The 72089-nt window shown below is 41.1% G+C and overlaps 1 protein-coding gene across 1 annotated transcript; it reads right to left on the bottom strand.

Moving 5' to 3' along the window:
• Positions 1-13126: 13126 nt before the first annotated feature.
• On the bottom strand, positions 13127-39657 carry LOC128517012 (putative C-type lectin domain family 20 member A). Its single transcript, XM_053490742.1, has 4 exons — positions 39603-39657; positions 13813-14145; positions 13608-13699; positions 13127-13411 (listed from the first exon to the last, which is right to left on the bottom strand). Exons 2-4 carry the CDS (start codon positions 14108-14110, stop codon positions 13271-13273), a joined length of 531 nt encoding a protein of 176 aa, XP_053346717.1. The 5' UTR covers positions 14111-14145; positions 39603-39657; the 3' UTR covers positions 13127-13270.
• Positions 39658-72089: the final 32432 nt, after the last annotated feature.

Here is a 72089-nt window from a genome sequence, read left to right as displayed (position 1 = left end):
ATGCACAATCTTGAACAATCCTTCTCACCCGCTTTACAGAGTTCTCACTGACCAGAGGAGCAACTTCAGCTAGAGACTGATCATGACCAGGTGTTTTACAGAGCGCCACAGGAGATCTTTTCTCCCAATGGCCATGAAATTATATAACTCTTCTCTGTAACATTTTCACCACGAGACAGGAACTATGAGTAGTTTCTGTTCAATAATATTTTTTATGACATTTTATTTTATAATATATAAAAATGGGAAATCAATCTTGAATTGATTAATGTTGTTAAAACTGAGGACCTACTACATAAAGTGTTATCCTACATAAACCAACAATATAAATAAAAGCATACCACCTGGTGTGTAATGTTTGGTATTAACTGTAAGGCTTGGGATTTCATGTAAATAGAAAACCTATTTACAGTAAATTAAATAGGAATCTTTATTACAAGGCAATTTATTCAATGTTACAAAATTTGTCATGTGATAATTCCTTGCAAGTGCAACTATTCATTATAATTAGATATGCTGAACTCTGCTATTATTTAAATTTTTTAGTATTATTTTTATCTACCATGGCAAGTTTATAGTGCTGGGTAGGTAAATTGTTAGTCACTATTAAGTGATTTTTGTAATGAAATACATACATACATACATACATACAAACATACAATCAAATAAACAATCATTCTTCTTTTTTGGTCATGGCTCTGTAGCCAGGTCATGAAAGGAGAAAACTGCAATAAAATTATTTTGGCCATATGAAGCTTTTTAAAAAACAAAAAGTCTACTGTACATTACTATATTAAATACATTTTGTTAATGGTCACAATTAACCCCTAGAGGGTGTCTTGTGTTTTTTTGTGTGTGTTTTTGTTAAGCTGGACTTCATCTCCCAGAATGCACCTCGGTCAGGTGATGAGAGCACTCTCACTGTGGCTCATTAGTTATGTGTTATAAAAAGCCTGTTTAAGTTCTGCCTGGTTGTTTTGCATTTGTTGAATTAAAATAATCTGTTGTGCTCTCTATATTGGTTAGTCTGGAAGCCTAGGGTCCATTTCTTGTACGTTGATAACTCAGTTAGCTGGATTTGATAGTTGTGGATTTGTCGTGATCTTGGATTGTTTCTTTCTTTGATGCACATCTCGCACTTGCTGTCATTGCAACATGCCCATGAGCTTAAACCTGCTTGGAAGCAGGTTTATTTCATGTAAACAGGATTTAGGCTGCGCTCCTGGTGGGTTATGATTGGTTGAAATGGCGAGGTCACATCTGATTGGTTAAAGGGCACAACTGACGCGGTATATAGGGAGAGGGTGTTATGCGCTAAAATGCCCCCATGCCATTGATTTTCCCCCTACATAATTGCTATCAAATATTATTATTATTATTATATTATTATTAGTTATTATTGTTTATTATTATCAAATATGATATTACTATTATAATAAACCCTAGACACATGACAGCCGTCAAGACCATTAATACAAATTCTTGTATAATGTTTATTTTGTGGCACATTCATTTTTCAGGGCTTTGTTATGAATATGCAAATAAACATTTATATATAATAAAATTAAACATTCTTTATGATGAAAAATTAGACGAAATTTTTTTAACGCATAACACTCTGCTTGAGAAAAAGATTTAGCTCAGTCTTTTGCCATTTCGTCAAATAATTGATATGGTCGTGATCAGTGTTTCTACTGTCAATGCATATTGCCTGTTGAACCAACGCACGAACGCGCAATAATCCTAGACAACTCAATTCAGCTATACTAATAATCAACAACAGGTGTGCTTAAAGAACCAAATTAGCCAGATCGTAATTAGCACGATGATCTAATCATAGATGTGTCAATTCGTCTCGGATGTGTCAAGCGGTGTATGAAGAACGGACCCCTGGTCTCTTAATTTGTCAGTTAAATTTCAAGTAGAGTCTAGTTCAGCTTATAGTTTAGTTGTTTATAACATTTCCTGTTTTGGTTTGTTCTTGTATTTAGTTTGTTTGTTTATGGTTTTCTTAAATTATCATTAAAACACCATCCATTCTTCACCTCTGCATTTAAGCCTCGCCTACACACCCTTTACAATCGTGACTTGCCATTAAACTAACATTTTTAAAATTCTAATTGAATTCAATTCAATTTTATTTGTATAGCGCTTTTAACAATTGTCATTGTCACAAAGCAGCTTTACACAATCAGAAGCATTATTTAAGTCTGTATGGAATGTGAGTGTGCATGAATCAAGATAAGCAGATCGTCCCTGATGAACAAGCTGCGGGCAACAGTGGCAAGAAAGACTCCCTGAGATGGTAATAGGAAGAAACCTTACTAGGAACCAGACTCAACAGGGAACCCATCCTCATCTGGGTGAAACAGAGAGCAGGAATTGATCTGCATTTATACAGTGTGTTAGGTGGCAGGCAGTTCAGCTGTAACAGTTGATGTTAGTTGATGTTAATATGGAGTCCAGGTAGTTATTGGAGACAATTGCAATCTTGAACTATCGAGCAACCGCAACCAAGTCAAGTCCTCAGAGAAACTGCTGTCAACACTAGTACAGGCCAGAAACGTCTTTATGGTAAAGTGAAACCATCCCCAGACACCAGACGCATTCCAAAGAGACACACGGGGCATCCATGTGACGAGATCTCCAACCAGAAGTGGGGCACCAGGATGGGTCAGACAGGTCCGGAGGGCAGAGGGAGTCTGGTAAAATTGTTTTACCATGGTGTGGATACTAAAATAAATAGAGTAGGAGTTATCCTGAAAGAGGAGTTTGTAAGGAATGTTCTAGAGGTTAAAAGAGTATCAGACAGGTTGATGAGTATAAAGCTGGATATTGAAGGGGTGATGTTAAATGCTGTTAGTGGTTATGCCCCAGAGGTAGGATGTGAGTTAGAAGAGAAGGAGACATTCTGGAGTGAGTTAGATTAAGTAATGCAGAGCATCCCCAGAGGTGAAAGAGTGGTGATTGGTGCAGACTTCAATGGACATGTTGGGGAAGGGAACAGAGGTGATGAAAATGTGATGGGCAGGTTTGGTCTTCAGGACAGAAATGTAGAAGAACAGATGGTGGTGGACTTTGCAAAGAGACTGTCATGCACACTCAATCCGCGAGCGGCACTAGGACCCGGAAGTAATGCGGTCTCAAACCAGGAAGTATAAGAGGAGTAAACAAACCACAACACACCGCTCAGTCATTGAGTTCACCCATGCCGCCTCGGATGCGTTCACCAATTCGTGAGTACTTACTTTCTTGGTTTTGCTTCCGTATTGAGTGTGTGTTTATAGGACTTGGGTTAGATTGTGTCTTTCCCTTACTTCCCAGTCGTGAGAGACACTAAATAGCGTGATTATCCTGCCCATTCGTGTCTCTCCGCGTTTGGGTTTACCATTCACGCTACAAGGGGTTAACCACTAAAGCTACGTTTTCTGGTCTCATCGGGTTAGTTCCTGACAAAGGATGAAAATAGCAGTAGTAAGTACTTTCTTTCAGAAGAGGCAGGAACATAGGGTGACATATAAAAGTGAAATCTTGGTGGTGGAACAAGGAAGTCCAGGAGTGTATACAGGGAAAGAGGCTAGCTAAGAAGAATTTCCAATTTCTAATTTCCTACCTTGCCATTATTTACCAAACCAATGGTTTAGTAATAGTTTGTGGGCCCAAAGGAGCACTGACAAAATGTTACCAACATTTTGCAGACGTTGGGCCAACCCTACTCATAACTACCACTAACAGACACTGTAAATAAAATTGCACTGTGAATAATGGCTGCTCGCATTGATTGGCTCTGCTGAGTGACTCACATAACCACACCCACCATGTGGAAAAAAAACGCTAGATTACTGGTATATTAATTATTCCTGTTTATCAGAAAAGCATCAGGGTCTGGACAGAACTGTCACTCGGTCTGGATCCGGACCAAGGTCCGCCATTTAGTGATGCCTGCTGTAGAGCAATCAGTCAGATTCCCCTGCCGTCAATGACTGGTTCAGGAGTGTTGGAGGAATGAAAATATAGGACAAGCAACCCAGAAAAACAGAGTTTGCAGACACAGTAAAGGGGACAGTCAGTGTAGGCTATATGATTTCTAAACTACTGTGTGGGTAATATTTTGATTTTGACTGTATGCATCCAGAGCCTATGCTGAAAGTTCAAGACATTTAGGCAGAATGGAATGGAATTCCAGTTCATCACAGGGCATACCCTGTGGGCATGTTACATAGCAATCAGAAAGATACCAAAACAAAGCCAACATTCCCTGAATTCTGTGGAATCAACTATGGCATTTACAAGTGCCTGGAAACTATGCATATATAAATGAAATTTCATAGGAAAAATCATACCCAGCAGGTGTGGAAATAAAAACATTTTAAGAATATATGGTGTAATTACGTGAAAATGTCATGTTCTCATATTAGGGGGACAGAGTCTCAAGTGGTAAGGACCAAGCACCATATACCACATTTCTAACTTGAAAATCATGGTATGAATATATAAAAATAGGACCTTAAATAAGTTAGTAAGTTAATTTACTTGTAATGTCTTTGTTATGGCTGCCATATAGTATGGTTAAAAAATGTTAATGAACAGTGAAGACAGAGTTAATGTTTATGCCATTGCCAATGTGCAACATATTCTAAATATTTCCTACAAAATATCATATTTTATTTATCATTGGAAAGCATGTTATCACACAAACAATATGTGTATCCTATGCTTAATTTAACATAAAAATTGTCATAATGTTGCCAAATTGACCATTTTTGCCATGCCGCTATTTCAAAATAATGAAATCCATTACAGATAGCAACAACTTTTTATTTATTAATTTAATTCAAAAGTTGACATACTAAAGAAATTATATTTTTTAACTAGATTTTCTCATTTAGAGAGGTCCTATTATGCTTTTTCAAATATTTTCTTTCATGCAGTGTGTCATGTATTTGTATGTGAACATAAACTATCTGTGGCGCTGACAAAACACGATAAATGGAGTTTTTGTCTATTAAAAAAAGAATCGGCTTACATTTGCCTAAACGTGTTGTTAGCAAATTTATTTTTACTTTGTTACGGATCCATGTCACTCCGTAACATATTTGCATAATGTCCGCCCATGTTCTACGTCGCGAACAACTTGCCTGCCCACATTCTACGTCAAGAACAACTTGCCCGCCCACGTTCTACCGACTCAAAGTTAAAAGACCTCTCGATTTTTGTAGCCACAGTTGATATAAAATTAGCTGGTCGTTAGACGGTAAAACCGACGCCATCTTTTCTATGTATTGACGCGTCTCCAGAGCCGTCGTTCAGTTATGGTCATGGGCATTTTGTTTTCCCACACACGCTGTAGCGGTAGACCAATCATAAATCACCGCGCCATCTGATCAATCACATCAGTGAGGGCTCATGGAAAGGAGGGGTTTAGACAGACTGAATCTTCAAACTGCTTCACACAAGTCGTTTACGGATCATTTAAAATTGGGGTAAAATAAAATCTATTTTTTAAAGACACCTAAAGTGTTTTTTGACCTTGCATACATGTAAACCTGTTTTAAAAGATTCATTAAGCAATATTAGTAACCTTAAAATGGCATAATTGGACCTCTTTAAATATTTTTAATACATCAATGTTTGATAAGTTTGATATCGAGGCGCAACTTTGTTAGGGTAAATAGTCCTTAACTGAGTTGTAGAACAGAGTTTACTGTTTTGGCAGTATTATTTATTTTCTATTATTTCTTTAAACTCTTCCTTTCGCTTTCTCAACTAAACTTTAGCTTGTGTTCAGCTTGGCTGCAGTACTTAATCAGCAGCACCTGGCCACTGTGGGGTTTTAGGTTCCTCCCAGTGATAAGCGCCATCTACTGACCTGTTTGACAGTGTTCACAGTTGGGCCCAAAGCACAATGGATTTTTTTTGTGGGTCCAACGGAGCACTGACAAAAGGTTAACAAATTTTTCCAGATGTTGAGCCAACACTACTCATAAATACCACTATACAGACACTGTAAATAAAATTGCACTACCCATAATGGCTGCTCATAACTTACTACTGTACATAAACTGTAAACACTCAGGATTGCACTATATACACAGTATATAACCTTCTTAAATCATGACATCATAACCATGGTATACAATATTTTCTTTCATTGCATTCATCTACAGTTTTATCATTTGCACTCATTGTATATAACTTCTTTACTGTGTACTGGTTACATATAAAAAATATTTTGCAGTGCAAAATGCTTTTCTAGTTAGATGCTAACTATATTTAATTGCCTTGTGCCCTATGTGTGCAGTGGCAAAATCTAATCTAATCTAATCTAATCTAATCTAATCTAATAAACACATAATCTGTCCATTCATCTTTAAAGGTTCAGTTTTTTATATATTTTTTTCTTTTCTTAGGATAAGCCATGCTGTGTCACTCTTTTGTTTCTGTTTCTTCCGCATATGCTGTCTATCTACCCGCAGTAAACTATCGCATTGATTGGCTTTGCTGAGTGACGCATATAACCATACCAAACATGTGGAAAAAAGCATGAGTGTGGAAAAGAATATACTAAATGAATGGTATATGTATTATTCCTGTTTATCAGAAAAGCATCAAGATCCAGACAAAACTGTCACTTGGTCTGGATTCAGACCATGATCTGCCACTTAGCGATGCCTGCTGGAGAGAAATCAGTCAGATTCCCCTGCTGTCAATAACTGGTTCAGGAGTGTGGAAGGACTGCAAAGCTAGGACAAGTAACCAAGAAAAACAAAACAGAGTAAAGGGGACAGTAAGTGTAGGCTATATGATTTTAAACGACAATATTTTACCCACACATTAGAGTCCCTCGAAGTCACAGAGAGCTTCTAAATGAGCCATGCATAACTTGTCACGCATGGTAAGACTCAGTTCAGACAGTGTTAAAGATTCTACATGAAGCAAAATTAATTTATAGGCATTTTGAAATCTTTTATTTTATCTCCTTTAAACTAGTCAAGGCTGGTACTGTATGCATGAGCCAATGCTGAAAATACAAGACATTTAAGCAGAAATACAATTTGAATGGAATCCCAGTTCATCTCATGGCATACCCTATGGGCATGTTACATAGCAATTAGAAATATATATATAAAAAACAAAGCCAACATGCCCAGAATTCTGTGGAATCAACTATCTACGGCTTTGCTTCATGTTTTGGCTCGACTATCTTGCTGACAGATTTTACAGCCCTGACCTAATACTTTCGCTTTGATGATTACTGCTCAGTCTTTCGTATCGGTTCTGTTGCAATGCTACAGATCTCAAGGGCTCTGTTTTCACCACTACGGCTCCGCCTGATCTAAAGAGCTCATGGCCTGCGCCTACATCTGCACCTGGATGCATTCTCCAACCTTTCTCTCTTAACCCTCTCTCTCTTGAATTCTCCCTGTCTCTGCCAAGCTATACATGTCGCACCTGAGCTGCCAGTGACCCAGACCCCCTCTGCCCTCTGTACCTGTCTGACTCCTCCTAGTGTCCTGCTTCTGGTTGGTGATCTCGTCACATGGATGCCCCATGTAGTTCAATTCAATTTAATTAAATTTTATTTGTGTAGCACTTTTAACAATTGGCATTGTCGCAAAGCAGCTTTACACAATCAAAATAATTATTTAAGTCTGTATGGAATGTGTGTGCATGAATCAAAATGGTCAGTTTGTCCCTGGTGAGCAAGCCGTGGGCGACAGTGGCAAGGAAAAACTCCCTGAGATGGTAATAGGAAGAAACCTTGAGAGGAATTAGATTCAACAGGCAACCATCCTTATTTGGGTGAAATAGAAAGCAGGAATTGATCTGCATTTAGATTGCGTTAAGTGGCAGCCAGTTCAGCTATAACAGTTGATGTTAATTGATGTTAATATGGAGTCCAGTTAGTCATGGAGACTCAGGTAGACTTGTAGGAAATTTCAGTCTTGAACTATCGAGCAACTGCAGCCAAGTCAAGTCCTCAGAGAAACAGCTGCCAACACCAGTCAAGGCCAGTCGAGACACACGGGGCATCCATGTGACGAGATCTTCAACCAGAAGCGGGGCACCAGGATGGGTCAGACAGGTTTGGAGGGCAGCGGGAGTCTGGATCACCGGCTGCTCAGGAACGACATGTAGCTTGACAAAGAGAGGGGGAGAGAGAACAGAAAAGGGGAGAGCAGAAAAGGAGAGATGGCAGTTAGGTATGGTCGCAGTCACATAATGTATAAGTTGAATGTATATTTAGTGTAGAGTGCAAGCAGAGACTCCGGCAGGACTAACTATAACAGCATAACTAAAAGGGAGAGCCAGAAGGAAACACAGACATGAGGGCTTTCTGAGATGTAAAGCAAACAATCACCTCACCGTCAACAAACCTGAGTGATCAATGAGAGTGAGGAGGACAGCATCTAAACATACCAGTTCACCATAATACTCTACGTCCATGAGTCCCCCAGATTTGCTCCTTTACCTAAGGCTAATCTATTTATAAAAATGCTTGATTAAATAAATAGGTTTATAGCTTTGAGGTTTTGTAAGAAAAAGCTCTGCCCCCAGCTGTAGTTTTAATAATATGCGGTACTGACAAGCAGCCTGCATCCTTTGATTGAAGTAGGCGTGGTCGTAAGACACTAGCAGTTCGCTCAGATACTGCAGCGCGAGACCATTTAATGCCTTATATGTCAAAAGTAGTAGTAAAGATGTAAAAGGGAACATCTTTCTGTGTTGCCGGTTGTAAAGCATGTGTGTATCAAACACGCCAAATTTTGGCATATATAACCTCAGTCAGGTGACGTCATCTGATGAAGTGCATATGCAGGTTATAAATAGGAGTAAACTCGGAACATTCCTCAGATCTTTTTGTCCTCAGGACGTATTGTGTTCGCGTGTGTGTGTGCAAGCAAAACAAAAAACAAAGAGTGCTTGACTCACCGAAAAGATGGAATGAGTTTCAAACGAGATGTGTGCCTCCGTGTGATAGTATTCTATCGGAGGGTGATCTCCATACGTTTTGTTTCCAGTGCTTGGGTGAAGATCACGCTCTCCTTGGGCTTCAAGGAGAGTGTGAGCTAAGTGACCTCGATAAAGGTGCTTCGTGCGCGGCTTGCTTTCTTTAAATCTTTTAATAGACGGAGTCCTTTTTTATGTGCGTCACAAGGACACGAATGGAGAGATTCGCACTAAAGTCATACGTACTGCTAAGAAGGCAGGCGATATTTTTAAAGAATTTCATGCCAGTGCAACAGGTGGGCATAGCGGCAGGAAAAAACCCAGGATGCAATTTTGAGACGTTATTACTGGCCTGGGATGACCATTGACAGAAAACTGAGTACGTTTTTAATTATTTACTATTATTGAAAAAAAGATGTTAAGCATTTGGTTTTCTTAATGTCTATATTTCTACTGAAACAGCTGCTAAACAATGCATAACGTTTTTTTCACCACTATGACATAAATACACCTTAACCCAACATTGTTTATTTAACTCTGGTTTATCTGTATTTTTATATTTAACAATGTTTAGTTAAGTCTGTATTAACATTCTCAGAAAAAAAAACTACATCTGTTATGTTTAAGTGATATCATGTAATCACATGAAATTATTCACATAAGTGGTAAGATCGCCAATGGTGTTTTAAAACGTTCACTAGTTAATTTGAGTCCAACTGTTTGTAATTGGACATTGTAAGGTGTTAATTCAAATTCAGGAGGCCACTGTAGCACCCCCAGTGGACTATTGAGATAAGGTTTAATAGGGTTGTTGTACCCTAGAAACTGATCAGAATTGGTCTGTGGTCTTAAATCAACAGGGACAAAAATCAGTGTATGTGGGTGAGCTGGTCAAATTTACAAAAGTTCATAACTAACACTACTACACTATTATTATTGTTATTATTATTATTATTATTAGTAGTAGTAGTAGTAGTAGTATTGTATTATAAACAAACTGAGAATAAGAGTAAAGTTTCAGCATAAAAGGCTAGTTATTTCTATTAAAAGGCTATACCACATATTTATGCAATTAAACAAAAAATATTAAATGGCATTAGTTTTACTCTTGTAAAACTACAAAGGAGTGAAAGAATCTATCTATCTATCTATCTATCTATCTATCTATCTATCTATCTATCTATCTACCAATCTATCTATCTATCTATTTATCTATCCACTTGCAACTTTAGCGTAAACATTTTGATATTTTTTGCTTTGTCTAAATGCAGATTAAACAGTTCCCAGCATGCCCATATTCCCCTATTTGTAAGTAGTTAAATTCTTTGTTACTTATGCAATTACATAAGGTAAATTTATAAATATTTATTTACTTAGGTTTTTTTTAAGGCAGTGGTTCTCAAACTTTCAAGTGGTTCTCAAATACTTTCATGAGCAACACTTCTGAACAGAATACACATTGAGGGAAATCTACGTTGTCAATAGTAGAGCAAGTAAATCCATACTGATATTTTCGACGCTTCCTACTTTGGTCTGACAGGGTCTTGCTCTCATGCTTGGTCGATGTACATGGTTTTGATGACTCGGGCAAACTGTCCATAATTTCCTCAACATTTTTATATTTGCGAATAACAAATGTATCCATCTCGGCAGTTGCAGTTTCCATGTGCAGTTGTGCGCTCTAGCAATAACTAGTGAGACAGTTGCTGCACAGTGACGTCATACCTTTGAGTCACAAATTTATTTTTTTTAAACACTTAAAATGATACAAAAATATAAAAACTACAATTATACAGCATCAAGTCTCTTACGGTAAAGTCCATAAAAAAAAAAAAAAAAATTCTTCGGACAAAAAGTCCAAGGGATGCAAAAAACTGAGTCCATAATTTCAAACATCTTAACATATTCTGTTTAACATTCCTTGGATCTCTTATGCATTACTTTCTGGCAGTAACTCATACCATTTTCCATTATTCAGTAACCAATATACACTATTGAATCAATAATCCTAGGTTTTCAAAAAAACTCAATCAGCTTTAAGTAACAAACATAACTTAGTTATGGGTCTTTCTAATTCATTGCTTGGTGTTCTAACACGTACTTTACGTACAAAGCCTTTAGTATCTTTTATGGTATCTGTGATACGCCCTAGAGACCATGAATTTCTTGGGGCACACTCATCAACTAAAAGAACCAGATCTCCAATAGAGAAGTTTCTGCAGGGTCTGTTCCATTTCTGACATTGTTGCATTATTTTCATGACCATTTACATTGGTAGATTTTCTCTGAAGGCATCATAACTATGAATGAACACGTGGAGTTATGTACTTAACAAAAAAAGGTCTCCACAGTCACCGGACCTGAACCCAATCGAGATGATTTGGGGTGAGCTGGACCGCAGAGTGAAGGCAAAGGGGCTATTTTGAAGAAACTAGAATATAAAACATGTTTTCAGTTATTTCACCTTTTTTTGTTAAGTACATAACTCCACATGTGTTCATTCATAGTTTTGATGCCTTCGGTGAGAATCTACAAATGTAAATGGTCAGGAAAATCAAGTAAACACATTGCATGTGTGAAGGTGTGTCCAAACTTTTGGCCTGTACTGTGTATATATATATATATATATATATATATATATATATATATATATATATATATATATATATACACACCTGTCCATATCGGAGTACATGAGTACGTAACAGGAATGCCTGAAATTGACTCAGACATGTGTGGCCAGGTGATATCGTGAGATGATTAAAAAACAAACAAAAAAAAACAAACAAACACTAATTTAAACAAGAGACTCCTGAAAAAACAAATTCACCTAGTTAACATTTGTAATAAATTTCAAGTTTTCATACTTTGTAAAATAAAAAAAAGAACTAATTTAGATACATAATTTAATTTAAAAATGCTATTTTATGTGCTGTGCCAATTATGTATGTCTGTTTTATCATGAATATCCACACAGTACAGTACATCATGGACTTCAGGATATCTTGTTTCCCAATCATATGCGGGTGCTAGGATAGACAGATAGATGTGAATAACTGAGCGTGTTGTCCTATGATTGCTGTACCTGTTTGTTTGATGGTACACCAGATAATTTAATAGAACTGGATGTCTGAGTGGGTTTAAAAATAATAATAAAAAAAAGTGCGTGCCGAATGCAACGGGCAGGTTAACAGCAGCATGCAGAGGGATCGGAGATCAAAGGGCGCTGAGCATATGTCGTATCCGGTTACAAAGAGTGATAGCGGATCATGGATTGAAGCACTGGTGATTAAACTTGGAACTAACAGGAGAGGAACTACCAGACAGGACAGAAGAGCTCTACAGAAGCTGGTGTGATCAGCTGAAAGCATAATCCGTACCGAGTTTCCTGATCTGCACTCAATCTACAGCAGGCAGTGCTGGACCAAGGCCAGGAAGATCATGAAGGACCTCCGCCACCCCAGCACTGTTCTCTCTGTTGCAGTCAGGAAACTGCACTCTGAAGGCCAACATAAAGAGACTCAGGAGGAGCTTCTGCCCACAGGCTAAACACTCTGCTTTTACTTCTACACCGCTCAGGACATTGCACATCGCACATCAATGCACATTTGCCCATTTAACTAATTTGCACACTGTTATGCTCATAACATTTCCATTTCGATTCTATTTTACTTGTACATAGTGAAAATTTTGCAGCTATTTTTTTTTTTATATTTTCTATATTGAACAATTTTTATTATTATATTCTTATTTCATACTCCTGATTTGAATACTATATTCTTTTGTAATTTTTAGATCATGGGTGAAACGTTTTACTGCATATCAGACTGTGAATGTGAATGTGGCAAATACAATTTTATTAAAAATAAAATGTGACAAATGAATTTTGATTTATCCTCCAAACATACCAAGTAGTGTCACATACATTTGCAGAAAGATCACTGTAAATACAGAGCATTGGAATAACCTAAAAATATGTATTTCCTATTATTGGAAGCAAAGACCACATATATCAAAACATATCATATGTCATATCATATTGAATTTATTCCAATTCAATTTTATTTTTATTGTGTTTTTAACAATGGTCGTTGCCATCCAAGTATAAGCTTTTTCAGTATGTTTAATTCCACCTACTTTTAGCTCACTTATAACTAAACAAGCATTCCAGCTGTATTCTGCCCCCAAAATCTTACACGAGCCCATCCAGAAACTCTGATTATGTTAAAGTACTAATTAGGAAAGATAAATGTTACACAATCATGTGTCCTCAAACTAAAAGTAATTATTGCACTACAAAAAATTTTCTACTTAAGATTTAGAGAATACAAGACCCCGGAGTATTATTCACAACTACAGGATTATGTTTGTTTTCTTTGTGAAACACCACTCCATCTGGTTGCTCTCTCCATTTCACAGTAATGTTCCCAGTTCCATAATCCTCCAGTTTATGCTGAATCTGAAAAACAGCACATGATTTTAGTCGCTGCATTATGTAGGATAAAGAATCTCTAGAGAGATCTGTGAAAATGCTACAGTATATAAGATGTATTATGATTACTGTACAGTCTGTTTGTGTGACAGTTTAATTAAGACTTGGGGTGTGGCTGCAGTAATGAGGAGGTGACTGTACACTGAGTGAAGATGAGACCTACCTTCTCCAAGAAGGCTGCCATTATTGCAGGATCATTCACATCCTGACTGGAATTAACCTTCACTCTAATGATCTGCTCCTGTTTTGAGAATTCTGGAGGCAGAAATGCATATGCACATGAAAAAACAGATACACAAACGTGACACTAGGTTTAAAAAATCAACTTAATTACTCTGAATATAAGAATAAATTTGATGTCAACTCACCATAACAGTAGAAGGGCATTTTGTCTGAGCACTGTGCTACAGTAGCCTGATTGTTAGAAAAATAGCCACAACTTTTATTCTGCAAATAATCATTCTTGTCTCCTGGTAACCATGTAATCATGGACACATCTGTGGTTTGGTCTGACCATTTCCAAGGGTCTCTGCCAAGGCCAAACCAATTGCAACCCCCAGACAGTCCCCCTATAAATGAGTTTTCTGCTGTGTTTTTGATGCTGGCCAGGTCTGTGTAATGCAGCCTACAGTAGCTCTGAGCATCATACCATGACTTAGCCACCATGATAAAAATTAAGCTGTTAGTGCCAGTCTTTGTACCTGTGAGAATTGAAAAACACATGATTTTAGACTACACAATCGGAATACTCGCACTAAATTCTTAGTAAAAGTTATACTGTATGTGTCATATAATATATTGTAATCATTTCTTTTCTTTTTTATGTTTTGTTGCAACCAATAGAAATAACTAAAAAATAATTATTTATCTATCTATTATCTACTCCACTTATCCAGCAGCTACACGCACTCATACGAGATGTAACCCTGGAGGTGTAAAGTGACAGAGCTAACCTTTAAGACACCATAACACAATGTACAGGTGAATAAAAATAAACAGTTGATTTTTGTTTTATGTTTGACAAAAAAAAAGTTAAACCCATATATTTTAGATTGATACATGTAAAGTAAAATATTGTAATATGTCTCTTTTTGTTTCAATTTTGGTGATTAAAACTCCAGTATCCCAAGCTAATTAAATATTGTATTTTGAATTTAAGTAAATTACTATTTATACAGTATAAATACCCTCTATTTTACATTCATACAGTTCAGTACACGCCTAGAGTAGTAAAGATGATCACTGACACCCTCAATAAGGAAAGTAAGCCATGAAAGTTGTTGTATTAAAGCATATTCTTTGGAAGGTTAACTGGAAGAGAAATTTGAGAGAAACTGGAAGAGCAACAGAGATGACGGCAGCCAAGATTGTCAAACAAAGCCAATTCAAGACCTTGGAAGAGCTTTACAAGTTGTGGAGTGAATCTGGAGTCTTTGAACCAAAAACCAACACACTGACGTCTTCAGTAAATGAGCTACAACTGTTGCATTCTGAAAATTTCAGAAGCATCTTACCAAGGCTAAGGAGTAAAAAAAACAAAACAAATAAATATATAAAAAAATATAAAGTGAAAATAAAACAAATTAACCTGCACTTTACCTTAAAAAAAAAAAGTAAAAATAAATCCCGACAGATAAGTGTTTCCGTTTGTGCACGCAGGCACTGTGTGTGTGTGTGTGTGTGTGTAATGCTGCTTTGTGATGATGTAAATTGTTAAAAGCGCTATACAAATAAAATTGAATTGAATTGAAATTGAATTGAATTGAATTAAATTGTAATGTGCGTGCACACACACACACACACACACACAGCGCCAGACACACAATCTCTGCCCTACACAGAAACACTGCTCTGTCGCGATTTTTTTCAAAGGTAATGTTTCGGTTTATTTATTCATTTATTTACTTTTCAGCAGTGATTCCGTTAGTATGCGCTCACACGAGTGTGACTAGCGATGTTCCTTGCTAATTTTTTCTATAAAACTCTCGGAATGTCTCTCTGTTAATGTGTGTGTGCACGCACATTACACACACACACACACACACATTAACTGAGCACTAGTCACACTCGCGTACTAACGGAATCATTGCTGTAAAGTAAAATGAACCAGCACAATACCTTTAAAAAGAATCGCGACAGAGCAGTTTCTGCGTAAGGCAGAGTGTGTGTGTTTGTGTAGGAAGCCCAGAGGGAGTGGGGGTGGTAGGGCGGCTGTAAAGGCGAGAGAGAGAGAGTGTGTGTGTGTGTGTGTGTGTGATACACACACACACACACACACACACACACACACACACACACACTCGCCTTTACAGCCCCCCTACCACCCCCACTCCCTCTCGGCTTCCTACACAAACACACACACACACACATTGCCTTACACAGAAACTGCTCTGTCGCGATTCTTTTCAAAGGTAAAATGAGAAACGACAGGCTGATACAGAGAGGGGGAGAAAAAAAGGATCTTTACCCTCTAATGAGACTTGATTTTGCTTTATACGCAGGCACACACACGCGTTTTCATGTTTGTTTTAGGATTTAGGTCTCCATACATGTGGTCATTGTAAGCCTATAAAATAAACTATTTAAAAAAAAATTTAAATTATGAATTTTCAGTAACTATGTTAAACATGGACAGTTTAAACTTTAATAGGCAAGTAAATTCCTTTGTATTTGCATGAAATACAAACAACAATCTTGAAACAATCTTCAGTGAATCTTCATTTGCACACTGCTGGCCTGGAAATTAATCTAAAAGGACTGTGGTTGCTCTGTCACACTGAGCTCTCAGTTTAGGTATTTTACTCGCCTTCACCTCAGACTGCTGTGAATACTTTTGCTTTAAAGACCTGCGCTTTGACTCATAATTCAAGTTTCAAAGAACTTTATTAATCCCAGAGGAAAATTGCTTATACTTGGTTACAGTTGCTTACAGTAATTTACAGGAGGAAAGGAAAAGAGTAATAAATAATAAAAAAAAAACGAAATTCTTAGTTGCACACTAAACATAATTCTACATACAGATATTGCACATGTGAGGGAAAAAAGAAAGATATTGCACCAGGTATATGTGCAATAGCAATATGTTTGGTTATATGGTTAATTTAGAGTTTGCTATGGTAATTCTAGATTGGTGTGTACAGGAGCATTGTTAAGTAAATATTGCACAGTAAATTAATTAACTAACAGTAATTGCACTTGAAAAGTGGTATGACTTGAGAGCATTGGTAGGTATTGACTAAATTGTCCAAGTACGTTATTATACTGTATTGTTGTTACTAAAGGCGGATCTCTCTATAGTGTCCACGTTACAGAGAAGCGTTCTATAATTTTATGGCCATAGGGAGAATATATATATATATATATATATATAAGACAGGAAAATAAAATTAAAGAAATAGAAATGTAAAAATTAAAAGAAAAATAACAATAAATAGAAGTAAAATAGAATAGAATAGAATAGAATTAGCTCTGGCATATAATTTATATACATATAGCACTAGAACTGTAGTGTAAGTAAAAAGAAGTATTGCACAAGTGAATTATAATCGGATATTGCACTTAGAACATTAAGTTGTGTGAGCATAAGTGTCAAAGTGTAAAATGTTATTAACCAGGAACTACTGACAGTCCCTGGCCCGTAGTGAAGATGCTACAGAGAACAGTTATATAATTTTATGGCCATAGGGAGAAAAGATCTCCTGTGGCGCTCTGTAGCCTGGTCATAATTAGTCTCTGGCTAAAGTTGCTCCTCTGGTTGGTGAGAACTCTGTATAGCGGGTGAGAGGAATTGTTAAAGATTGTGCGTATTTTGGACAGGATACTCCTCCTTGCCACGACATTAACAGAGTCCAGATCCAAACGCAGGACAGATCCGGCCCTTTTAATGACCTTGTCCAGTCTGTTTCTGTCTGCCGCTTTTATGTTACAGCCCCAGCAGACCACAGCAAAGAAGACAACACTCGCCACCACAGATTAGTAAAACAAGAATAGTATTACAGATGTTGAAAGATCTGAGCTTTCTCAGAAAGTACAACCTGCTCTGTCCTTTCTTGTAAAGGGCCATTGTGTTAACTGACCAGTCCAGTTTATTATCCAGATGCACACCTAGGTATTTGTACTAAGAGAGCATGTCCACTGTCTATCCCTGGACAGATATGGGAGTCACAGGGGTCCCACCTTTCCTAAAGTCGATCACCAGTTCCTTTGTTTTCTTGAAGACATTAACATTAATATGTTGTATCGAAGAAATACTACAATGAAGGAAATTTCCACATTTGAGTATTGTGTACAACAAACATGAAAATTCATAACCACAGAGGTTCTTTGACAACCTCTCTGTTTGTATCTGTTTAGTGTTAAAGAAGTATTAAAGAAAACAGCACAAACAATAGCACAAGGGCTTGTACAAAAAGTTTATTATTATTTTGACAATAATTACATTTGTTACAGTTAAAGACATCAAATTTTAAATATAAAAATAACTATAAAACAAATACAACAATCTTTCAGAATAAAAAACGCACAGTTTAACCGTGTACTAAGAGCCTCTCTTAGTTGCGCTACAAACAGTAGAGTGGGTCCCAACAAGTGCTTTGTGGGTAGCTTGCAGATCTGTGCTTGCCTCTTTGCAGACTTGCAACTTACTCCGATGGGCTTCCCCAGTTCAGGCCTCAAGTCCACCATGGTCTGTCTTTGTTTAACCACTTCTCTTTACAGGGTAGTTGCCTCTATTAGGATAAAGTATATGTATTAATACACATCTGCGTGTGGTTAAGAATCTTGAGACAACTTAGTTTTTTTCCCTTTATGGAAAAAATGGGTTGTCTTAATAGTAATTTTTCAAACTTGACAACTAATAATCTTTAAAATGATGAGGTGTTAATTTTGATCTGGAGGAGCAGTCACCTTGCAAATAAAGTTCGTTCTAAAAAAAGTTACTGTAGATGGCCTCTTAATTCGTTATTCGTTCGCACTTTGGCTTGCACTGGCTACATTGTGTTTTCTGCTCCACCCTCCTCACAACTGAGCTTCCTAACATGGCAATGTTTGTTTTGTTAAGGATTGTCATGTGCACTCGCTCCACGACTGGCGCTAGGACCCGGAAGTAGTACAGTCGCAACTTAGGAAGCATAAAATGTCATTCATTGAGTTTCACATGCTGGTTCTGATGCTTCGCATGATATTCGTGAGTATTCACCTGGGTCTATCTTCCTAACGAGTGTGTGTTGTTAGAACACGAGTTAATTTGTGCAAACTCTTGCTATTGCTTTGAGAGAGTTCTAATTATAATACGCGTGGTTATCCTACCAATTCGCGCTACTTCCAAGTTTGGGTTTACCATCCACGCTACATGTGCTAACTGCCAAGCCTTCTGTTTCTTCTTCGGTTAGTTTGTGACAGAATGACTGAGCAGCGGATTACCTCTGCGATGTGGTGAACAGGCACGACAAGTTGATCGAGCAACTAAGCAGTAAAATCGCAGCTCTGTCGCGATCAGTCATCCAAGAATGTGGCTCTTCGCAAGACTGCCCTTCTTCCGGCTAGCCTGCCCCCGGTCGCCACCACCCTCATCCCCTCCTGACGTTTATACCTAGCTTTACTGGACAAATGGGATGGCACAGTTGGGAAGTGTAGCGTTTTTCTAACCGCACTGGATCTTGTGTTTGAGTTCAATTCCACCAGATACTCCACCGACCGGTTGTGCATCGCCCTTCTCATCTCGTTGCTATCCGGGCAGGCAGCCGAGTAGGCCACAGCAGTTCTGCGCTCAGATTTAGACATAGTGCACTCCTACAATGAATTCACCCGCCAACTGAGGCTTACTTTTAAACATCCCGCCGGTGAGGTGGGGACCGACACCCAGCTTTATCATCTGATAAAAGTTGAGGCGTTATCCCAGCCAGTTCGGATCACATTCGTCAACGGTTGGCCCCTTTCATCCAGCCTCATCACCGCTCAGACCCAACCCATCACCCTCTCTATCAACCAACATCAAGTACAAATCCGGTTCCATCTCACCACCATCTCATCACTACCCATCATCCTTGGACATACCTGGCTGATCCAACACGACCCTCTCATCTCCTGGACACAAAACCGGATTCTACAGTGGGATCCAACCTGCACCAAACTCTGCTGGGATGTGCTCTAGGGAGTCCGAGGCCCCTGACGTTGACACTAATGCCATCCCTGCCGCCTATCGGGACCTGGCTGAAGTCTTTTGCAAACGATGCGCAATACATCTCCCTCCCCCCTGCCCTTACGATTTGGCGATAGATCTTCAGCCAGGCACAATCCTGCCCTGTGGCCATTTTTACTCACTGTCCTCTATGGAGACACCCAGGCACCATCAGGCCTTCCTTCTCGCCTGCCACCGCGGGGTTCTTCTTCGTGAAGAAGAAAGGCGGTGAACTTTATCCCTGTGTTGACTATCTGGGGCTCAATAACATCACGATCAAAAACCTGGACGCCCTCTCTAGTGCCACCATTTTTAAAAGGTTGGACCTCCGGAGCGTCTACAACTTGGTGCGCATCAGCGAGGGTGATGAGTGGAAGATGGCCTTTATCACCGCTACAGGACATTACGAGATCCTTGTCATTCCATTTGAACTTTGCAATGCCCCCGCTGCCTTCCAATGATTCATAAATGATGTCCTCCAGGACATGTTAGGCCGGTGGGCATTCGTTTATTTAGACGATATCCTCATTTACTCCCGCACAGTTGAAGAACACATTCAACATGTCAGGGTGGTCCTAAAGAGATTGCTCGCCCATCAACTGAACTGTAAGTTGGAGAAGTGCGCTTTTCACGAGCGCTCCATTACGTTCCTGGGCTTTGTCATCTCATCCCAGGGTGTGGCCATGGACCTGCAGAAACTGGAAAATGTCCATGGACATGAGCGTCATTGGCCCCTGCTCAAAACCCTTAAGCAACTTCAGCAGTTTTCCGCTGTATAGAGGACTACAGTATGGTTACAGTGCCCCTAACCGCTCTCACTGCTTCACCAGCGTCTTCCACCAGCACGAGGAAGACGTCCCCCGGGCAGACCCCGCGCCTGTCCTTCCACCATCACAGATCATCGCACCACTCCGCTGGGATTTGGAAATGAGGGTTCGCCAGGCACAAGCCGCAGAGACCGAACCGGCAGGCGTGCTGCCTGGACAACTCTACATGCCCAGCCCAATGAGTGCGGAGGTCCATCAGTGGGGCCACTCCTCTCCTTTCTCAGGACATTCATGCAAGTGCCGAACTCTTCAATTCATTCAGCGTGACTTTTGGTAGTGGTCCATCTTGAAGGACGTCAACGAGTTCCTCCAAGCATGCCCAGTGTGCGCCAGGGCGAAAGACACAAATCAACCGACCCCAGGAGACCTCCAGCCACTCCCAGTTTCTCATCGGCCCTGGCCGCACATTGCCGTAGATTTCATCATGGGCCTGCCAGTCTCTGAGGGAAAAAAACACCATCTTAACCATCGACGATCGGTTCTCCAAGGCCGTGCACCTGGTGGCCCTCGCCAGACTTCCATCAGCCAAAAACACAGCCAAGCTAATATTAGAGCACGTTATCCATCTGCATGGGTTCCCAAAGGAACCCACCTGGCAAAGAGCCGTATAAAAACAATTTTTTTTTTTAAACGTATAACTGGGCTATTACTGTACCTGATCGTTAATCATAATCTTGATTGTTATTGAAATAATTACAATAATGTTTTTCACTATTGAATGGAAACATAATTGCACAACTGTTAAGCATTATTGAGAATCTCTCCTTCGTTGTAATCCCTACACATTCTATCCGCCCCAGTGAAAAAAAAAGTACTTTAGCGTATTACAAATATTCTTCTTCTTTGTCTTTCGGCTGTTCCCTTTCAGGGGTTTGCCACAGCAAATCATCTCTCCTCTGAACATTTCCAAACCACCTCAATCTGGCCTTTCTGACTTTATCTCCAAAACATCTAACATGGGTTGTCCCTCTGATGAACTAATTTTTTTATTCTCATAGGACCAGGGGTAGCTCAGTAGTTAAGGCATTGGACTACGGTTCGGAAGACCCCAGGTTTAAAACCCACAACCACCAAGTTGCCAATGTTGGGCAAGGTCCTTAACCTTCAACTGCTCAGATGTATAATGAGATAAAAATGTAAGTCGCTCCTGATAAGAGCGTCTGGATAAGAGCGTCTGCCAAATGCCTAAATGTAAATTCTTGATCCTATCCATCCTTGTCACTCCCAAGGAGAACCTCAACATCTTCAGCTCTGCTACCTCCAACTCTGCCTCCTGTCTTTTCTTTAGTCCCACTGTCTCTAATCCGTAGAGCATTGCTGGTCTCACCATGGTCCTATACACCTTTCCTTTCATTCTCGCTGATACTCTTTTATCGCACAACACACCTGAAACTTTTTTCCACCCATTCCAACCTACCTGTACCCGCCTCTTCACCTCCTTTCCACACTCTTCGTTGCTCTCGACCGTTGACCCCAAGAACTTAAAATCCTGCACCTTCTTTACCTCTGCTCCCTTTAAAGAAAACAGCACAAACAATAGCACAAGGGCTTGTACAAAAAGTTTATTATTATTTTGACTCCTCACCATTTCTCTTGGGTTCCTCTCATTCACACACATGTATTCCGTCTTACTGCGGCTTACCTTCATTCCTCTGCATTCCAGAGCATACCTCCACCTCTCCAAATTTTCTCCCACCTGTTCCCTGCTCTCGCTACAAAGCACAATGCCATCTGCAAACATCATAGTCCATGAAAACTCCTGTCTAACCTCATCTGTCATCCTGTCCATCACCAGAGAAAACAAAAAGGGGCTTAGAGACGATCCTTGATGCAGACCCACCTCCACCTTGATCTCTTCTGTCACACCTACAGCACATCTCACCACTGTCTTACACCTCTCATACATGTCCTGCACCACTCTAACATACTTCTCTGCCACTCCAGACTTCCTCATACAACACCACAGCTCCTCTCTCGGCACCCTGTCATACGTCTTCTCTAAATCTACAAAGACACAATGCAACTTTTTATTACCTTCTCTGTACTTCTCCACCAGCATCCTCAAAGCAAATACTGCATCTGATGTACTCTTTCTAGGCATGAAACCATATTGCTGCTCACAAATGCTCACCTCTGCTCTTAACCTAGCTTCCACTACTCTTTCCCATAGCTTCATTGTCTGGCTCATTAGCTTCATGCCTCTGTAATTGCCACAGCTCTGCACATCCCCCTTGTTCTTAAAAATCGGCACCGATACACTTCTCCTCCATTCTTTTGGAATCCTCTTACTTTCCAGAATCTTGTTAAACAAACTAGTTAAAAACTCTACTACCACCTCTCCTAAGCACTTCCATACCTCCACAGGTATATCATCAAGACCAACAGCCTTTTCACTCTTCATCCTCTTCAACACCCTTCTCACCTCACTTTTACTAATATTTACTACTTCCTGCTCCACAACAGTCACCTCTTCTACTCTTTGTTCTCCTCTCATTTTCCACATCAACTCTTTAAAGTACTCCTTCTATCTTACCATTACCCTTCTGGCATCTGTCAGTACATTTAGATCTCTATCTTTAATCACTCTAACCTGCTGTACATCCTTCCCATCTCTATATTTCTGCCTCGTCAACCTGTACAGATCCACCTCACCCTACTAACTATCCAATCTAGCACACAAGTCCTCATATGCCCTTTGTTTGGCCTTTGCCACCGCTACCTCCACCTTACTCTGCATCTCCCTGTACTCCTGTCTACTCTCTTCAGTCCTCTCAGTGTCCCACTTCTTCTTAGCTAGCCTCTTTCCCTGTATACACTCCTGGACTTCCTCATTCCACCACCAAGTCTCCTTGTCCACTTTCCCCTTACCTGATGATACACCAAGTACCCTCCTACCTGTCTCCCTGATCACATTGGCTGTAGTTGTCCAGTCAACTGAAAGCCCCTCCTGACCACCCATAGCCTGTCTCAACTCCTCCCTAAAGACTTCACAACATTCTTCCTTTCTCAGCTTCCACCACTTTGTCCTCTGCTCTGCCTTTGTCCTCTTCGCCTTCCTCACCACCAGGGTTATTTTACACACCACCATTCTGTGTTGTCTGGCTACACTCTCCTCTACCAACACTCTGCAGTCACTGATCTCTTTCAGATTACAACGTCGACACACAATGTAGTCGACCTGAGTGCTTCTGCCTCCACTCTTATATGTCACCCTATGTTCCTGCCTCTTCTGGAAGAAAGTATTTACTACTGCCATTTCCATCCTCTTTGCAAAGTCCACCACCATCTGTCCTTCTACATTCCTGTCCTGAAGACCAAACCTGCCCATCACATTTTCATCACTTCCGTTCCCTTTCCCAACATGTCCATTGAAGTCTGCACCAATCACCACTCTTTCACCTCTGGGGATGCTCTGCATCACTTCATCTGACTCACTCCAGAATGTCTCCTTCTCTTTTAACTCACATCCTACCTGTGGGGCATAACCACTAACAACATTGAACATTCTCCCTTCAATTTCCAGCTTCAGACTCATCACCCTATCTGATACTCTCTTCACCTCTAGAACATTCCTTACAAACTCCTCTTTCAGAAAAACTCCTACTCCATTTCTTTTCCTATCCACACCATGGTAAAACAATTTGAACCCTGATCCTAAGCTTCTAGCCTTGCTACTTTTCCACCTGGTCTCCTGGACACACAGTATATCCACCTTTCTTCTCTGCATCATATCAACTAACTCTCTTCCCTTCCCTGTCATGGTCCCAACATTCAAAGTCCCTACTATCACTCCTAAACTCTTGCCTTTCCTCTTCTCTCTCTGCTTTCGAACACGCCTTCCTCCTCTCCTTCTTCGACCAACAGTAGCCCAATTTCCACCAGCACCCTGTAGATCAACAACACCAGTGTCGTTGTTAACCCGGGCCACGACCGATCCGGTATGGGAATTATATTCGTGATTTGCATCATTGATTTGGCAAATGTTTTACGTCGGATGCCCTTCCTGACACAACCCTCTGCATTTATCCAGACTTGGGACTGGCACTAGAAGACACTGGATTGCGCCCCCGTGGTTGCATTGATCCGTGCATGGAATGTGATCCCCCGCAATGACGTAGATGACGATGCCCCGCCCCATAAACGGCCCCATGCGCTTTCTAAAAAGATGGTTGCAATGCTGTATAATTCCTCCAGATGGAGCATTGACTGCTTCAGTTAACTGCAGTGTTAAAGCAGCCGGTTACTATATTTAATATATAACATAACTTAAGTCAACATAGTTTCATAAATAGATGATGTGGTAAAAAAGAGGGAAAAAACGATTAATTAAACAGATTTAAATCACTCAATACACACAACCCATGATGCTTATGCAATTTTTAATGAATTAATTAAACTATTTATTGCAATATTTTTCACGACATCCTTAATAATCCTTAAAGACAGAGTAACATTTGTAATTTATCTATACCGGTCGTTGTGGGTACGGAATAAAAATGCGGGCTTTGTACAGTATTTTACATTACAGTGTATTTTATCTATTTCCGTTTAATACACTGGTAGATAATATTTTGCTGTAAAGTTAAGCTTAAAATGTAACTTCTGCTTGGGTTTGTTTCTATTATATTTTTGATATTTTTTCGCTAATGTTTTTTTTCGCTGATAGTCAAAAATTGGCATAACAAATCGATTAATAACACATAATATCTGGAACAAATATCTGTCCAGGGATCAGTATGTTGTTAGTCATTTAACCAGCATAACGTTTACCCATCAAAGATCTGATGGGACATCAATCACTTATTACAACTGTGAATAGATGCGGCAGCAGAGACAGATTAAATCCCCATAAACATTCACACTTGAAAACAATACTAATCGAACTGAACAGTTCCAGACGATTAGTGCCTGTTATCACAGGACAGGAATCACCTACAGTTTACTACTGTATTTTTACTGCTTATATATTTTTGCCATAGTTTCATTTGGTTTTACGCGATGTTAGTGTTATTTGTTTGTGTGTGTGTGTGTAAGTGTGTCCTGGCAAACTCCACAACATCTTCTCCTCACTACTCAACCCACCGACTCCTTCTGCCCCTTCCTCTCTGACTGCTGACGATTTTGCCACATTCTACGATGGGAAGATTGCAGCAATCCGCCAGTCCTTCGCTCTCAACCAAGCTTCTACGGCAGAACCTCAGGACCTTTCCTTCCCTCCTTTAGCAGAATTTTCCAACCTGTCATCTGATGAGATTCAACAGATCATCTCGTCATCTAACCCCACCACCTGTTCATTAGACCCAATCCCTTCCACAATGCTCCAGGCCATCTCACGGGACCTCCTTCCCTTCACCACAGCCATCATCAACCAATCCATATCATCTGGTCATGTTCCTGCCGCTTTTAAGAAGGCGAGGGTTATTTCCATCCTCAAGAAACCCTGCCTGGACCCATCAGAAGTTAACAACTATCGCCCGGTATCACTGCTCTCTTTTATTTCCAAAATTCTTGAAAGAGCCGTTTATAATCAAATGTCTCTTTATCTCTCGCAGAACAACCTTAATGACCCAAACCAATCTGGATTCAAAGTGGCACATTCCACAGAGACTGCCCTTCTGTCAGTCACTGAAAAGCTCCATGCTGCTAGATCTGCTAAACTGTCATCTGTCCTCATCCTCCTGGACCTGTCAGCTGCATTTGACACGGTGAAACACAAGATTCTATTATCTATTCTTACAAGCCTTGGAATTTGTGGAACAGCGTGGCAATGGTTTGCTTCTTACCTAAAAGATAGGTCATATGAGGTGACATGGAGGGGATCTACATCTGCCCCACGTAGACTCTCTACTGGTGTCCCGCAGGGCTCAGTACTTGGTCCTCTTCTGTTCTCCCTCTATACCCGGTCTCTTGGTAAGGTCATATCATCGCATGGATTCTCATACCACTGTTATGCAGACGACACCCAACTTGTGTCCAGGACATAAAAGATTGAATGACCAATAACTTCCTTTTACTAAACTCAGACAAGACAGAGATATTACTCATCGGCCCAAAAACCAGCACACAACAGCTTTCACAATTCAGCCTGCGTTTAGAAGGATGTACTGTTACTACTAGCTCAACAGTAAAAGACCTGGGCGTAATATTAGACAGTAACTTGTCCTTTGAAAATCATATTTCCAATATCACAAAAACAGCCTTTTTCCATCTTAGAAATATCGCCAAACTTAGGAGCATCTTATCCGTATCTGATGCAGAAAAGCTAGTTCATGCATTCATGACCTCCAGACTGGACTATTGTAATGCATTACTAGGTGGTTGTCCTGCATCCTCAATAAACAAGATTCAGTTAGTCCAAAATGCAGCCGCCAGGGTTCTCACCAGATCCAGAAAATATGATCATATAACCCCAATATTATCGTCCCTGCACTGGCTACCTGTTCAGTTTAGAATTAATTACAAAATAGTATTACTTACATACAAGGCTTTAAATGGTTTAGCTCCCACATACCTAACCAGTCTTCTAAAACGCTATAATCCGCCACGCTCCTTAAGATCACAAAACTCTGGACTTCTGGTAGTTCCCAGAATTTCAAAATCTACAAAAGGGGGTAGGGCTTTTTCATATTTAGCTCCAAAACTTTGGAATAGCCTTCCAGACAGTGTTCGGGGCTCAGACACAGTTTCCCAGTTTAAAAGTAGACTCAAGACGCATCTCTTTAATCTGGCATACACGTAACTCATCCCATAACTTCATACTTCAGTACATCTATTCTGAATGGCAACTACGCTAATTCTCTCCATCTGTTCTGTACTTTTCTACCCATCCCGAGGCATCTGGAGATTGTACCAGCTTCAGTAGATAAAGGCCAACCCTGTGAGGATCCTGAGGCATCCAGAGAAGGACCAGCTCCAGCTGAATTCTGCATTATTATGATTGGAGCTACACATCCTGCTCCTGTGCTCCCAGTGAGCCAGACCCCATCTGCCCTCTGCACCTACTGACTCATCCCTAAGCTGAACTGGACTTCATGTTAATTTAAAGAATTTCTGTTATATTGTACTCTCAGCTGCATAACACACATGGTGTTATATCATATCTATCTGTTATCACCCAGATGAGGATGGGTTCCCTGTTGAGTCTGGTTCCTCTCAAGGTTTCTTCCTATTGCCATCTCAGGGAGTTTTTCCTTGCCACTGTCGCCGTCACCCTTGGCTTGCTCATCAGAGAAATTTCATTCATTTATCTTGTTATTATCTAGACACATTTTGCTCACACACACACACAATTTATTATTATTATTAATATTTTATTATTTTATAATATATATTTTATATATTTATATTTTATTTATTTATTTTCTTTTCTAAAAAAAAAAAAAAAAAAATCTTTAATTTTTTTTTGTGAAGCTGCTTTGGGACAATGACCATTGTTAAAAGCGCTATATAAATAAAATTGAATTGAATTGAATTGAATTACTTTATTATTATTATTATTATTATTATTATTATTTATTTTTTATTTATTATTATTATTATTATTTTTTTTTTTTATTGAATTTCTTTCATCTTTGTAAAGCTGCTTTGAGACAATGACCATTGTTAAAAGCGCTATATAAATAAAATTTAATTGAGTTGAATTGTTCTCTCCTTTCCTCCCTCTGACACTCAGGTTTCCACCTGGATCTCAGCATGTCTGGCAGACATCTCATTTTGGATGGCTGCTCATCAGATGAAGCTCAATCTCAGTAAAACCGAACTGTTGTTTATCCCTTGTGACTCATCTCCAGGTCAAGACCTTGTGATATCCATGATATCCATGGACAACAACCAAATCACTCCTTCAGACCGTGGACAATCATTTGTCATTTTCCCCACAAATCGCTAATCTTACTCGCTCTTGTCGATTTCTTCTTTACAATATCAGAAGAATTCGCCCATTTCTTTCTTCACAGGCTACTCAGGTGCTTGTTCAGTCCCTTGTTATTTCAAGACTGGACTACTGCAACTCACTCCTGGCAGGCCTGCCTCTGTCCACGATTCGTCCTCTGCAACTGATCCAGAATGCAGCAGCAGGTCTCGTTTTTAACCTTCCCAAGTTCTCCCACACCACCCCACTCCTCCGCTCCCTGCACTGGCTTGCCCGCATCAAATTCAAAACACTGATGCTTGCCTACAAAGCTAAAAATGGCCCAGCACCCACTTACCTCTCTGCGCTAATTACACCACGCACTGCACCACGTTCCCTCCGATCCTCCAGCACTGCTCGCCTCATCCCACCATCTCTTAGGGATCGAGGGCGGCATTCATCCAGGCTCTTTTCTGTTCTTGCACCTAGGTGGTGGAATGAACTTCCTCTAGATGTCCGTACATCAGAGACTTTGACTATCTTTAAAGGACGACTCAAGACTCATCTGTTTCTCCAGTACTTGGACTAACCTGTCCCCCCCCCCCCATGTATGTTCAGAATATACAGTAGACCTGACCAAACATCATTCTAAAGCTGTTGCATTGTGACGTCATCCCTCCTACAGCTCCCTCAACAGCTTGTTCAGGCTCCTCCAGGAGCTCCAATAGGCCAACCGCCATCCGTCTGGCCCCCCCAATCCTCCACAGCGGAGCTCTGCTTAAAGACAACAGGAGAATTTAGTGAAGACAAAGATAAATAAACTTTACAGAACATCTAGTTGTAATAAAAATAAAATATATTAGTAAACCCACACCACAGAGTCTGTAAAATACTGTTTTAGGAATTCTGGAATGTAAATAAACTGCCTATGCTAATGTTAACTATTGAACTTTGTTAGTGTTAACCCCGGTCTGTCTGTATTATCGTCTGCATTAAATTAACCGAGAATTTACTTAATGCGCTTTTTATACACATAAGTTAAGCGATATAACACTCGTATATGAGCATTAGTTCACCTCTGAAGCCAAACTATAACTTACCGAGTATTAAATATTCTGACAGTAAGCTGTAATGTTAACTCTGTAATGTTAATACTTGGTAAACAGACCATTAAGTTATCTAAAGTAACATCTGATTACTGCTGGTGCTGCCAGTGATTTTTAAAACAGACGATAAAAACTAAACTGGGAAATAAACTGTAAACTAATCCCAAACAAATTTTAAAAAATAAAACACCACTTACCGCGAATAGTCCATTAATCCGCCATCTTCATCTCTAGTGCAGTTTGATAGCGTAAGTTCGGTGGGGGTGAGGGTGGGTTGTTAAAATCATGTGATTGCAACTCAGCACAGCTAAATTGCTGGCTTGTGTTAATGTGTTTTCGAGAATGAAGCGCCATCTAGTGGTGGAACCGGGTAAATGAATAAATAGGGCTTGAATGGTTTACTATTTACTGTGAAATAGTAAATAGTAATGTTTACTGTGAAATCTTGACACGCCTTTCTGGAAGGAAAAGGAGGAGGGATCACGCCGTTCATAGGGCAGCCGTACGCCATTCGCACGCCATTCACACGGTCACGGCTATTTGACGTGGCTCCATCTGTATTTATTATAATAAGTGGTGCAGAGGTGTATAATAAACCGAAAAGAAAAAAAAGATGGACAGCTATTTGTTTAATTATATAAAAAATTAAAATATAATAATTATTTTATTTTTAAAATGTATTAACATTAGTAAATACTTTAGTACTACGAGTAGAATAACATTATAATGAAAAGGGGAATCTAGATTATCCACAACCCATTCTCACTTCCCACGTCACTATGACATACATAGCCTGAATAAATACAGTCCATCCGCACGTACAGTAGAGGCATTTCAAAATGACCAAGATCAGTAAGCTTCATTTTTAGGACATCAGGACAATGAATTCTGCTGTAAGTTCCAGTAGCAAAATACACCGCCATCTGAAATCTGTTGGTGTAAACGTAACATTGAGCACCATCAGAAGACATTATAAAGAACGGACATCACGCAAATGCAACCCTCGCAAAATTAATCAGTACGTAGCTCTGTCTTATACTGTACTATTATAAATTATACACCATCATGTGTTTGTTAGGCTTTAAATGTCAAATATGTAAATTAATGTTATGCACTTATTTTACAGAGCCATTGTCGCAGCCATAGAAACCATCATGAGGCAAAATGACGAAATGGTTGCAAGCTCTGTAAAAAAACAACTGTGGCGTGACAATGGAGTGGACAACAGTGAGAGATCAATTCGTAGAATCAGGCAAAAATTCGGTTAGAGATATAGGAAAATTTGCATTGTCCCATGGTCCGCAACAAAAATACAGAGATACATCCCCAACAAGCTCAGACATGGATCAATGAAAAGGAAAAATTTCACGACTTCATTTTTACTGATGAAACTATGGTGGCTTTGGATCACTTTGACACAATGTCCTTTCGTAAAACTGGGAGAAAAGTGTTTAAACCCAAGCCGAAACATCCTGTTAAAATTCATGTTGGGGAGCCATTTCTAGACTTGGACCGGGACCTAAGTGCCATCTTTGAAGGAATAATGTTAAGGTCTTTTTTTGAAGAATGCCCCATACATTTAGGAAAACTTCGGTATTCATGACTGTTTTTTCCAGGACAATGACCCGAAGCACACTGCTTCAAGAAAAGTGATTGTTGATGAGGGAATTAATTGGGTGAAGACACCAGCCGAATCTCCTGACATGAATCCCATTAAAATGGCAGGGCTTAAAGTATTCCGGGACAGCCGTGCCGGATCTCCGGCGTGTGCCGGAGAATTATAATATTTTAGTCTGCGCATGCGGTTTAAAATTTTCGAGCCAATTTATTTCACCTACCAATCATATGAGAGGAACGCAGCTTTAACTAACGTTACAAGCCTATCAGAAGCAGAGAAGGGCGGGTCCTTGCAACACGGTATAATTGACACCCATACGTCAATGTCACGTTAGTGTTGTCGGAGAAAAAAAATGGAGCGAAAGTTTATGAAGCCTGGGGATGATGTCCTAGAAAAAGATAAAGGACTCAAAAATAAATGGCGCTGGGCGTGGATTGAAGAAAGTAGAGATGGCGAGCCTTTTGGCAGTTGGTGCAAGAAACTAAGAGAGCCCGGGGCTTGTTTCTGCACAATTTGCTCGAGAAAGCTACTGTATGCCAGCAGCGGTAAGAAAGTGCTTTCTCATCATGATTTAGACTCCGGTCATAGAGCCGCTGCACGTGCACTCAAACTTACCTTGACGTTGCCGGGAGCAACTGTTACAGCTGACACACTGTTGTCGATGACTGACCTTGTCTGTGATTTAAAAATACGTTTGTGCACATTTATAGCAGAACATGATTAGTCATTCAGAATTTCGCATCCACTGGTCACCCTGTGTAAAAAACTGTCAGAAGACAAAAAAGCGTTAACTAGCCTGTCGGTTTCAAATCAACATGCGAGTTACATGAACACTCATGGAATTGCATTACAGTTCAAAAAATGTTTGTCTAAGAAACTAAAAAAATGCATGTTCTCACTCAATGTTGATGAAGCAATAACCTTGAATATGGATAAAATACTCAATGTGCTTGTTTGCTTTTTTGATAATGAAAGCAACAGGGTAATAACACAACATCTGGCAAGCAGAAAAGTCAACATTGCAAATGCCCCAAACCTTATGCTGGAACTTAAAGATGTCATGCAGACTTATGGTCTTGAGTGGAGACAAGTTACCAGCATCCTCCTTGACAACTGTGCCCCCCCCCCCCAAAAAAAAGGAAGAAGAAGAAGAAAAAAAAATTCAGGCTCAGGATTTTTTTTTACTTTAACCCCTGAAATGGTGTGGCATGCTCTGAAAGACTATAATCAAAAAGAAGCAAAACCGACTACAAAATCCGATTTAATTACTGCTTACTACCTACTGCTACTGCTGCTGTTAATAAATTCTTGTTTGAGATACTTACAGAAGAGGCATGTAAGAAATACATAAATAGGTTGTTTAAAGTCCTTCCAGTAGTGGTTAAAAATCAGGGTGGACACACTGGAATTTAACTGAACACTGCATTTATGACCCAAAAAATTAAAGCTTTAAGATGATATATTTGCCGTCTGTTGTGTTTATTTGATTAAACTTAAACGTAAACTGAAAGTGCAAGCCAGTTTTAAATGAATTTTAAAAAATGTTTAATGCACTGTAAACCCGAATAAGTTGGCAAAACTCAAGAAATTTATAAAATACTCACCAAGGTCTATTAATTTGAACTAATTGTAAACAAAAAGTCTAGGAAGGAAAAAGGTTTATTTATTTTCTGAATATATTTTGTAATAATAATAAATTTTGATTAAATTTATGAATTACACTCAAAGTATCAAATCCAACTATGAAGTCTGATTTAATTGTTACCATTAAACATTTAATATCTACTTATGTTTATTTTTCTATTTATGTTTTGCTGGCGAAATACATTTTAGGCAGAGACGTCTGCTCTGTCTTGTTAATTTGTTTTAAAACCCCCAATTCTGCGAATCCCCCCAGCGATACCGGTTTGATAACTTTACACCTATCGTGAATGAAAGGTGACAAGAGGGATTACAGTAACTGGGGTCTGTAGGGGTTCACCTCAGAGCGCAGTCGAATAGACTAAAACAAAATCATGTTTGCTTCAGCATTGGAAACAGTATTGTATTAGGCTAACTTTATTAAAAATTATACACTTTTGTATTTTTTTAAAGTTATTTTTCATATAACTTAAACGGCTATATGAAGTTAAATATACACAATAAATTAATAATTGTGTTCGCTTTACATTTGAGCACTCATGTGTAAATAGATTTTTCATTGCATACTACCATATCATTTGTGTCTAATACTGTTTTATTCATATTTTACAACATTACATGCAGTTTGTAATTTACTTGTGATTGTACTTACTTTTAAAATGTAACCTACTGTATAAGCATATTTACCTACTTCAGCAGTGAATGATTAATTTGGTTGGTCTGGCTTTTACAGTAGATAAAGTTTTTATTTGATACAATTTTATTATTTAATTAATTATCTTATTATAAACATGATTTTTATTTTCTCTATTCCTGTCTGTAAGGGTTAACCCCTAGAGGGCGAATAACGCCCAGACTTGGTTTGTGTTTTGTTAAAGTTTTGTTTTAATTTAGACTTCATCTTCCCTAGATCTTTTTGGGGGAGAGCAGAGATGCGGACGCCAGGGCGAGCAGACGCTCAGAGCGGTCGGCTAGCCACCCGGCGCACCTTCGAGGAAGAGATGCTGACGCCGGGGCGAGCAGTCGCTCTGAGCGGTTGGCTAGCCACCCGGAGGAGCAGAGTATGGGAGAAGACGCAGGAGGGACTAGGAATGGAAAAACGAGGAATACAGCAGAGCTGGAAAGACGAGCAGACCAAGAATGACTAATTGCTTAGAGCGGAGGAGAGTCTCAAGCGCATACATAGCATGTAGAGTCAGGTGGAGAAGCTTCAGGGACTACTCGACCAGCTCAGTCTTAACGAGAGCCACTCTGCAAGTATTCCTTCGCCATCGTCTCCTCTTCTCGACATGAAGGATACAGCGCTTCCGAGGCCTCAGCTGGTCAGCGAGGATACAGCGCTTCCTCTTCCGCAATTCGACACGGAGGATGCAGCACTTCCGACGCCTCAGCTGGTCAGCGAGGAAGACGCGCTTTCTCCTTCTTCACCTCTCCTCGCAACGAGAACGTCGGGTTTCCTCCTCTGCCTCTGCATGACAGCGAGGACGTCACGCTTCCTCCTCCTCTGCTTGAGTTCTGGAATCTCGTGCTTCTTCCTCCACCGCCCGGCTTTGAGGACATCGTGGCAGCTTCTCGGCTTGACATTGAGGACGTCGCACTTCCCCCTCTGCTCGATATCGAGGACATCGCGCTTCCTCCTCCTTCGCCTCAGCTCGAGAATGCGGTGGGCGCGCTTTCTCTTCTTTTCCTCGACAGCGAGGACGTCATGCTTCCTCCTTCTCCGCAGCTCAACATGGAGGACGTCGCGCTTTTTCCTCCCTTGCTTAACATCGAGAACATCATGCTTCCACCGCCGCCTGGCTTCAAGGACATCGGGCCAGCTCCTCGGCTTGACATCGAGAACGTTGCACTTTTTTCTCCGTCTCCCAGCTTAAAGGACATCATGCCAACTTCTCCGCTCGACGTCACGCTTTTTTCCCCTCAGCCCGGCTCCGAGGACGTTGTGCCAGCTCCTCAGCCCGGCCCAGAGGACGTCGTGCCAGCTGGGCCCAAAACCGTTACCCTGCTTCGGGAAAATCGGCCCAGCGTCTGTTCAGCCACAGTTGGGCTTTGGGGATTCTGTTAGGCAGGCCCTGCAGCCCTGCCCAGGGGATAAGATCAACAGCCTCGGATTGGGCAGGTTAAACACTGAACCCTGGGGAGGGAGTCCTGGACCTCCGTGGGCGCTCCGAAGTAGCGTTTTTAAGGGGGGGTACTGTAACCCCTAGAGGGCGACTAACGCCCAGACTTGGTTTGTGTTTTGTTGTAGTTTTGTTTTAATTAAGACCTAAAATGAGACGAATTATTAGTTAAATTATAAACAGCCTGTTTAAGTTTAGAAGTGTGTCTAGCATTAGTTATGTTGTTTTGATGATGGTTGTTTTTAAGAAATTATATATTAAAGTTCTCTGAGGGCTCTAGGAAAAGATCTTTGTTTTTTTTTGGGTTTTTCTTAATATATCAATAAAAAGATTAAAAGGAACTACTCATCTGTGCCTCTGCATTTATGCCACACACACGCCGACAACCACTACGTGACACTGTTAAGTATAGTCCTTCATGTCTGCATTTTTTCGCACGCGTTTCTCATCCTTTTGATCAAAATGCTGCCTTTTGTTAAGGCTGTGGGTTTATACACGCCAATGAATGAATTTTAGATGAATTTTAAAGCATATTTGTAGGCATAAATATACATTTTTTATTTATGACCAGGTGTATTATGAAGTGAAGACCTGTTGTTCAGTTGTTCCCTGCACAGAGAGATTGTGTGTGTATGCACAGAGAGTTTGTGACATTATCTTCTCCTTCAAATGTGCTTCCAACCAACCAACCCTGGCCTCCAAACACAGAAGGCTACGTGTCATAGCTGATAACTGCTCCTTTGATCTGCTGGTTACAGCGGGGCACCGACTGCTGATCAGTGTGAAGTAGCCTGTACAAGCCAATCCCTTCCCCCCAAAATAGTGTAAATGTCTGCAACAGTCACTAACCATTAAAATGTTAAAAATTTAATAAAACACGAATATATAAATTATATTTTCCTTATAGATAATATTTTTTATTATATAATATGTTTCATTATATATGAAATACACACACACACACACGCAAACACACACACATATATGTGTGTATTTCATATATATATATATATATATATATATATATATATATATATATATATATAATACTATAATAGTTGTAGTTATAGTTATATAATAACTATAATCAGTTAAATAATATACTAGTTAAAAACTCATGCTATGGTACTTTTACTTTTATTTATTCATTTTTTTTTCCTTACTTACTTACTAACTAGTGAATGCTTTAGTAAACACAATGCTCTAACACAATGGCAGTATGAATGACAATGGAATATTACAGAACGTGCGAGTTGACGCTTATGCACCAATCACTAACCATTAAAATGTTTTATTTGAAATAAAATGCCACTTATTCATGTTTATTTAAATTCTAAAATCATCCTGTTCACCCAGGGGTTTACTGCATAAAAACCGGAACAAAAAAGAGGAAACGGAGAAGTTTGTTTTTTTAGTTTTTTTGCAATGAGTTTATTTATGCAACACTTTAAGTATTCATAGCAAAAGCAACCCAACAGTGTAATTAAAATACCTGAAATAACACAGAATTTTGACCCAGCATAAACAACCCAACGATGTGTTTACAGAAACCCAGCATTTTTTTAGTGCACTACTACAGTACTAATAAATGGAGGAAGTGCAGTCAAAGCCCGGGGATTCTGCGTACTGTCGCGTTGTATTCAGCGAGTAGCACATATTTTTGTGTTTGTAGCATTTCATGTCTGTAGTTTTATCGATAAATCTGCTCATATCTGCGCATGCGTTTATCAGCCTTTTGATCAAAAAGCTGCACGCGCAACTCACTTTCACTTTGCACAAGACAGTGTTTATTGTTTAGTGTATATTTAAAACGCATAAACACAATTAACCAATAATGTTTTAGGCTAACATATCATCCATCTTTGTAGTCTTTTTGCACACATGCGGGTGCATTACCATCTCCTCCAGCACTGCTCGCCTCATCCCACCATTTCTCAGGGATCGAGGGTGGCATTCATCCAGGCTCTTTTCTGTTCTGGCACCTAGGTGGTGGAATGAACTTCCTCTAGATGTCCGTACATCAGAGACTTTGACTATCTTTAAACGACGACTCAAGACGCATCTGTTTCTCCAGTACTTGGACTAACACCCCCCCCCCGCAAAAAAAAAAAAAAAACTCTTCCCAGTTGTGTTGAACTAATGGCACTTAGTTATTAACCTAGTTAACCCAGTGTAAGTATGTATCCAATGATGTAAACATTAAAGCACTTTTTGTAAGTCGCTCTGGATAAGAGCGTCTGCCAAATGCCTAAATGTAAATGTAAATAACAACCAAATAACCTGCAGTGTCTAAAAATAATAAATGTGCCAAATTTTAACTTAAATAAGTAACAGATTAACGAAATTAGAGAGTAAGAACTGTGGACAAGTAGCAGTCTGTACAGTATGATGAGTTTTGCTCTTTTTTGTTATGCTCTCCACCACAAACAAGTTCATTGAAATGATGCGTGGATCCTGTCTGTTGTCTTTATTCAAGTTCAAATGATTGTGCTGGCGCTTTGACATTGCAGCCATTTAATTACAAAAATAACACATTGTGAACTGAACATATAAAAAAAAACTACACTACAATTGAAACCTTTTATTTAGATGTTTGTATTGTATTTATTAGGGCATTCCACAAGTTGAATGGATTTGACTGACGGACATACTGTACAGTATGCGCTAACTGAGAGATGATCGAAGTGGGTGGGTCCAGTATCACTGGTCTTAAAAAGTGGGTGGGTCCTGTCCTACCCACACATTAGTTTAAATGCTGCGTGGCTTCTTTTTAAATGCTAGACTATAACTTTTTCTGAGCTCAAGCTTTGTGCCACACTATCGACCATGACAAAGATTTTCTCTAAGATTAGCATCAAGATCAGGTCCCTGTGGATAGCAGGACACCTTTTCTCTGATATCAGGACATTTTTAACACAGCAAGTTGTACATATCTCCAACGACACGATTAGACGACATTGTCATTCTCGTCGCCTGACTCCTGCAATTAAAACACCAACTCCAATGAAAGTGACCGGATAGGTTATGTTAGTATTTATTTTGTTAATCAAAATTTTTGCAGTAACCCGACATCGAATATATATATTTTTTAAAATTTGTATAGTGCTGTACTTCAGTGCATTTAATAAATGCTGCACGAGGATGACGAATGGTCTGCTAAACAGATTTAAAACGGTAAGCATTTATAATAATTTTAGCATTTAAATATACACATTTATCTATATATTTATTTGTTTGTGTTTTTTTTTTTTTTTGTTTGTTAAGCACAGACCCTATGATTCGGGACACCAAAAAGATCTGCGTCTTAGCCAAACGCAGCAGTAGATGGCTGTCAAAGAGACCTTTTACAATGTAATCTTTTCTGACAAAACAACTGTGGCTTTGGAGCGCTTTGTGTTTATGTGCTTGGTTTAATATAATGTACAGCACATTTAACTTCACGAAATACAATAGCTGAATAGTTGATTAATTTAACTGAATTCTGACTTAATATAAGTTAACAGAATTTATGGACCGGCATTATTACAAAGAAAGCATAATAAAGTCTGCACTGGTGTTAAACATTCAACAACTCTTTAAAGGACCTCATCGCTTCCAAAGTAAAAAATAACGAGCTTGTGATATTTTGTAATTTCTGTTAGCGGAAAATATGTGTTTTATATTGTTCATAAAACATCAATGTGCTTTATAACTTTTCCTTCAATTTACACTATAGACAATGACCCAAAGTATACAGTGGCGAGACCATGTATTGCGGAAGCAGGGATTAACTGGGTAAAAAAAACAGCCGAGTATGTTTCTGTTATTTTAAATTAACTTGTTTATAAAATATTCCCATGACAATTTCCTTTAACTTGTATCCCTAACATGCAGGTCTCCTGATCTCAACTCGATAGAGATGGTTTGGCACGCACTGAAGGAGTTTGTCAGACGTGAGGCTAAGCCGCGGAACAAAGATGAGTTTCTTCAGGCTATTGTAACTTTCCGGAGAGATCGCTTGACTAAAATAAATATATTGATCATCTTCAATGAGGGGTCTACTGTGATGTAAAAATGTAATTCATTAAAATGTTTTTTTATTATTTATTAAATGCCAAAAAATAAATAATTTATTAATTCATTAATGATGATCATAACAGCCTACTGCATTTTGTTCTTATAATAACGCAAAACACAGGCGCTGCGGAATGACATCCAAGTACTCTAACAAAGAAACACGTTACAAGCAACACTGTTCACCAGTTGGCCAATGCACCATCATAACAACTCCCCAGTTTTATAAATATCCCCATAAGATGTCAGGTGGTAAATTTCTATTTCATAGGACACAGATGAGCAAACTCAGCAGTGGACCTCAGTAGTGGTCTGTTTGTGCTTCTACCATCTGGCAGGAGTTACAGAGAAGTTCACAGCCTCAACAGTACGGCCAATAACATCTTCCTGTTCCCTAGTTATAATGATTCCTAGTTATTTTTACAGTTAAACTGAACTGAAATAAGGACCCAACAACATATAAACTAACTTCTATAATCCGCATATACAGCAAACAACTTAAATTTTAAATATTTATTATGTGCAAAATTTAGCTTGTCTTGTATCTGTCTGTCCTGTATGTCTATAATTGTCAGTCATGCATTTACATCTTGAAATGTTAGATAGATCTGAAAAAAGTTTAAAAAAATATTAATATTGTCTGAGTTATTTGTTTTTTACTATAAATATTCTAAATTAACAACAATACAGTTAAAATAGAAAATATTTTTACCTATAATATAAAATAATTAAATGTAGGAAAAAAGTCAAAGTAGAATAAAAATACCTGATATCTGAAGGAGGTGATGATCAGTCTTGCAGCAATAACGCACCAACCTATACTTCTGAGAGATCTTTCTAGTGTATCACAGACCGATCTGATTATTTGTGTTTCATCAGGCTAGATGCAAACTACATGTGCCCTCATCTACCTAATATTAAAATTCTGGAGAGCTGGAACTGCAGGTCGGATGCAGATATGACAAAAGTACAGCAAAACATATAAGCACAGAAATCAAACAGAAACAGAAATCTGTCTATGGATGTAGATTTAGATGATCTACAAAACAGAGGCAACAATGGTAAGAAAAAACTCCCCGACAAGACATGAGGTAGAACTATTAAGAGAAAAAAGACTCCTATAGGACCCTATTCTTATTTAGTGCAATTATGTGTTGAAAATTATATTATACCTTATATTGTGCTTAATGTTATTTCTCACTCACTAAGTAATTCTCTATACTGCTTATCCTATTTATCCCATCCAATTCAAGGAGGATGGTGTCAAGTATTTATTTATTTATTTATTTTAATATATTGTTTTGGGTGCTATAGATACCATACAAAATGATTGTTAAATATGTAAAATTTTAAAGAACAGTTAAAAAAAAAAAAAATATATATAGCTTAATTAGATAAACTTAAAGCCATCAAAACAAAACACATGCAATTGTAAAACTATTATTTAATCCTTTCCATGGCTTTTCTCTGGGGAGGATTATAAGAGTAGAATAAAAATCTACATAAACAATATTAATGAAATAATTTAATTTAATTTAATAGTAAAGTAGTTCTGTATGACTATGCATATCTCTCTTGCTCTCTCTCTCTCTCTCTCTCTCTCTCACTCACACACACACACACACACACACACACCTGCACACAAATCATCAAATCACTATTATGGCATTTACAAATCTATTTTTGAACCTTTTGTACCCAAGCATGTAGGTGCCACAAAGTCTAATAAAAAAACAAAACCTCTTCTTTTAATTGAGAATATAACACAAATTGGGTAAAAAGTGTGTCTTCTGTATTCATAAAGGTGTCAGTCATTTTAAAAACTCCCGTGTTAAACTCAATCTTTCATTTTTATCGCATCTCTGCTGAGAGGATTGGTGTGGCTGTAGCGAAAATGCAAACGAAAAATGACGCATACTTGTGTGAGCTTGTGAGCAGTGCGCTACAATACTGAATACTAATTAGCTAATCATTGTTGTTTATAGTTTCAATATGATAATATGTACAGAGTTGACTTATCGTGTTTTATGATCTGCCACACCTACTCGCATTAAGAAAACTATAGCGAGAAACAGCATTTTCTTACAAAGCCCTCAAATTATGGAATAGCCTTCTAATAAATGTCAGAGATTAAGACGCAGTCTTACTTGGTTAAGTCTAGCCTGGAGATATATTTATTTAACCAAAGCCATTTGTAAAAAGATTTGTTCTCGGGTAAAGGTGCAGATGGAAAAGTGAGTGTGCATATATAGAAAGTTATAGAAAGTTCACTCAGGTTTGTTGACGGTGGAGTGTCTGATTGCTTTACATCTCAGGCAGCCCTCATGTCTGTTCTGGCTTTGCCCTTTGGTTATGCTGCTATATTCAGTCCTGTTGAGGTCCCTGTCCGCATTCTTACTGCTGGCAGTGGATCTCTTTCACAGTTGTATGTCTTAGTGATGGAAAGTTCGGACCATTTTACCCACTCAAATCTTTGAATCTTGTTCAGCAAATTGAATGGATCTTTTTTAAGCACAATAAAAAAATGTAATTATGTCTTACTTTTCTAACATTCACTACTTATGCAAATGTTGATCACACAAAAAACAAGACAAAGAAAAGATAAATTAATTATTTGCCTGGGCCTTGATCTACAATTAGCATATCTGACCTCTTCTCTGACCACTGCTTAACATATGCAGTCTAAGCTGGGAAGAGAATTGATTAGTCATTCGAGTCATTCATTCTTTTGTAATGTGTTGTGAAAGCATTCAATAGAGAACTTAGTTAATAATTTACAACTTTCTTTACAAATAGTTGCATAGGTGGTGTTGTTGTTGTTGTTGTTAATATTATTATTATTATTATTATTATTATTAATATTTACTCTTAGATTTCTGTGATGCATTTCTGGGCTCAAATAATGGTCTCTGTATAGAAACTATGATGTTCTGCATAAGCAATTAAAAAAAAACATCCCCTTAGATGACTCATTCTTACCTAGTCATACTTAAGATTCATTAAAAATAAATGAATCATTCTAGAACGACCGATCACTAGTATGTCTGCACTTTCACCTCAACTCCATACCGAACATGTTGTTGTGTGTCTGTAGTTAATTTTTATTTAATAATAGTTTAAATTGGTGGTAAAAAAGAAATAAACCGAGCTATGAATTGCAAATAGCTATTTGCATCTCCCAAAGCATCCTGTTCTTGGTCTTGCTTTGGTGTTTTGCTTAAACATTTTGCATGGATGCTTTATTTCCATGTACCATGTCTTAAAACAAGCTTGTTGTCATGGCTATTCTGAGGTTGTCCATGATCATATTCTGTACCGAGCATCTAATGATGTCCACCCATTTTACAGGTGTGCATTCAAAGGGGAAACAGATAAACTGGAAGCTGAACAGACTCAAAATATTATTACTGTACTGGCAAATGGTTTCTTTGGTTTACGATTTAAATAGAAGTGGAAAAGGCCTGACCCATCTGATTTATTTTGCCCTTTAAAATAAATGGAGGGCAACAAAGTATTTTAGGCAAGAACTAGACATGAAAAAACACAGAGCTTGGAGCACGCAATAATTCGGCGAGAGCTGGCTGTTTAAGGTAGAGTTATATAGAGAAGAGTGGTGAATGAGATAAGGCACAGGTGTGCTTGAGCATGGATGAATAAGGCGGCAAAACATAAGCAGCAGAATGGAGTATGGAAAATGACTGCAGGTGAGCATGACTTGTCACGAAAAGTGGGCGTTACCTGGCATATTGTAATAGTACCCCCAGGGGGCGACACCGGGCGTTCTAGCTGGTGCTTTTGGGTGTTACCGGTGGAAGCCCGAAATTAGGGTTGGGTCGACAATGAATTCAATTCAATTCAATTCAATTTTATTTGTATAGCGCTTTTAACGATTTACATCATCACAAAGCAGCTTTACACAATCAAAAGAACTAAGTTTGTATGAAATGTGAATGTGTATGAATCAAAATGATATGATTGTCCCTGATTGTCCCTGATGAGCAAGCCTAGGACGACGGCGACAGTGGCAAGGAAAAACTCCCTGAGATGGTAATAGGAAGAAACCTTGAGAGGAACCAGACTCAACAGGGAACCCATCCTCATCTGGGTGAAAACAGATAGCAGGGATTGATGTGCATAATAATATGCGAGACTGGAACTTCAATATAAGAGGAGATGTGTAAGATTAAAGTCTAGTTTGTTCCTGGAGGCTCAGGTAAACAGTGAAAAATTTCAGTCCTGAACTATTGAGCCACTGAAGTCACAGGTCCTCAGAGAACAGCTGTCTGCATCAGTCGAGGACAGGACCACCTTCATGGAAAAGTGGAACCAACCCCAGTCACCACACGCATTCCAGGCAGACCACACGGGGGCATCCATGTAATGAGATCTCCAACCAGAATCTGGCGGGACCCAACTTCTCTCCTCTGGACTGTATCCCTCCCAATCGACAAGGTACTGTAGGCCTCGCTCTTGGTGTGGGATGTTAAGTAGTAACTGTAAAAACTTCGCCTCTGTCCATGAGTCGAGGAGGAGGAGGAAGGTGGCGGGGGGTGGGGTGGTTAACGGGCTGTGCACCAGTCAGGTTGTTTTAAGGGGGATGTCTCGGGTGGATAGCATCAGTCTTTGACCCACCCCGTACCTGGCAGCTGTTGTGCGGCCTCGGTCAGCTTGCCTTTTAAAGAGTGGAGTAAAGGAGACGGGACCAAATCCTCCTGCAACATCGTATGAAAGAACTGGCTGAAGGTACCGTTACTTTTTCTTCTTGTGGAGGAAATCGCATACTCTATCTAGGGAGGGGTCTTGCTCCATGTAGTCATATCTTGTGACACCAAGCACCTTAGGGCTTTCTCCAACTCTTAGTTAAGTCCTTCTGTTTGACCGGTTGACTGCGGATAATAGCCAGTGGATAGGCAGGGCGTCGCTCCAATTAATCTGCAGAAAGCCCTTCAGAACTTAGCTGAGAATTGGGGCCATGGTCAGAAACAATGTCAGAGGGGAGCCCATGCAGATGGAACACGTAAAGCATAATCAATTTAGCCATTTCTTTGGCTGACGGAAGCTTAGGCAAGGGGATGAAATGGGCTGACTTGGAGAAGCGATCTATTACGGTCAGGATACAAGTCAAAGTTCAGGAGGCCAGTAACAAAATCCAGAGCAATATGTGACCAAGGCCAACGGGGAACAGGGAGGGGTCTCAGGAGACAAGCAGGGTGTTTATTGTGCAACTTACTCTTAGCACTGGTGTCACAGGCAGCCACAAACCCCAGAACTTCATCTTTCATATAGGGCCACCAGAATCATTGCTGGAGTAGGTATAGGGTTCGGGCTCCCCCAGGGTGGCAGGCAACCTGAGAGCTATGTTGTTGAGACCAACAGCCCTGACTCTGGACTCAGAGGTGTCCACCTCCACTACAAACGGAAAGGGAAGAGTCTGGGATGGTTAGGATGGGCGCAGAAGTGAATCTGTGCTTGAGGTCAGAGAACGCATCTTCAGCCTGTTTGTTCCAGAGGAAGGGGCCCTTTTGTGGAGGTTAGCGTGGTGAGGGAAGCTGCCACTGAACTATAATTCCTGATAAAGCGCCTGTAGAAATTGACATGCCCCAGCTTAGTCCGACACACGCCCCCTGCAAGAGCTCGAAGGCCATAGACATGAGAGGAAGGGTATTGCGGTTCTTGATTGTAATGGCATTAAGCCCATGGTAGTCAATGCAGGGGCCAAGGGACTTGTTGCTCTTGTCCACGAAAAAGAAACCGGCTCCTGCTGATGAGGAGGAAGCTTGGATGATCCCTGCGGCCAGTGATTCTGTGATGTATCTGTTCATGGCCACCCTCTCTGGGTCAGATAGGAGAAACAAACATCTTTTAGGGGGGTAGAACCTGAAAAGAGATCAATGGAGCAACCATAAGGTCTGTGCGGTAGCAGAGAGAGGGCACATGCCCTACTGAAAACCTGTCGGAGGTTGCTGTATTCAGGTGGGATGTTAGAGAGATCAGAAAGCTTAATAACATCTCTAGTGACGGAGAGCGATAAGTGAGTTCCAGCAAAGTGAAGGCATGAGGAGAAAAAGGCAGCGCTCCAGTCAAGGATGGTGCTCTTGGCCCAGTCGATGTCGGGTTATGTCTGATCAGCCATGGTTTGCCAAGGACGACAGGGGCATGAGAGTCCTCCATGATAAGGAAGGAGAGAGTCTCAATGTGGTTACCCGAGATTTTTAGAGTGACTGGGCGTCTGAAGGGAGCTCCTGAGAGACCAGCTCATCCTTGATGGTTTTGCTTAGTCCATGAAAAAAAAACATCAAACATGGCACACTCATTCCATCCAAAGGAGGCCGGAACCTTAACATCTGCTCGGCTGCTTTCTGGCCTGGAAGACGCAGAGAGATCGCAGCTGCGTGGGGAGATCAAAGCTGCAGCGCGTGCAGTGTCCAACGCGCGGAGAAAGTGCAGCTGTGTGGGGAGCTCAAAGCTGCAGCTGTGTAAATGGGTCAGAGCTGCAGCGCGTGTGCTGAATACGGCGCACAGGTTAAGGAATCCTGGGGGTTAAAGCAGAGTCAAAGTCAGAAAAGCAAAAAATTATTTAAAAAATCTTAACCGGGGGGCAAAAAAAGAGGTCAAGAGTATAAAGGGCAACAAAGTATTCTAGGCAGAACTAGACATGAAAAAAACACAGAGCTTGGAGCACGCAATACTTTGGTGTGAACTGGCCGTTAGAGGGGGAGTTGTATAGAGAAGAGTGGTGAATGAGATGACGCACAGGTGTGTTCGAGCATGAATGAATAAGGCGGCCAAACGGAAGCAGCGGGATGGAGTGTAGAAAGCGATTGTGGGTGATCATGATTTATTACAGGAAGTGGGCGTTGTACTGTGACATTATGATTTTATAAAAGATGGGGCACATAAACATCAGTATCATGTCAAGTAAACTTAGTCTATACCGTACACTGTGTTTCTGCCTTTACTTCGTGTTTTTTGCTGTGTTTATTTTTTGTTGCATTCACTATTGCTGTAAACTCATGCAGTGTGGAAACAGATCTAATAGAAATCGGTAAACTGTCAGAGTTTTGGAGCAGCAACTGCAAAAGCTTGGTCACCTCTTGATTTAAATTTAGATCGAGGAACGTTTAATAGCGTCTGATTGGAAGACCTAAGAGACCGTCCAGAGTTATGAACAGATATTAATTCTTATAAATACAAAGGTGCCAACCCAACAGAACTTTAAAATCAATTCTATATCGAATTGGTAGCCAATGTAAAGCCTTTAAACTGGGGTAATGTGCCCTCGTTTACGCACGCCAGTAAGGAGCCTAGCGGCAGCATTTTGTACCATTTGCAGTCAGTTAAGAGCCGCTTGACTTATACCCATATGAAGGGAGTTGCAATAGTTAATGATATAAAAGCATGAATGACCCTTTCAAAGTCCTTACAAGACAGAAATCGTTTTACTTTAGCTAAAACTCTTAAATGGAAAAAAATGGTTTTGACTACTGAACTGATCTCTTTGTCAAATTTAAGAGGGCTATCGAAATAAACCCACAGATTCTTCACTACTGGTTTCACACAGGAAGACAACCATCCAAGATTTAAGCCTAAGGGACTAGCAGCATCTGATGATTCAAAGACTATGATCTCAGTTTTGTCTTCATTCAAGTAAAGAAAATTTAGGGACATCCAGGCCTTAACAGCAGCTATGCATGCCAGCAGAGTAACCAAACCTTTGTTATTTAATTCCAGGGGCAAATATATTTAAGTATCATCTCGTAACAATGAAAAGAGATACCATGTTTCCTAAATATTGGCCCCAGGGGAAGCATGTACAGAGAGAATAAGATTAAGGCAAGAATAGAGCCTTGAGGGACACCACACTTAAGGGGAACTGCGTCGGAGGTAAATTAACCAATCTTGACGGAGAATCTTCTATTATTAAAATATTGTTAAAATATTATTAAAACCATTTTAGTGCATTCCCCTAGATGCCCACCCATTGCTCCAAACAAGAAATTAAAATAGAGTGGTCAATTGTGTCACATGGCGCCTTCAGATCTAACAATACTAACACAGCAGATTTGGCAGCATCAAGAGTCAATAAAATATCGTTCAGAACTTTAAGCAGTGCTGTTTCTGTTGAATTATTTTTTCTAAAACCTGATTGGAACACCTTAAAGATATTGGTATTAAGCAATAAATACTGTAGTTAGTAAAACACAATTTTCTTTATAATTTTTGACATAAAAGAGAAGTTTGAGACTGGCCTAAAATTAGTCAGCACTGATGGATCTAAATTAGGCTTTTTAAAAAGTGGATGTACAGTGGCATGCTTCATGTCATCTGGAACCATTGCCATTTCAACACAACTGTTCATAATCTTAAGAACAGTGGGCCCAACCACATCAAACGTTTGTATAAAAGAGCAAGGAGGAAGAATGTCACAGGAGATCCAGAGGGTTTTAGCGGGCTTACAATCTCTTGTAAAGCAGGCAAAGTTACTGGCTCAAACTCACTCAAGACGTTAGTGATGAGTGGAGGGACCAAGAGATCTTGATAAGAAGAGGGAATATCTAGCCTAATATCCCTCATCTTGTCCACAAGAAAATTACGGAATTTGTCACAGATGTCCCGGGACTCTGTAGGGTATAGATTAACTAAAGGGTTAATCACCAAATTATAATAGAAAACAGTACTCTTGAATTCGAAAATTATTTTCAATCAGATCTGAAAAGTACTTAAACTTTGCTGCTTTTACTGCTTTCTGATATTGTATCAGGCTGTCCCTTAATATTTCATAAAAAACTTGAAGCTTATCCTTTTTCCACCTTCTTTTTGCCCTTCTGCAGCTCTGTCGAAGAGCCGAGTGTCGTGATTGAGCCAGGGCTCACCCTTTGGTTTTTGTTGCTTGACTCTTTTCGGAGCCACAAAATTTTACCGACTCAAATCTTTGAGTCTCGTTCAGCAAATTAAACTGATCTTTTTTTTAGCAAAATGTAAGGAAAAAAGATATAGGAAAAAATATAATGTTCAGTAAAAATGAAATGATTTATTCACTATTAGAGTCTTTTGTCTACAATTAGCATAGCTTACCTTTTCTTTAACCACTGTTTAACATATGCAGTCTAAGCTGGAAAGAGAATTGATTAGTTCATCTCTTGAGTCATTCATTCTTTTGTGATGTGTTGTGAAAGCGTTTAATAGAGAACTTGGTTAATAATTTACAACCTTACTTACAAATGGTTGCATAGTTGTTATTATTATTACTATTATTATAATTATAATATTTTATATTATAATTAATATTTACTTTTAGATTTATGTGATGCCTTTCTGGCCTCAAATAATGGTCTCTGTACAGAAACTATGATATTCTGCATGGGCAACTGAACAAATCATCCCCTGTGATGACTCATTCTTACCTAGTCATACTTAAGATTCGAATCGTTCAAGAACGACCCATCACTAGTATGTTTGCTTTTCTATGCACCAACATCCGGTATGACGAAAACAGACATGTTTTTGGCAGATGAGTTGAACACTTTCTATGCTCGCTTCGAGGCTGCAGCTAAAGACGCCCGAAATGCTAATGCTAGCAGCACTAACAGCTGCAGACAGGAAGATGCTGCCAGCACCGAAAATGCGTATATTATCTCCAAGCATGACGTTAGGAGAGCCTTTAGGAAAGTAAACACCAAAAAGCAGCAGGACCAGACGGCACACTCTGAGTACTCAGAGCCTGCGCAGACCAGCTAGCACCTGTGTTCACAGAGATATTTAACCTCTCTTTATCTCAGTCGGTGATCCCCACATGCTTTAAGAAGTCCATCATTGTTCCTGTCCCGAAGAAACCTCATCCTGCCTCTCTCAATGCCTATCGCCCTGTAGCCCTCACCTCAGTAGTGATGTTCAAGTGCTTTGAACAGCTGGTCAGAGAGTTCATCATCTCTTCACTTCCTGACACACTGGACCCATTACAATTTGCATACCGCCGGAACCGCTCTACAGATGATGCCATCGCTCATCTCCTCCACACATCATTCACTCACCTGGACACTCGGAAAGGGAATTATGTTAAAATGCTTTTCATCGACTACAGCTCAGCATTTAATACCATTATACAAAAATTACGCATGCTTGTGAGCAGTGCGCTACAATATTTAATACTGATTAGCTAATCATCGTTATTTATCGTCCATATATGATAATATGTAGAGCGTTGACTTATCGAGTGCAGGCTCCTTGTTGGTACCTCGCCTTATGAAAACTATAGCGAGGAACAGCATTTTCTTACAAAGCCCTCAAGTTATGGAATAGCCTTCTAATAAATGTCAGAGATTAAGACGCAGTCTTACTTGGTTAAGTCTAGCCTGAAGATATATTTATTTAATTCAATTCAATTCAATTCAATTTTATTTGTATAGCGCTTTTAGCAATTTTCATTGCCGCAAAGCAGCTTTACACAGTCAAAAGAATTATTTAAGTTTGTATGAAATGTGAATTTGTATGAATCAAAATGGTCAGTTTGTCCCTGGTGAGCAAGCCGAGGGCGACAGTGGCAAGGAAAAACTCCCTGAGATGGTAATAGGAAGAAACCTTGAGAGGAACCAGACTCAACAGGGAACCCATCCTCATCTGGGTGATAACAGAAAGCAGTAAATGATCTGCATTTATACAGTGTGTAGGGTGGGAGGCAGTTCAGCTATAATAGCTGATGTTAATTGATGGTAATATGGAGTCCAGGTAGTTATTAAAGACCCAGGTAGACTTGTAAGAAGTTCCAGTCATGAACTATCAAACTGTCAAGTCCCCAGAGAAACAGTTGCCAACACCAGTCAAGGCCAGAACCATTTTCTAGGGAGAGAGAATCATCCCCAGACGCATCCCAGAGAGACACACGGGGCATCCATGTGACGAGATCTTCAGCCAGAAGCGGGGCACCAGGATGGGTCAGACAGGTCCGGAGGGCAGAGGGAGTCTGGATCACTGGCAGCTTAGGAACGACATGTGTAGCTCGACAGAGAGAGAGAGAAAGAGTGAAAGGGGGAGACAGGAGGAGAGAGGAAAAAGAAAGAGGGGGGGAAAGAAAAGAAGAGGAGAGATGGCGGTTAGGTATGGTCACAGTCACACAATGTATAATGTGAATGTATATTAACTGTAGAGTGCAAGCAGAGACTCCGGCAGGACTAACTATGACAGCATAACTAAAAGAGAGAGTCAGAAGGAAACACAAACATGAGGGCTTCCTGAGATGTAAAGCAAACAATCACCTCACCGTCAGCAAACCTGAGTGATCAATGAGAGTGAGGAAGACAGCATCCAAACATACCAGTTCACCATAATACTCTACGTCCATGAGTCCCCCAGATCTGCTCCTTTACCTATGGCAAATCTATTTATAAAAATGCTTGGCTAAATAAATAGGTTTTTAGCCTGGACTTAAACACTGAGACTGTGTCTGAGTCCCGAACACTATTTGGAAGACTATTCCATAACTTTGGGGCTTTGTAAGAAAAAGCTCTGCCCCCAGCTGTATTTTTCATAATATGCGGTACTGACAAGCAGCCTGCATCCTTTGATCGAAGTAGGCGTGGCGGATCGTAAGACACTAGCAGTTCGCTCAGGTACTGCGGCGCGAGACCATTTAATGCTTTATATGTCAAGAGTAGTATTTTAAAATCAATGCGAAATTTCACAGGGAGCCAATGGAGTGAAGATAAGATAGGGGTGATGTGCTCATATCTTCTGGTTCTGGTGAGGACTCTCGCTGCTGCATTCTGGACTAGCTGAAGCTTATTTATGCATCTAGCTGAACAACCAGACAGTAAGGCATTACAATAGTCCAACCTAGAGGTGATAAAAGCATGAACCATTGGCCTTTAACCAAAGCCATTTATGAAAAGATTTGTTCTCGGGTAAAGGTGCAAATGGTAAACTCAGATCCTAGTAACACTGGTTCCTCTGCTACTAACTATATGTTTGACCATCAGTCAAACACTGTTTAAAAGGATTTTATTTTATTATTATTTCATTTCATTTATATATTTATTTGAGAGTGGAATTAATTTCAGTTACCTAGTCATACTTAAGATTCATTAAAACTCCATATTGAACATGTTGTTGTGTGTCTGTAGTTATTTTTTATTTATTAATAGTTTAAATTGGTGGTGAAAAAGAAATAAACCGAGCTATAAATTGCAAATAGCTATTTGCATCTCCCAAAGCATCCTGTTCTTGGTCTTGCTTTGGTGTTTTGCTTAAACATTTTGCATGGATGCTTTATTTTCATGTACCATGTCTTAGAACAAGGTTGTTGTCATGGCTATTCTGAGGTTGTCCATGATCATATTCTGTACCAAGCGTCTAATGATGTCCACCCATTTTAAAGGTGTGCATTTAAAGTGGAAACAGATAAACTGGAAGCTAAACAGACTCAAAATATTGGTGTGTACTGAAAAATGGTATCTTTGGTTTACGATTTAAATAGATGATAAACAAAATTCTCAGATGCCTTTGTGTTACAGATAGAAGTGGGAAAGGCCTGACATATCAGATTTGTATAGTAATACAATAATAGAACACTCTACTGATTTTTGGACTAATATTATACAATTTATTTAATGATAATTGGTTTATTTGGGACCATTTACACCAAAGTATCTGTGTTGACAGAGTTACTGGACCAAAGCTTTATATTATAACCTATTTAAAAGCAGCTGCCTAGCTTTGTGGCCTTCAAGAAATCGCTTTTTAACCACAACAGAGTTGAATTCAATATTTTTTTTATCACAAACAAATTACGCAAGAATTACTGCGTGCTCATGGGCCATAGTTCTTGTATCTTTATGCCTTGTTGTTTTTTGCTTTTTCACACCGTCCACCCTTTTTGACCTTAGTTACATTTTTGCTTCGTGAATTGGATTTGTTCTCTACGCTTATTGATATTGACCATGACTCTGCTATTTAAATTACAGGTTCATCATGCTTCCTGATCCAAGTTCGATCACCAGTGCTTCAATCTACATTCCACTTTCACTGTGTGCATCTGATACTGCATATGCTCAGTGCCTTTTGATCTTCAATCTCAATGTCTGCTGCTCTTAACCTCTGCGTTGGATTCGGCACGCGCATTGAGGCCCTGATCTCCTTATACAGCCGTTTTTTCATTTCATAGCCACTTTCTATTTACACTGAAACACTGTTATATAGGTTATTTCTGTTTGTATCTAAAATAATATACCTTGTACTTTCTTTGTAACTGGAATAATAGACTTTTGAAATAGAACATTAAAATATCTTAAATATTGATAACAAAGAGATGGTAATAGGAAGAAACCTTGAAAGGACCTAGACTCAACAGGGAACCCATTTGGGGGATAACAGATAGCAGGAATTGTTTTGCAGTCATACTATGTGTATAAACTGAGGCCCATCTTTATGATAGTGTGGAACCATCAGCAAACCCCACACACATCCCAAGCAGACCACACGGGTCTCCATGAGGCAAGACTCAGAAGCGGCCCCCAGGATTATTTAGACGGGTCCAGAGGGCAGGGGCGTCTAAATTGCTGGCAGCTCATGTTTAGCTCGACAGAGAGGGACATGGAAGAGAGAAAGAAAGAGGAAGAGGGGGAGAGAAAAGAGCATTGTCACAGCCACATAATGTATAAATTGAATGTATATTTAATACAAAGTGCAAGCAGGAACTGGGGAAGGATTAACAATGACAGCATAATTAAAAGGGGTGCGCCAGAAGGAAACACAAACATGAGCGTTCCCTGAGAATATAAAGCGAACAATAACTTCCCTGAAATTAAACCTGAGTAATCAATGAGAGTGTGGAAGAACATACCAGTTCACCATAAAACTTTGTCCATGAGTCCCTCAATCCGTTCCTTTATCTAAGGCAAATCTACACACAAAATTGATTGGCTAAAAAAATAGGTTTTATTTAAGTTTGTCCATTTTGTTAAATAGAAAACAGAAATTTGCCAAATAGATACTAGGCAGAGTAGTTTTAAAGCTGTGCTGTCGGAGCTTGACTCTCTCTAGTAGTCCTTTTATAAAAGCCAGATGTCTTGGCAGTTTGCTGGTCTGGAGAATCCAGGTGTGTGCTAACACAATGCCAATAGAGAAAGACATAAGCAATGGTTTAAGTAAAGCAGTTGTTAAAGCACATCAGTCTGATAAGGTTTGTAAAACTGTTTCCAAACAATTTGGAGTTAAATAATCTCTCACTTAACAGTGGAAAACCCTCAAGACAGAAAGGTCCATGGAGAAAATACGTTCTAACTTTAAATGTGTTATCTTGCATCAATACATCCACATGCACCTACACTTGTTTACAACGAACCTCAATGAACAGAATGCATTACACAGACATACACTACAGTTCAAAAGATTGGGGTCACTTGCAAATTTCTTTGTTTTTGTTTAGTGATTTATTTTCTACATTCTACAACAATACTGGGGATTTAAAACTATAAAATAACACATATGGAATTAGGTAATTATGTAACAACGGTTAGTTGTTATTTTAAGACACAGGGGTCAGCCTTTCTGTAATAATTCTTGCAAGAACAGTATTGTCAAGTGCATTTGCAAAATCCGTCAAGCACCATAATGAAACTGGCTCTCATGAAGGCCATCCCAGGAGGGCGAGACCAAAACCTACCTCTGCCGCAGACGAGAAGTTAATTTAGATTAATCAGCCTAAGAGAGAAAAAAAAAAAAAAAGAAGGGGGGGAGTGGGAGGGGGGAGAGAATACAGTCAGAATTCGCTTCCGCACCTGCCGAAGAAAAAGAGAAAAAACAACAGAAGACACAACAGCAGAGAAACCGCAGCCACAACCAACACCTGCACGACTCGCGGCAAACCACAAATCCCAAAACCTGTTGAGCTGCGCACATAATAGAATATTTTGAAATAAACATTTTGTTTTGAAGCAACAGCAAAGACAGTGTGTGTGTGAGCACCTGTTTGTACACCAGTGTGAACGTTTGTGTGCACACCTGTGTGTGTGAGCGCGCTTGTTTTCATAGGGCTCCTCCATGTAAATGTTTAATAGTGTGTGTGGGGGACCACAGTCCCGTCCCGCGAGGCATGGAGCAGATACGGCGGAGACACAGGTTCTTTTTTTTTTTTTCCCTTAAATGTTTGTTTGTTTATTTATTTTTATTCTTTTTTATTATTATTATTATTATTATTTATTTATTATTATTTTTTTGGGGTTGATTTTTTTTTTTTTTTTTTTTACTCTCTTCTCTTTTTTTGGTCCCCCGGTCTTGTCTGTTATAATATGGGAAACAAACAAAAAAAATAAATAAATAAATAAATATAAAAAAAAAAATGGCTGTGAATGATGATAGAACAGCTACACATACACTCTGCTATGTGTTATCTGTGATACTGACAGGCCGGGAAAAAAAAAAAAAAAAAAAAAAGATTAATCAGCCTAAAAAAATGACCAATAAACAGCACCTCAGATTAGAGGCGTTATGAAGTCTTTACAGAGCAGAAGTAGCAAAAACATCTCACCATTAACTGTTCAAGGGAGATTAAAGGAGATTTATGCTTTTTTTTTTTCCTTTACAATGTAGAAAGAAATAAAAATCAGGAACAATAATAAAGTTAGAAAGTGACCCCAAACTTTTGAGCGGTAGTGTACATGCAACACCCCTTTGTCCTTACTTTAACTCAAGAATTAATCTGTTACATTAATAAAGCTGATTAAATATTAATCCCATTATTTATGTCATAGTGAGTTCTCCAGTCTAACATTAGTGATGGAGCAGCGTTTGTTTGTTCTCCTGCTTTTTACAGGTGAGTGAAAATAAGTCACATTTACATTTACATTTAGGCATTTGGCAGACGCTCTTATGCAGAGTGACTTACAGTAGTTGATCAATTGGAATGGTTATTACCGTCGCACTCACCGCCGCGTAAAAACGTCAGCGGCCAAAATAAATCAGTTGCATTTCAAAGTCATTCGTAAAATGGCCGCCAGGTGGCGCTAAGTGACATATTCGCTCGTGGCCGTAAATACAACAAGGACCGTTATACAGCGTATCTCTGTATCGGTTTATTGTTATTTAAGTTCTGGATTATTTCAGGTACTTTAAACACATTGTTGGGTTGCTCATGTTGGCTCATATGAGATGTAGTTTACAAATGAACACCTGGTTGGGTTATTTTGACCCAACAACTGGTTTATTCATTATTTTTTCCTTTCTCCAAATATCAGCCTGCAGAATGTTTGAAATTTTACTGTTTATTGTGTTACAGGTGTAGTTTTAAGAGTTGTTTAGGCAGGAATGCGTGTGTATACAGCTCAAAACCTCCATCAGTTATTAAAGATAGCGGCTATTTAGAAAACATGCCCAGTGATTTCGGAGCTTCAGGAAATCTCCCGGCGCTCTGCGCATAACACCGGGCCAACTCATGTCGGAAAGAATTTATAAACGGTTTCTAAACGTGGACTATTGTTTTTTTACTTATAATATTTGTTAATTTAATTTAAATGAGGTTTGGGCTCAGGACTTCGACTCGGCATCGTGATTCTCCTCTTGCTGCATACATGAAGTTTTCCAGAGCGCACCGGCAGAAGTAGACTAATGATTATGAACACGTCGGGAAAACAGCAAGCAGACTGACTCTGACCATTTAAAAAAACGTTTGCGTTCATTTTCTGACGCGCTCAAGTTCACCAAAAACAATACAGAGCAGCGCAGCTTACAACACTTACAAAATCACAACGTTTTTTCGTTATTGTGAGTGCGCTTAAATAAAAGTTGAGTCTTATAAAGGCATGTAGTCTTATATAGTTTTATTATATAGTTTTTGCACATTAATCTGACACAGTTTTTTCAGCCTGTCACGGCGTGCGCCCAAATCAATATCGCTCCTCGCTCACTAGTTAGGCGGCCTCCCCTTCAGACATGCGAAGCAGCGGGACCGCAGAATTACACATGACTGGTAAGCTATCGTTGCTATCGTTGCCCGGGCTTGCACCCCGCGCTATAAAATACTCGGGGTTTGTTGGGCTACAGTGGATTTTACTACACGCTGTGTATGCAGCGCGCGTGCAACAACGCGGAAGTGCGGCATGCAAGCAGGGCAAATGGAACGCGCCCCACGGACTTCAAAGGAGCGAGAGGTGGGAGGGGCCGGTCCGGATGGCCATTGCACTCACACCGCGTAGTAAAATCCACTGTAACCCAACAAACCCCAATCATCACCAGCCGTGCCTTATTCCGTCATGTCATGTGGGCATTATATGCTTTGTATTGAAAACTTCTAACTAAAAAGTGGCAGCTGGCACGCCTAAAAATAGACGCAGGTTAATAGTCTAAATAAAAACCCTCCGTTTTAATTTCCTATAATCTAAAAAGCGCTCAACCGCACGCATAGTTTTCCCGAGCGCGAGGAATTTTTTTGTGCTAAATAATGTTTATGCAGTATAATAATTCCTATTAATCCTGGGTTGTTCTTTTAGTGTCACTATAGTGCTTTACAATGCCAGACAACATTCAAATACAAATTATTCACCCTCCCCAGGTGTGAATCGGCTGTTCTCACCTATACATTCAGAGGAACTGAAATGCACTTCTCCCCACTTTAAAAACCTCTTGAATCTGAGCGCGTGCGTTCCTGCGGGGAATTCGGCTGTCGCGGCTTCGCGAGCACATCCGGTTGGCGGCACCGGCTTCCCTGTTTGAGGCGCTGCGCGAAGCTGAGCGCGCAGAGCCCATCATGGCAGACCACCACGGCGAAAGAGCCGAGCGTTTTCCCGTGGCTCGGGGCCGCTCGGTAGGTGAACCTAGCCGGGGACAGGGCTACCCGTCGCGGCTAGGCCTCGACTCAGCCTCCGAGATTCCGCGACCACGCCGAGGCCAGGGACTGACGGATTACCGCTGCGACGTTCTCAGGCCTGAGGACAACGTACTCCAGCAGCCGTTAAAACTAGCCAAGGAGAAGCCGCCTCCTACAGCCGTCTTTGCTTCCCCAACGGCCGGGTTCAACTTCCGGTCAGGACGCGTAGGAAATTGCGCGGGTGTCTACGTGAACTGTGGCCTGGACAACGTTTCGCTACGGGCGCTCGTGGACACTGGCTCTACGGTTTCGCTGCTGCGCTGGGGAGTATTAGATCAAGGCGAGCGCGGTTGTATGCTGCCGGACCCGGCTTTGAGCATTCGCACCGTATCGGGAAGTTATTTGAAGATACGGGCCTGTCGCACGGTGCTAATACAAGTAGGTGCAATCATTCTTTCCCATCCGTTCTTTGTGGCAAACATCGAGGATGATTGTATCTTGGGTTTAGACATTTTGGAAAGGTGGGGTGCGGTACTGAATCTCGTGGACGGAACTCTGCGCGGTAACTTCGGGTTAGCCAGGTTGCTAGTGCCCAAACGGACGGGTTAGAAGCACGCACCAGGGGGGCGGAACTTCCGGTGGACGCGCCATGTAAACATCCGGTAGCCGACCAAGCTAGGATAATGGCCGAGCTAATGCAGCGTAGCAGTGTAGGGCTTAGCCAGTCACAGACCGACACCGTGAAGTCCCTTTTGCACGAGTTCGCGGATATTTTCGCGGTAGATGAGCGCGAGTGCACACATACCAATCTGGTGCAGCACACGATCGATACGGGTAACGCAGCGCCTGTTCGGCTACATCCGAGACGCCTCCCATTAGCTAAACGAGCTATCGCCGAGCAGAACCAGCGTCCAGACCGTGGTCTTCACCCGTTGTGCTCGTGCGTAAAAAGGACGAATCGTGGCGGTTTTGTGTGGACTACCGGCGGTTAAACGAGGTGACGTGTAAAGATTCTTATCCTTTACCGCAGATAGATGATGCGCTGGAGCACGTTGCGGGCTCGGCGTGGTTTAGCTCGTTGGATTTGCGTAGCGGGTATTGGCAAGTAGAGCTCGCCCCGGAAGCACGACCAAAAACCGCATTCTCGATCGGCCAAGGGCTATGGCAATTTCGGCGCATGCCGTTCGGCCTTTGTAACGCGCCAGCGACGTTCGAACGGTTGATGGAGAAAGTGTTGACGGATATTCCTCGCAACCGTTGTGTCGTTTACCTGGACGATTTATTGGTGCACGGCAAGGAGTTTGAGGTCGCGCTAGCTAACTTACGTGAAGTATTTTTGCCTATCCGGCGGGCGAATTTGCGGCTCAACCCCAAAAAGTGCCAGCTGTTGCGGCGGGAGACGGGTTTTCTAGGACACGTAATTAGTGCTAGAGGTATTCCCACCGATCCAGCAAAAATTGCGGCCGTGCAGAATTGGCCTGAACCGCTAAATGTGTCACAACTGCGCACCTTCCTCGGGTTAGCCTCTTACTATCGCCGGTTTGTGAAGGATTTTGCCACGATCGCCAGTCCGCTGCACGGGCTCACAAAGAAGAATCAGCCGTTTCGCTGGGACAGGGTGCACGCGCGTGCTTTTACTCGGTTACGAGAAGCTTTGGTCACGACGCGTGTGGGTGATCGCGACATCGAACACTCTCCGACCCCCGTGAAGCCGAATGTTCTCCCAGCGCAGTCCTCCGGAGCCCCTGTCGGTAATCAGCCGTCCGATCCGGTGTGCAGCCGAGTTATTGCGTCGCGTAAACCATCGCCTGTAGCCGTTTCGCCTGTGCCGCAGATGGACTGTGATCAGCTAACTGCCGAGCAGGAGAAGGATCCGGCGCTGTAGCGGGTCCTGGGGTGGGTTAACGCGGGCGGTTGCGCGCTCGCTTCTACTGGCCGGGCTGCCACACAGATAGTGAACTCTTTGTGCACCGATGCGACGTCTGCACGGCCAAGAGGGGACCTACCCAGCGCTCGCGGGCACCCCTGCAAGACTTTCGGGTGGGGGCACCTATGGAGCGTATGGGCGTGGACATTCTTGGGCCGTTTCCTATCTCCGATCGTGGGAACCGGTATGTGCTGGTGGCCATGGATTATTTCACCAAGTGGCCGGAGGCGTTTGCTGTCCCTGACCAGAGCACTTCCACGACGGCTCGAGTGCTGGTGGATGAGGTGTTCTGCCGATTCGGCGCCCCGGAGCAGTTGCACAGCGATCAGGGGCGTAACTTCGAGGCGGAGGTGTTTGCGGCGGTGTGCGAGCGCCTCGGGGTGAAAAAGACCCGCACCACGCCCCTTCATCCGCAGAGTGACGGCCTCGTGAAACGCTTCAATCGCACGCTCACCACCCAACTCGCCGTGCTTACCAGGACGAACATTTGCCTCTCGTGCTTTGGGCTTATCGCACAGCAGTGCAGGAGTCCTCACAGCTGACGCCAGCTGCGTTAATGTTCGGTCGCGAGTTGCGCACGCCCATGGACCTTGTGTTCGGGTCCCCCCCACAAGTGGATTTACCCACGAAGCCGGGGTTGAATTATTTTTTTGTACTAAAAGACAAACTGTTCCGTGTCCACGAGTTGGCACGTAGACACTTGGCGGACGCCGGTGTTAAGCAGCGCCGCGTGTATGACACTCACAGCCAGGGGCGAGACTTTGCTGCTGGGGAGCAGGTGTGGGTGTATTCCCCCGGAAGGAAAAGGGGGCTCTCGCCTAAGCTCATGTCTCACTGGGTGGGCCCCTGCACGGTCATTGCCCAGCTCTCCGATGTAGTCTACCGGGTGCGGTTGACGGGGCGGTCGCGAGTGGTCGTGCTTCACCGAGACCGTCTCGCTCCCTATCGGCCCAACGCTAGTGAAACATTGAACTGTGTGGAGGCCGGTCCGCCTCGGGAGGGGGGCTGCACCCCTCCTTCCCCCGCGGAAGGACTCCGGCGTTCACAACGCCAGCGCCGGCCACCGTCACGCCTCCAGGACTGAGTTCGCCATGGTGACCGGGGACGGTCACAGCTCGGGTGGGGGCAGTGTGGCGTGGGTGGGGTTTGACAGACGACCATCATGCTTTGCGGGAGGGGTTATGATGTGTTCACCATGTTGGGGAAGGGTGTTTGGGGTAGTGGCTTCAGCCAGGTTGTGTGTGTGTGTGTGGGTAGATGTCTGTTTAGTAACTGTGGAATGTGCTGTTGCTCAATAAAGTACTCCCAGCCATTTGCATTGGGCAGCCAGGAAGCTCTGCTTAGCGGTAAACACGCTACAATATGAAAGAAGCATGTCAGTGGGGAGATGTGACGCGCCCCAGGGACTTTAAACAAGGGCACTAGAATTCCGCCCTTTGATTTCCGCGCTGAGGACAGCGCGAGAAAGAGCTGCGCGAGCTCCCGCGGTATCTACACTCCCGCACCGTGCCCGCCCTCGCAACCCCGCTGCCGAAGAGGAAAAGTGTGGTTAGGTTTTTGCGTCAGCGAGAACTCGCGCCGGCCATTGACAGCGGGAGAAGCGCCGTCACGAGGGAGCGTGCAGGAGCGCTGCCTCCGCGTGCTCAGTTCTGCCACTCGCACCAACACTTAGCATCAGCTGTGTGCCCGCATGCCAGTGTGGCACAGCCCCCGGAACTGCACGTGCACAACCTTTATCCCTTTCTTTCCATTCTTCCTCCTTCAACACTTTCCTTCCCCATTTTACCTAAATAAATGACCCTTTTCCCGTAAGACCTCGCCTCGTGTCTGTGCTTTATGGTGCCGCCCGTGCAACATGGGTCGAATCCGTTACAGATCATAACAGTCTACTGCCTTTCATTCTTATAATAACGCACAAACACAAGCAGGGCTGAATGACCAACATCAGCTGACGCAGTAGAACATCCTGACAATGTTATAATTTTTATGGTCATTTATTTTAGTTAATAAATCTACTATAAATTTACAGAACACAAGATATAAGATGACACAAAACCCTACACGCGTCTTTTCTAATTACACGTGATAAAATTTAAAGGCTCACTGTGTTAACATTTATTTTGTTTAAATTTGATCCTAATAAGATTTAATTTAAATTAAATTCTACATTTGTATCGTCATTTTAGTTCTGTGATTATAAATTTGTTTAACTACAATGTTTTACTTGATTTTATCCGCTACTATGTGCAGTTTTAAAACTCTGTGTCTCATTAATCCAGCAGAGAATGAACTAAGGCATGAGGCGTCAGTCTGTAGTTATATAGCGCCACTCAATGGTAAAAGCCAGCAAACGCACAAAGCCAAACGGTACCGCCGAGCGTGGCGACGGTAGGACCTACATTCCGATTGATTAACCACTGTACAAAAAGTGCTTTAATGTTTACATCATTGAATACATACTTACACTGGGTTAACTAGGTTAATAACTAAGTGCCATTAGTACAATACAACTGGGAAGAGTTTTTTTTTTTTTTTGGGGGGGCGGGGTTAGTCCAAGTACTGGAGAAAGATAGTCAAAGTCTCTGATGTACGGACATCTAGAGGAAGTTCATTCCACCACCTAGGTGCCAGAACAGAAAAGAGCCTGGATGAATGCCGCCCTCGATCCCTGAGAGATGGTGGGATGAGGCGAGCAGTGCTGGAGGATCGAAGGGAACGTGGTGCAGTGCGTGGTGTAATTAGTGCAGAGAGGTAAGTGGGTGCTGGGCCATTTTTAGCTTTGTAGGCAAGCATCAGTGTTTCAGATGAGTGAAACTAGTTCATTCTCTTCAAGGGGAGTAAAGTATTATAGGTTCTAGGATTATTTTTGTTATTTTCTATAAGAGTAAAAAGATATGTTGATCTGGCTACCCTAAGAGCTTTTCTATAGTTCAGGATGCTCTCCTTTCATGGTATTTGAAATACTAACAATTTAGTTTGATGCCATTTACGTTTTAATTTTCGAGCGGTCTGTTTTAAAGTGCGCGTGTAATTTCATTGTTATGCTGACGACACATAGTTATATGTCTCAGCAAAACCTGATGAGAAAAAACAGCTTACTAAAATTGAGCAATGTGTGCAGGACATAAGAAATTGGATGCTGATTAACTTCCTTCTGCTTAATCCAGATAAGACAGAAGTTCTAGTCATAGGACCGCATACAGCTAGGAGTAAAATTTTAGATCACACCGTAACTTTAGATGGCCTTTCTGTTCCATCAAGTGCAACAGTGAAAGACCTTGGTGTGATTATTGATTCCAGCCCTTAATTTGAAGCTCATGTAAATAATATTACCAGGATAGCATTCTTTTACCTCAGAAATATTGCCAGGATAAGAAATTTATTGTCGCTAAACGATGCAAAAAAACTAGTTCATGCTTTTATCACCTCTAGGTTGGACTATTATAATACCTTACTGTCTGGTTGTTCAGCTAGATGCATAAATAAGCTTCAGCTAGTCCAGAATGCAGCAGCAAAAGTCCTCACTAGAACCAGAAGATATGAGCAGATCACCCCCACCTTATCTTCACTGCATTGGCTCCCTGTGAAATTTCGCATTGAATTTAAAATACTACTCGACATATAAAGCATTAAATGGTCTCGCGCCGCAGTACCTGAGCGAACTGCTAGTGTCTTACGAACCGCCACGCCTACTTCGATCAAAGGATGCAGGCCGCTTGTCAGTACCGCATATTATGAAAAATACAGCTGGGGGCAGAGCTTTTTCTTACAAAGCCTCAAAATTATGGAATAGTCTTCCAAATAGTGTTCGGGACTCAAACACAGTCTCAGTGTTTAAGTCCAGGATAAAAACTTATCTATTTAGCCAAACATTTTTATAAATAGATTTGCCTTAGTTAAAGGAGCAGATCTGGGGGACTCATGGACGTAGAGTATTACGTCACGACTGCTCCGACCACCTTTTCTTCATTTTTGTTCTTTAAGTTAGTTTACAGCGTTTTAAAACCAGTTAAATTACCACCATGGAGTACATTAGTTATGATAGAGACACTCTTGTTTCTATTGGTATACAATGTACTTACAATTTGACGTTTTTAACTCCGGATCCGAGCTGGCCGCGTGAGATCCTGAGGGACAACAAAGGATGCTACGCGAAGCGGTGGCCACGAGGGAAACGAGCCGGCGTCAGGAACAGGCTGAGAGCCTGTGCACACCGCACACCTCTGCCTAGCATCCTGCTCGCCAACGTCCAGTCACTGGAAAACAAGCTCGATGACCTCAGGGCCAGGGTAAAGTTCCAGAGAGACATTCAGGATGATCTCCTCTGCTTCACCGAGACATGGCTGAACCCAGCGGTGCCGGACCACGCCATCCAGCCGGCCGAGTTCTTCTCGGTTCACCGCATGAACAGGACGCGGGACTCGGGGAAATCAAGAGGAGGCGGCGTGTGTTTAATGGTGAACAGCAGCTGGTGCAACAGCGCGAGCATTGTTCCTTTCACACGCTCCTGCACATCCAACCTGGAACTACTGTCCATCATGTGTCGTCCTTTTTATTTACCACGGGAGTTTACATCGGTCATAATCAGTGCCGTTTATATTCCACCACAAGCGGACACAGACACTGCCTTATGCTAGCTGCATGAGGCACTCACACAGCACCAAACACAATACCGTGGCGGGGGACTTTAACAGTGCCAACCTCAAACGTGCAGCGCCGAACTTTTATCAGCATATCACCTGCCCCACCAGGGGCGAAAGGACACTGGATCATTGTTATACAACTGTCAAGGAGGGTTACAAGGCACAATCTTGTCTACCGTTTGGTAAATCCGACCACGCCGCCATCTTCCTCATGCCAAAATACAAACAAAGGCTGAAACAGGAAGTTCCGGTTTAAAGGGAGGTCGCGCGCTGGACGGACCAATCGGTGGCCGCATTACAGGACGCACTCGATGACGCAGACTGGGACATGTTCCGAAACAGCTCCGATGGTGACGTCAGCGTGTTTACGGAAGCGGTTGTGGGATTCATCGGGAAACTAGCAGATAATACCGTGGAAAAAAAGACTATTAAAACGTTTCCCAACTAGAAGCCGTGGGTGGATAAAACCATCCGCGACGCTCTGAGATCTCGCACCGCTGCCTACAACACGGGACTCGCGTCGGGGGACATGGAACCGTACAAGGCATACAGCGTCCGGAAGGCGGTGAAAGAGGCGAAGCAGCGCTACGGGAGGAAACTAGAGTCACAACTCCAACAGAGTGACTCTAGGAGCCTGTGGCAGGGATTAAGGACAATTACGGATTATAAAGCAACAACAACCGGTATGATGAAAGCAGACGTGTCTCTGGTAGAAGAGCTGAACACTTTTTATGCTCGCTTTGAGGCTGCAGCTAAAGACGCTAGCGATGCTAATGCTAGCGGCGCTAACGGCTGCCGACAGGAAGTCACTGCCAGCACCGGAAGCACGTTCATCATCACCGAGCATGATGTGAAGAGAGCCTTCAAGACAGTGAACACCAGGAAAGCAGCAGGACCAGACGGCATCTCAGGCCGTATTCTCAGAGCCTGCGCAGACCAGCTAGCACCTGTGTTCACTGAGATATTCAACATCTCTTTATCTCAGTCGGTGATCCCCACATGCTTCAAAGAGTCCATCATTGTTCCTGTCCCAAGGAAACCTCATCCTGCTTCCCTCAATGATTATCGCCCTGTAGCCCTCACCTCAGTAGTGATGAAGTGCTTTGAACGCCTGGTCAGAGACTTCATCATTTCTTCACTACCAGACACACTGGACCCACTACAGTTCGCTTATCGTCCAAACCGTTCCACGGACAATGCAATCTCTCATCTCTTCCATACATCTCTCACTCACCTGGACACTAGAAGGGGGAATTATGTGAAAATGCTCTTCATCGACTACAGCTCTGCATTTAATACTATAATTCCCTCCACACTCACCATCAAGCTGGAGCACCTGGGACTCAGCTCATCTATGTGTCAGTGGATCTCCAATTTTCTGACTGGCAGACCACAGGCAGTAAGGATGGGCGGACATGTCTCAGCCTCCCTCACTCTCAGCACTGGAGCCCCCCAGGGATGTGTTCTGAGCCCCCTGCTGTACTCTCTGTACACCTATGACTGCGTGGCCACTACCAACTCCACCACCGTCATCAAGTTTGCTGACGACACTGTCGTGGTGGGCCTGATCACGAACAACGATGAGACGGCCTACCTGGAGGAGGTTGGAAATCTGGAGAACTGGTGCCAGAGGAACAATCTCCTCCTGAACGTCAGTAAGACAAGGGAGCTGATAGTGGACTTGAGTACAAAGCAAGTGAGGAACTACCAGATCCCCTACCTACCAGGTGTTCACATCACGCAGGACCTGGCATGGTCCTGTCACATCAACACCGTGGTAAAAAAGGCCCTGCAGCGTCTCTACCACCTCAGACGCTTGAGAGACTTTAGACTGCCCTCCAAGGTGCTCAGGAATTTCTACTCCTGCACCATAGAGAGCATCCTGACGGGAAACATCACGACCTGGTTCGGGAACAGCACCATGCAGGACAGACGAGCTCTACAGAGGGTGGTGCGATCAGCTGAGCGCATCATCCGCACCGAGCTCCCTGACCTGCACTCGATCTACAACAAGTGGTGCTTGACCAAGGCCAGGAAGATCGTGAAGGACCTCAGCCACCCCAACAACGGACTGTTTACTCTGTTGCGGTCTGGGAAGCTATTCCGCTCCCTGAAGGCCAACACAGAGAGACTGAGGAGCTTCTTCCCGCAGGCGATAAGGTCTCTCAACCACACCACTTTGCAGAACTAACACAATTCCATGCACACCTACCTTCATATCTACACTACATGTTTACGTTTACATCCTGGACCATTGCACAAAGACACTTTAATAACTTTGCACACCTACCTTCACATCTACATTACATGGTTACGTTTACATCCTGGACCACTGCACAAAGTCACTTTAATAACCTTTGCACAAAGTCACTTTGTTCTATGCATATTTGCACACCATCTTTCTTACAAAATATTAAATTTTTCTCAATTTCCTAAATGCTCTTGTACAGTACAGTATATTTCAATTTGTACAGTATATTTCTATTTTTCATGTACAGCATATTTCTATTTTTATTTTTAGTTCTATTTTTCCTAGTTTAATTTAATTTTTTTCTATTTAAATTGTTTACTTGTTTATTTTATTCATATTTATTTCTTATTATAAGCTTTAATTCTCCTTTAGGGTCACGGGCAGTCGTATAAGCATTTCACTACATTTCGTACTGTGTATGACTTCTGTATGTGACAAATAAAATTTGAATTTGAATTTGATTTATTATGGTGAACTGGTATGTTTAGATGCTGTCTTCCTCACTCTCATTGATCACTCAGGTTTGCTGACGGTGAGGTGATTGTTTGCTTTACATCTCAGGAAGCCCTCATGTTTGTGTTTCCTTCTGGCTCTCCCTTTTAGTTATGCTGTCATAGTTAGTCCTGCCGGAGTCTCTGCTTGCACTCTACAGTTAATATACATTCACATTATACATTGTGTGACTGTGACCATACCTAACTGCCATCTCTCCTTTTCTTCTCTTCCCCCCCCTCTTTCTCTTTCCTCTCTCCCCCTGTCTCCCCCTTTTACTCCTTCTCTTTCTTTGTCGAGCTACACATGTCGTGTCGTTCCTGAGCTGCCAGTGATCGAGACTCCCTCTGCCCCCTGGACCTGTCTGACCCATCCTGGTACCCTGCTTCTTGGAGATCTCATCACATGGATGCCCCGTGTGTCTCTTTGGGATGCGTCTGGTGTCTGGGGATGATTCTCTCTACCTAGAAGGTGGTTCTGGCCTTGACTGGTGTTGGCAACTGTTTCTCTGGGGACTTGACAGTTCGATAGTTCAGGACTGGAACTTCCTACAAGTCTACCTGGGTCTTCAATAACTACCTGGACTCCATATTAACATCAATTAACATCAGCTATTATAGCTGAACTGCCTCCCACCCTACACACTGTAATAATGCAGATCATTTACTGCTTTCTGTTTCACCCAAATGAGGATGGGTTCCCTGTTGAGTCTGGTTCCTCTCAAAGTTTCTTCCTATTACCATCTCAGGGAGTTTTTCCTTACCACTATCACCCTCGGCTTGCTCACCAGGGACAAACTGACTATTCTGATTTATACACATTTACATTTCATACAAACTTAAATAATTATTTTGGTTGTGTAAAGCTGCTTTGCGGCAATGACAATTGCTAAAAGCGCTATACAAATAAAATTGAATTGAATTGAATTGAATTGACAGGCCTGGTAAGATGGGTGGGGAAGAGGCATAAAGAAAGAATATAGAATACATTAAGAAGCTAGCTTAACTAGCATAAGGATAACATAACTTGGTTGTGGCTAAGTGACAGTTCTATTGGGCTTAATAACATTATCAATATACTAATAAGGTAGCACTTCTTACTTGGGTTAGTTGTGGTTATACAATAAAGTGGGGGCTCATCCATTGCGAGTTAATAAAGTGGGGGCTCGTTAATAAAGTGGGGGCTCGTTAATAAAGTGGGGGCTCATCTCTAGCTCATTTGTTTGGCTGCCTTCTTGTGTTGTGGAAAAATACTCAGAGTCAGGCTTTGCTTACAGAAGATTACGACCTTTATTATCATGCAATAACGGCTGGAGCTGCACCATGGACACAACTGAATCTCTGGTCCGTTTTCACCATTATATATATGCAGGGCTCGCTGTACCCCCAACATCTGTTTCCCATTAAGGGCCCTCTTTAGCTCACAATGAAGGTGCCCCAATGTAAAGCTCTGGTTTCCTATGCACGCGCCCACAGAGAAGCCTATGACTCAGCTTCGTACACACATCCCCGATTATATACAGATATGGTATCTTCTATCCCCCAAAAGTAAGTAAAATCAAATGAAATTAAATAAAAATTTCTCCCATATCCCCCCCTCTGGGGCTTATAAGTCCCACACTAATTGTTTACTCTAGAGTGCGACTCCATGAGTTAGTCTTCCTTACACTAACTGGTGATTAAATTAAATCACTGGATTTTTATCAATGACCAACCTATGGATTCGTACTCTAGGGAAGATCAAGCCAAACTTCTCTGCCCTTATTTGACTAGCTCAGAGTAAAAGACTCGACCTCCATGACCTTATACTTCCCATAACCCAATAACATGACATGAACATGTAAATAATACAGTGATTTTCTAGGATTACATCAATTGGATAAATCATATAACCTACAATGTAACATACATAACACAATACAATTTTTAAGAATAGATAGAATTTTAAACAGCCTTGTCGTAATATAATAGTCTTCAACCCAGATGCTTTGCGCATCGTAGAGAGTCATTTGGAGCCCACAAGAGAGGTTGCCAGCACGTCATTATGGGCTCATGCCATGGATGATACGCATCAATATATGAACCAGTAAAGTCTCTTATTAGAGTTATATATGGGTGAGTTAGGGATATCCTTGATGACTGTGTGCAGAAATTTATCCTTGTCTGTTGTTGCTAGGAAATGCTGTTAATTTTAGAAAACCTTTGGTTAAAAAAAAATCACATCCATAAATTATATTAGACACAATAACATCACCCATTAGCTGCTTCAATTAAACATTGACAATAACTGGACAATCATGGACACATTCAACCAATACATATTTACATATCTGAAACCATTGCACATGTCACTTTAAACAATACATGTTTATAAATCTGCGATTGCACATGACACTTTCATAAGTAATTTTCATAAGTCACTTTTCATGCATATTTGCACAGCCATTGCCACCTTAAAACATAAAAAAATAAATAAAAATATATCCCCCCCATATTCCTATATCTCCATATTTTGTAATATTTTTATTATGCCCTTATCTGTACAGTTTTTTTATTTTACTAGTTGCATTTATTTTCTTTTGTATTTCATTTCATTTTATTAATATTTATTCCTTATATATAGTTAAAAAATTTTTTTAAAGGTCATCGGCGGGCGTACAAGCATTTCACTTCATATGACTGTGTATGTGACAAAAAAAAAATTGGATTTGAAGCATTTTTGTAAATAGATTTGCCATAGGTAAAGGAGCAGATCTGGGGGACTCATGGACGTAGAGTATTATGGTGAACTGGTATGTTTAGATGCTGTCTTCCCCACTCTCATTGATCACTTTGATTGTTTGTTGATTGATTGGTTGCTTTACCTCTGAGGGAGCCCTCATGTCTGTTTCTCCTTCTGGCTCTCCCTTTTAGTTATGCTGTCAGGGTTAGTCCTGCCGGAGTCTCTGCTTGCACTCTACACTAAATATACATTCATGTTATACATTATGTGACTGTGACCAGACCTAACTGTTATCTCTTCTCTTCTGTTTTCTCTCCCGCTCTTTCTCTTTCCTCTCTCCCCTCTCTCTCTTCCCTCTCTCTGTCGAGCTACACATGTCGTTCCTGAGCTGCCAGTGATTCAGACTCCCTCTGCCCTCTGGACCTGTCTGACCCATCCTGGTGCCCCGCTTCTGGTTGAAGATCTCGTCACATGGATGCCCCGTGTGTCTCTTTGGGATGCGTCTGGTGTCTGGGGATGGTTATCTCTACCTAGAAGATGGTTCTGGCCTCAACTGGTGTTGGCAGTTGTTTCTGTGAGGACTTGACCATTCGATAGTTCAGGACTGGAACTTCATACAAGTCTACCTGAGTTTTCAATAACTAACTGGACTCCATATTAACATCAATTAACATCAACTGTTATGCTGAACTGCCTGCCAACTAACATACTGTATAAATGCAGATTAATTCCTGCTTTCTGTTTCACCCAGATGAGGATGGGTTCCCTGTTGAGTCTGGTTCCTCTCAAGGTTTCTTCCTATTGCCATCTCAGGAATTTTTTACTTGCCACTGTTGCCCTCGGCTTGCTCACCAGGGACAATCTGACCATTTTGATTCATACACATTCAACTTCCATACAAACTTAAAGGGGTCATACAGGCCTTCATGCACTTTTTTAAGCTGTTTGGACTGAACTGTGTGTTAGGAGAGTGTGTACACAACCACTCTACGATGATAAAGAGCCACCCAGTGGTTTTCTTTTCATTTATTACAATAACATGCCCCTTCTGAAATCAGGCCAATCACAAATGCCTGTCGATGTGACGCCACACCGACAGAGGCCGCTGCTACACTAGTTGATTGACACCGGTGTTTTAGCAAAGACCCGCCCCGAGTGAGAAGAAGCTGTCGGCCATTGTTTTTCGCCGCTGGAGCAAAATGGCGCCTAAGCGAGTGTTGTGTACAGTTGTTGGGTGTAATAGCGAACACAGCAGTCGTCATTCACTACCTAGGGTTAGTGACCTGGGGTACCTACCTAGGGTTAGGTATCTGATCCGCTGAGGACGCAGTGGCTGAATTTAGTTTTTGAAGCTAACGTCCCCGCCGATTTACCTAAATGCGTTCATGTTTGCAAAAATCATTTTTCACCAGACTGCTTTATAAACGCGGGTCAATATAAAGCAGGTTTTACTAGGAAGCTGCTCCTAAAAAATGGATCTGTACTAACGCTTCGTGTTCCTGCTTCATCTTCACCAGGCTCAGTGAGTGTGATTTACTTTTCTATGACTCTTTGCAGATCACCTTTTCTAATAATCACAATGAATGCAGAGTGTAAGTTAACTTATACTCTCATAGAACATGGTTATGGCTTTTTCTCTATGTACATCCGTCTCTATATAATCCCTAATCACCCGTTTATAATAAACAATGCATTAAGGTGATTGTCTAGTTGCAAACTGTGTACGTAGTCGGAAAACTATATTATGCTTACCTTTGTTACGTTAGATGGTTTATAACGATGTCTGTCGAAGATTAAGAAGTCATGTAAACACATCAGTAAACGGTAAGCTTCTCCGGTTTTTGTTGTTGTTGCTCGCGGCAGCGTAACAGCCCGTTAATTCATGTCCATGCAGTGATTGAGAAAGACAAATCGAGTCGATTTTTTTAATTTCTGCGTTGTCAGGCAATATTACAAACTTCTGCGTAGGTTCCGTACTTAAATCAAACCAAAAACGACTGAAGAAAACAGGCTCGGGCTCTATATTCCAGCGTTTTCCAGTTTGGACTGCATTACCCACAAAGCACTGCATTGTGGGCAATGCTTTGTGGGTAATGCAGTCCAAAGCATTGCCCGCACTGGACTACACTTCCGTGGCTATACCCCACGTGTGTTGTGAAGACACGCCCCACAGAACTGGGGGGGGCGGGCTCAGCAGAGGTCATGAGCATTTAAATTAGCATTTACTGAAACAGGTTGCTGAGAACAGAGCTAGTTTTTACACAATCCTTTTGAATTTTTAATTAACGTATAACACAAACTTTTCATTAGGACACTAAAGATCATATTAACATTTAATGAAAAATATGATGTGTAGGACCTTTAAATAATTATTTTGATTGTGTAAAGCTGCTTTGGGACAATGACAAAAAAAAAAAACAATTGTTAAAAGTGCTATGCAAATAAAATTGAATTAAATTGAATGTTACAACAGCTGGCTGATCAAATCACAGGTATGGCGCAACAACAACTGGACTCTGTTATTATTATTATCTTAGATATTATCTTTAATAAAACAAATCCCATGCATGAATTACCTAAATGCAAACAACACATTACATCCCCCAACAGAGATTTTTAACCACCGCTACACCACAATAAAGGATGCATATTGCTCAATCCAGACCAGCTTTAGTACCATCTTCTCCTGACCATCAGGCAAAAACATAAGTTTGCTAAGCCTGTTAAGACTGTAAAGAGATGGACGATTAAGGCAGAGTGGGACCAAGCCTGTTCCGGCTGCAGTGATTGGAAGTGCTTTGTAAGCTGCTGCCACCAATCTGGATGAGTTCACAGATTCTGTAACTTTATATATCAGTTACTGATTATGTGTATCCCACTTATTTAACATACAACAATGACAAACCATGGTTCACAGAAAAACTTAGACAGCTTCGTCAGGCCAAAGAAGATGTCCACAGGAGTGGGAACAGGATCTTTTACAACCAGACCAGAAACACACGAGCTGGACCCCATCTTCACACAGATCGTTAACAGATTACTGGAGCTGTGTGAAGCTCCACAACTACCCTATTCCAAATAAACCCAAAATTACAGGACTTAATGACAACAGATCTGTTGCTCTAACATCCGTGGTCATGAAGTAATTTGAAAGACTTCATGGTTTGAATAAACCGAAACCTTTCACTATTTTATTCAGTGAAGCTTTGTATTAATTTTAAAATACTACTTTTGCTTTTAAAACACTAAATGGTCTCGAGCCACAGTATCTGAGTAAATTGCTAGTGTCTTGTGATCCGCCGCACCTACTTTGATCAAATAATGCAGGCTGCTTGTCAGTACCACATATTGTGAAAACTATAGCAGGAGGCGGAGCTGAGTTCACTGGGTGGAGTGAATTTTTGCTTTACATCCCAGTTTCTCCC

This window comes from Clarias gariepinus, unplaced genomic scaffold (genome assembly GCF_024256425.1).
Source record: "Clarias gariepinus isolate MV-2021 ecotype Netherlands unplaced genomic scaffold, CGAR_prim_01v2 scaffold_31, whole genome shotgun sequence".
Taxonomy (NCBI): Eukaryota; Metazoa; Chordata; class Actinopteri; order Siluriformes; family Clariidae; genus Clarias; species Clarias gariepinus.
The sequence above is the reverse complement of the archived record's forward strand: the minus strand, read 5'-3'. Positions and strand labels throughout refer to the sequence as shown.

What these genes read in the sequence shown, in the direction of transcription:
- LOC128517012 (XM_053490742.1), bottom strand. Translation starts at nt 14,110, where the DNA reads ATGGTGGCTAAGTCATGGTATGATGCTCAGAGCTACTGTAGGCTGCAT. An exon ending in AATGCCCTTCTACTGTTATG is followed by an intron (nt 13,700 to 13,812) that starts GTGAGTTGACAT and finishes TTCTGCCTCCAG; the next exon opens with AATTCTCAAAACAGGAGCAG. An exon ending in TGGCAGCCTTCTTGGAGAAG is followed by an intron (nt 13,412 to 13,607) that starts GTAGGTCTCATC and finishes GCTGTTTTTCAG; the next exon opens with ATTCAGCATAAACTGGAGGA.